Genomic DNA, 72,089 nt, shown 5'->3' on the forward strand with positions numbered 1-72,089 from the left:
ACCCATTTTTCTTCTACTGTATTTCTTTCCCCCATTCCTGTCAATTGTTCCCTTATGCTCTCCCTGAAACTCTGTACAACCTCTGGTTCTTTCAGTTTATCCAGGTCCCATCTCCTTAAATTCCCACCTTTTTGCAGTTTCTTCAGTTGTAATCTACAGTTAATAACCAATAGATTGTGGTCAGAGTCCACATCTATCCCTGTAAATGTCTTACAATTTAAAACCTGGTTCCTAAATCTCTGTCTTACCATTATATAATCTATCTGAATCCTTCTAGTACCTCCAGGGTTCTTCCATGTATACAACCTTCTTTCATGATTCTTGAACCAAGTGTTAGCTATGATTAAGTAATGCTCTGTGCAAAATTCTACCAGGTGGCTTCCTCTTTCATTTCTTAGGCCCAATCCACATTCACCTACTACGTTTCCTTCTCTTCCTTTTCCTACTGTCGAATTCCAGTCACCCATGACTATTAAATTTTCGTCTCCCTTCACTAACTGAATAATTTCTTTTATCTCATCATACATTTCTCAATTTATTCATCATCTGCAGAGCTAGTTGGCATATAAACTTGTACTACTGTAGTAGGCGTAGGCTTCGTGTCTATCTTGGCCACAATAATGTGTTCACTAAGCTTTTTGTAGTAGCTTACCGGCACACCTTTTTCCCTATTCATTATTATAGCTACTACTGCATTACCCCTATTTGATTCTGTATTTATAACCCTGTATTCACCTGACCAAAAGTCTTGTTCCTCCTTCCACCGAACTTCGCTAATTCCCACTATATCTAACTTTAACCTATCCATTTCCCTTTTTAAATTTTCTAACCTACCGGCCCGATTAAGGGATCTGACATTCCACGCTCCGATCCGTAGAACGCCAGTTTTCTTTCTCCGCCGGGCGCAGTGGCCGAGCGGTTTTAGGCTCTACAGTCTGGAACCGCGCGACCGCTACGGTCGCAGGTTCGAATGCTGCCTCTGGCATTGATGTGTGTGATGTCCTTAGATTAGTTAGCTTTAAGTTCTATGGGACTGATGACCGCAGCAGTTAAGTCCCATAGTGCTCAGAGCCATTTTCTTCCTCCTGATAAGGACGTCCTCTTGAGTAGCCCCGCCTGGAGATCCGAATGGGGGTCTATTTTACCTCCGGAATATTTTACCCAAGAGGATGCCATCATCATTTAATCATACAGTAAAGCTGCATAAACTCGGAAAAAATTACGGGTGTAGTTTCCCCTTGCTTTCAGCCGTTCGCAGTACCACAACAGTAAGGCCGTTTTGGTTAGTGTTACAAGGCCAGATCAGTCAATCATCCAGACTGTTGCCCCTGCAACTACTGAATAGGCTGCTGCCCCTCTTCAGGAACCACACGTTTTTCTGGCCTCTCAACAGATACCCCTCCGTTGTGGTTGCACCTACGGTACGACTATCTGTATCGTTGAGGCACGCAAGCCTCCCCACCAACGACACGGTCCATTGTTCATGGGGGGGGGAGCTATTTCCTATATGCAGTCTAATGTGCTTGTTTGGAAGGTTTAATACATTTAGAGATTTTATTTCATGGTGGTATTACATAAGCGTTAAATACTCGGAAACACTGTAGCTACACAGAGAAAATAGCATTCAAGAGCATATCAAATTACAACTGCAATCACATGTGACAAGTCCTCCCACGTTGGAAAAGTAACTTATGAAATGCTTCATATAACAGCTTCAGTTACTCTTATTTCGTCATTTACGGGCTGTAAAAACCCAATTCTAAGAACATCTACAAAAAAACTTATAATGTACAACTGTTGTTCTTCTGTTGTTCAGTTCAAAGACTATTCTGATGCAATTCTCCACACTGACCCACCCTGTCCTAGACTCTTCATCCCTGCATAACTGTAGCAAACTGCTTACTGCAATCAAGCCTTCGTCTCCCTCCACAATATTAATCTTCCCCCACCCCCTCAGGACGTGTGTGCTATCAACCAAACCCTTTTTTTAGTCAAGTTCTACCAGAACTTAGTTTTCTTTCACTTCGATTCAGTAGCTCTGTATTAGTTACTCGAGCTAAGTATCGAATCTTCAACATTATTCTGTTGCACCACATTTCAACAGCTTCTTTTCTCCTCTTCTCTGCACAATTTAACGTTCACGTAACACATCCATACCAGCTACACCCCAGAGAAAAACTTCCTAACAAATTTATATTCGATGTTAAAAGATTACCCGTTTTCAAAAATATTTTCGTTACTACTGCCAATCTGCTTTGTATATAATCCCTACTTCGGCCGTCACAAACTATTTTGCTACTTAAATAGCGAAACTCGTTTACAACTGTTAATTTCTCGTTTCCTAGTGTAATTTCATCAGCGTCGTCTGACTTACAACTACTTCAAATTATCTTTGTTTTACTGGTCATTATGTTAATTTGATAACTTCGTTGCGAGAGACAAACCATTCCATTCAACCGTTCTCCCAAGTACCTCCCTTGTATAGCTCTTCTGTATATACCTTTCACCTTTCAGCTTTCCCTTCTTTGCCTAGTACTTACCTGCCATCTGAGCTCTTGACATCCGTATAGCTGCTTGGTTTTTCTGCAAAGTATTCCCCAATTTTCACATAGGGAGCATCTATCTTTCCCCTTGCTATGCTTGCTTCTACAGCCTTGTATTTGTCTCTACCCAAGCCTACTCATCCATTTTACATTCTCTGTCAAGCTCATTTTTATACTCCGCAATCGCTTTTCCCTCACGATTTATTGCTTTTTAAAAATATTTTCTCCTTTCGTCAGTTAAATTTAAGAAATCGTGTGTTATCCAAGGATTTTCATTGGACCTTGTCTTTTTACCTATTTTGCCTCTACTGCGCTCACTATTTCATCTCCTAAAGTTATCCATCCACCTCCTATTGTGTACCTTTAAGTTGTTACAGTGAATCGTTGACTAATGCTCACTTTAAATCTCTCAAATCCTTGCGAATCTTTAAATGATCCACGTCTCATTAAGTACCTACCATTGCAGTTTCTTCGGTTCTAAGATGCAGTTCCATATATGTTATTGGAAATGTTTTCAATTCAGAATATATTTTCAGAATCTCTGTCTCACCAGTATTTAATCTGTCTGATACCTACCGGTGGCTCCAAGTCTTTTGCACATAGTACAACTTGCTTACATGGTTCTCGAACCAAGTGTTTCCATGATTCGTGAGGCCAAAAGGAGAGAGGGAGTTCAGACCACTAGAAGAGAAAAGGAAGAAGAAGAATTAAATTCGGTTTTGTAGTTTGCACACGACTATAAAATTCTGTTAATTTTTTGCGATCCAACACCCCAAAATGTTCGCCAGTCAGGTCACGGAGGGAGGTGGCGCATTGGTCAGCTCACTCGCCTCACATGAAGCGGATGGAGGATTTAATCCTAATACAGTCATCCACATTCAGGGTTCCCGTTGTTTACCTAAATCATTCATGTGGTGGAATCCGCTTTCTGAAGACAGTTACGCTTTTTATGTTGAAGTGGCGAGTGAGTGTCTTTAGCTTGGGACATCCTACCAATGCTTACGAGCGAAAGGAAACAAGAACGATATAAAAATTTCACTATATATGTTGATACAGGGTGTTTCAAAAATGACCGGTATATTTGAAACGGCAATAAAAACTAAACGAGCAGCGATAGAAATACACCGTTTGTTGCAATATGCTTGGGACAACAGTACATTTTCAGGCAGACAAACTTTCGAAATTACAGTAGTTACAATTTTCAACTACAGATGGCGCTGCGGTCTGGGAAACTCTATAGTACGATATTTTCCACATATCCACCATGCGTAGCAATAATATGGCGTAGTCTCCGAATGAAATTACCCGAAACCTTTGACAACGTGTCTGGTGGAATGGCTTCACATGCAGATGAGATGTACTGCTTCAGCTGTTCAATTGTTTCTGGATTCTGGCGGTACACCTGGTCTTTCAAGTGTCCCCACAGAAAGAAGTCACAGGGGTTCTTGTCTGGCGAATAGGGATGCCAGTCCACGCCGCCTCCTGTATGTTTCGGATAGCCCAAAGCAATCACACGATCATCGAAATATTCATTCAGGAAATTAAAGACGTCGGCCGTGCGATGTGGCCGGGCACCATCTTGCATAAACCACGAAGTGTTCGCAGTGTCGTCTAAGGCAGTTTGTACCGCCACAAATTCACGAAGAATGTCCAGATAGCGTGATGCAGTAATCGTTTCGGATCTGAAAAATGGGCCAATGATTCCTTTGGAAGAAATGGCGGCCCAGACCAGTACTTTTTGAGGATGCAGGGACGATGGGACTGCAACATGGGGCTTTTCGGTTCCCCATATGCGCCAGTTCTGTTTATTGACGAAGCCGTCCAGGTAAAAATAAGCTTCGTCAGTAAACCAAATGCTGCCCACATGCATATCGCCGTCATCAATCCTGTGCACTATATCGTTAGCGAATGTCTCTCGTGCAGCAATGGTAGCGGCGCTGAGGGGTTGCCGCGTTTGAATTTTGTAGGGATAGAGGTGTAAACTCTGGCGCATGAGACGATACGTGGACGTTGGCGTCATTTGGACCGCAGCTGCAACACGGCGAACGGAAACCCGAGGCCGCTGTTGGATCACCTGCTGCACTAGCTGCGCGTTGCCCTCTGTGGTTGCCGTACGCGGTCGCCCTACCTTTCTAGCACGTTCATCCGTCACGTTCCCAGTCCGTTGAAATTTTTCAAACAGATCCTTTATTGTATCGCTTTTCGGTCCTTTGGTTACATTAAACCTCCGTTGAAAACTTCGTCTTGTTGCAACAACACTGTGTTCTAGGCGGTGGAATTCCAACACCAGAAAAATCCTCTGTTCTAAGGAATAAACCATGTTGTCTACAGCACACGTGCACGTTGTGAACAGCACACGCTTACAGCAGAAAGACGACGTACAGAATGGCGCACCCACAGACTGCGTTGTCTTCTATATCTTTCACATCACTTGCAGCGCCATCTGTTGTTGAAAATTGTAACTACTGTAATTTCGAAAGTTTGTCCGCCTGAAAATGTACTGTTGTCCCAAGCATATTGCAACAAACGGTGTATTTCTATCGCTGCTCGTTTAGGTTTTATTGCCGTTTCAAATATACCGGTCATTTTTGAAACACCCTGTACTATGTCTCGTTTCCCATTTTGCTGTTAGTTATATTCATAACATTTTTATATCATACGGTAGTAGCATTGCTTCATTTATATATATGTTCGATCGTTGGCTTTCGTGCAGCGGCTGAGCTATATGGGACCGAGATAATACAAATGCGGAATCGATTAGTTGTCATGTTTACGCCACATGGCACAAAATTCCAACACGCAATTGAGTCTGGAACGCAGGGGGAAAGTAGGGTATCCTATGCCCACGCGACTGCCTAGTGCGAACTGTCGCCAGCCGAGAAATGAGCAGCTATTTCTTTTTCCATCACAGTCAAGCAGAAGTTAGAAGTGAATGAAAGATTACGGAAAAACTAGTGAGTAGTCATCGAAATCAATGGCAAAGAAATGAAACTAAATTTTGTTTGAACTAATAAAGACCTAAATTGGATGTATACGCAAAGAAAATCAGAAATGTAGAAGGAATCACTGTTACAAGAGCACACAACCAGAACAGGTTAGGACGGTACAAAAATGACAACCAGTATAAGGCTACGTTGTTTTTATTTCTGCTGACTAAGGCACCTTCAGGTAGCATAGTTCTGTTCATAACAGGAAGAGATGTAAGTCTACTGGCCTCTAGAGTGGGAGAGTGAGATCACACAACGGAACTCCACTATAAAGATTATATATAGAGAAACAAATACGTTTTGTGGAGACATAAAGAGCATCTAGCGCGCAAACTGAGATTGATGATGTAAAAGAGCATATATTGATACGACAGGGGTTTTTCGAATATGAATTATATCCTTGAAAATTAGCAACGTCACTAGAATACTTGAAGAAGTATGGAAGATTAGAGTCTAACACGGTTATTACAGACAGAAAACAATCTCGGAAAAACTATCTCGGATTGGATAAAGGTGAGAAAGGGAACTGGCCGTGTTCTTATCAATCTTATTTCGCCATAGCCTCTGTAAGTACATCTTTGTACGACGTGGTGGAGGGACTGTTCAATATGAAGCGTAAAATTAAAAAACCTCCAGCTATCTAGAAAATTCGACATTCCAAATATAGACGGGTGAAGCTTTTTTATATCGCCTTAATTGAAAAATTAAAAGCATAAAAAGTAACTCGGCTGAGTTGGTTTGGAGCCCATTCATTCTAAACACGAGTCCACGGCACCAATGACTGCGCTTCTCCTCAGCCACTGTAATGAGTTGTTAGAATCAACTGTCTGCTGACGCACATGGGGTGTGTGTATTGTCCATCGGCGATCCCACCACGTCACACAGTTTCCAAATTCATAGTGAAAAGTATTCTTTAGTATGATATTGTACCCTTGTAAGCAGAATGGTGAATCGTTGGTCTTGGTACAACCGTAGAACACTATACTCTAACATCTAAGCTTATCGGGCGACCAATGTATTTTCTAGGTGATAAGAAATTGAATAAGCCTTCCAAAGTCTTTGCTCCCATCCGATGATATACGAGGGGCGTTCAGAAAGTAAGCTCCGATCGGTCGCGAAATGGAAACGACTATGAAAATCCGATAAAGCTTTGCACAGATTTGTTGGGTAGTGTCTCTAGTATAACCCCAGTTAGCATCACGTCGCTGTTCTCATTTCTGAGCTCGCTGAGAGTGCGTAAAGATGTCTAGAAAATAGTGTCTGCCGCCAAGTACGAGGGCTTGGTGAGAAATTTCGCCTGAAGCTATGCAGCTAACATTACATAACTGTCGTGCTGTTTCTTCTTCAAGACAATTCTCAGCCGCATTCTGCAGGGGCAATGAAGATGCTCCTGCATCGTTTTCAAATGGAAATGTGAGATTACCCACAATACAGTCCGCAATTGTCTCCCCCTGAGTTTCATCTCTGGTCACATGAACCGCTGTCTTTGCAGACAACATTTTGACACAGACAACGAGGTGTAGGCCAGCGTGGAGAATTGGCGGAAAGCACTGGCGGCTGCCTTCTATGATGAGGCCATTGAAAAGTTGGTACAACGCTATGACAAGAGTCTAAGTCAGAACGGCGACTACGTAGAGAAGTAGCTCAAAGGTGTAGCTAATTGTTACAAGTAAAACATTTCTGATGTTCACTGTGGTTCCAATTTGGCAATCAATCGGAGCTTACTTTCTGAACAGGCCTCGTAATTCAAGTCAATTTTCAGCAAATCAAATGGTTATTTGTTTTTTAAGCTCTAAGTGTTCTGAAGATAATTGACATAGACCTGGTAACTTATTTGTGTTAACATTATCCAATATTCTCTCATACCCTGCTCGCATTATTAGACCACTGATTGCTTCCGTGATATACACTCCTGGAAATTGAAATAAGAACACCGTGAATTCATTGTCCCAGGAAGGGGAAACTTTATTGACACATTCCTGGGGTCAGATACATCACATGATCACACTGACAGAACCACAGGCACATAGACACAGGCAACAGAGCATGCACAATGTCGGCACTAGTACAGTGTATATCCACCTTTCGCAGCAATGCAGGCTGCTATTCTCCCATGGAGACGATCGTAGAGATGCTGGATGTAGTCCTGTGGAACGGCTTGCCATGCCATTTCCACCTGGCGCCTCAGTTGGACCAGCGTTCGTGCTGGACGTGCAGACCGCGTGAGACGACGCTTCATCCAGTCCCAAACATGCTCAATGGGGGACAGATCCGGGGATCTTGCTGGCCAGGGTAGTTGACTTACACCTTCTAGAGCACGTTGGGTGGCACGGGATACATGCGGACGTGCATTGTCCTGTTGGAACAGCAAGTTCCCTTGCCGGTCTAGGAATGGTAGAACGATGGGTTCGATGACGGTTTGGATGTACCGTGCACTATTCAGTGTCCCCTCGACGATCACCAGTGGTGTATGGCCAGTGTAGGAGATCGCTCCCCACACCATGATGCCGGGTGTTGGCCCTGTGTGCCTCGGTCGTATGCAGTCCTGATTGTGGCGCTCACCTGCACGGCGCCAAACACGCATACGACCATCATTGGCACCAAGGCAGAAGCGACTCTCATCGCTGAAGACGACACGTCTCCATTCGTCCCTCCATTCACGCCTGTCGCGACACCACTGGAGGCGGGCTGCATGATGTTGGGGCGTGAGCGGAAGACGGCCTAACGGTGTGCGGGACCGTAGCGCAGCTTCATGGAGACGGTTGCGAATGGTCCTCGCCGATACCCCAGGAGCAACAGTGTCCCTAATTTGCTGGGAAGTGGCGGTGCGGTCCCCTACGGCACTGCGTAGGATCCTACGGTCTTGGCGTGCATCCGTGCGTCGCTGCGGTCCGGTCCCAGGTCGACGGGCACGTGCACCTTCCGCCGACCACTGGCGACAACATCGATGTACTGTGGAGACCTCACGCCCCACGTGTTGAGCAATTCGGCGGTACGTCCACCCGGCCTCCCGCATGCCCACTATACGCCCTCGCTCAAAGTCCGTCAACTGCACATACGGTTCACGTCCACGCTGTCGCGGCATGCTACCAGTGTTAAAGACTGCGATGGAGCTCCGTATGCCACGGCAAACTGGCTGACACTGACGGCGGCGGTGCACAAATGCTGCGCAGCTAGCGCCATTCGACGGCCAACACCGCGGTTCCTGGTGTGTCCGCTGTGCCGTGCGTGTGATCATTGCTTGTACAGCCCTCTCGCAGTGTCCGGAGCAAGTATGGTGGGTCTGACACACCGGTGTCAATGTGTTCTTTTTTCCATTTCCAGGAGTGTAGTATGCTTCTAGTGTCATGCTAATCAGTGGATCATTTCCATTATGTAAACTTTCTATCTGTTCCTGCACTATATCTCTCCTTCTATCTACATTTAACATTGGCTTCCAAAGAGAGCTTAAGGGATTTTTAAGTCAAATGTGTGTATTTGATACTCAGTTTGTAGACCTAGAATCATTTAGTACCTGTTCATTTTTTTCTTTACTACATCTTCACCCATTTCCTTACATGAAAGTATAAAGCTCTCTAATTCTGGATTTTTTAACTGTTTTTTACCTATTCTGGCTGAATTATGTAACATTCATTACACTGTTGTACTGTCTTCTACCGATAAACTGAAATGCTTTACCAGTTTCTCAATCCCTTTTCTCTATTCTTAGGGCAGATGCCTGAAAACAATTGTTTTCATTCTGGTTGTATTCCAGTTCAGCTACTGAAAGGTTTCTGTGATTGCGTTTGTAGTGAGCTGCTCACTGCAGTTGATTTACTCTCATTTAAACAAGAGGAGCTTTAAGTTCTATGGTTTAACATTGATATTTGCGCGCATCTGATACATCTGATTAATACTGAATAAAGAATAACATTTGACCGATAAGGACTACAATACCAAGTCTGCCTACGTCTAATTATTTAAGCACGTGACTAAAGTTGAATATACAAACGCAACGAACCGATAACGAATGTAGTAGCGCAACGGACTGATAATGAATATACGAGGGCAGTTCAATAAGTAATGCAACACATTTTTTTTCTGAAACAGGGGTTGTTTTATTCAGCATTGAAATACACCAGGTTATTCCCCAATCTTTTAGCTACACAACACTATTTTTCAACGTAATATCCATTCAATGCTACGGCCTTACGCCACCTTGAAATGAGGGCCTGTATGCCTGCACGGTACCATTCCACTGGTCGATGTCGGAGCCAACGTCGTACTGCATCATTAACTTCTTCATCATCCGCGCAGTGCGTCCCACGGATTGCGTCCTTCATTGGGCCAAACATATGGAAATCCGACGGTGCGAGATCGGGGCTGTAGGGTGCATGAGGAAGAACAGTCCACTGAAGTTTTGTGAGCTCCTCTCGGGTGCGAAGACTTGTGTGAAGTCTTGCGTTGTCATGAAGAAGGAGAAGTTCGTTCTGATTTTTGTGCCTACGAACACGCTGAAGTCGTTTCTTCAATTTCTGAAGAGTAGCCCAATACACTTCAGAGTTGATCGTTTGACCATGGGGAAGGACATCGAACAGAATAACCCCTTCAGCGTCCCAGAAGACTGTAACCATGACTTTACCGGCTGAGGGTATGGCTTTAAACTTTTTCTTGGTAGGGGAGTGGATGTGGCGCCACTCCATTGATTGCCGTTTTGTTTCAGGTTCGAAGTGATGAACCCATGTTTCATCGCCTGTAACAATCTTTGAAAAGAAATTGTCACCCTCAGCCACATGACGAGCAAGCAATTCCGCACAGATGGTTCTCCTTTGCTCTTTATGGTGTTCGGTTAGACAACGAGGGACCCAGCGGGAACAAACCTTTGAATATCCCAACTGGTGAACAATTGTGACAGCACTACCAACAGAGATGTCAAGTTGAGCACTGAGTTGTTTGATGGTGATCCGTCGATCATCTCGAACGAGTGTGCTCGCACGCTCCGCCATTGCAGGAGTCACAGCTGTGCACGGCCGGCCCGCACGCGGGAGATCAGTCTTGCTTGACCTTGCAGCGATGATGACACACGCTTTGCCCAACGACTCACCGTGCTTTTGTCCACTGCCCAGATCACCGTAGACATTCTGCAAGCGCCTATGAATATCTGAGATGCCCTGGTTTTCCGCCAAAAGAAACTCGATCACTGCCCGTTGTTTGCAACGCACATCCGTTACAGACGCCTTTTTAACAGCTTCGTACAGCGCTGCCACCTGTCGGAAGTCAATGAAACTATACGAGACGAAGCGGGAATGTTTGAAAATATTCCACAAGAAATTTCCGGTTTTTTCAACCATAATTGGCCGAGAAAAAAAATGTGTTGCATTACTTATTGAACTGCCCTCGTATATCTGACTATAATGATAAATACGCGCTCATACAACGATACTGCCTACATTGTAGACAACACTACCATTTCGTCTATTGTTCTGCATCCAAAATAACTTTAAAAATTTTAGCAGCCCTTTGCAGATAACGGACAAATTTCCACCTACCGGTAAGCTTGATCGCATCGCGCTTCATACGAGAACATTAAGCTGAAAGACAGCTGTGCTATACCTTGCAACCACTATCGTGCAATGGAATACCTTTGATCTACGTATTTCGTTTCCCATTCCCCAGCTGAAATCATAGATAAATCTTCACGCAATAGGTCCGTTTTAACAAAAAGGAATCGAACGTGCCAACATAGGCGGCGGGTGATGACTAAATGCAAAACATATCTTCAACACAGCTTAATATAACACAAGAAAAGTACAATCGGAATACGTTATTCCCACCCTCAAAATTTAAATTTAAATTATTTTCAGCTATATGCACATGCGTCCATCACATATGACACATTTTGTGTCCCAGGGAAAAAGTATTCAGGGAAATCGTTAACCAATTTAATGCAACGATAATACTACATTGCCTGACACGAAAAGTGAAGTATCTAGACGCAGAGGACGAAGCTCAATGAAATTTCACAGGCTGAGAGTCTGTGTGATGTTTCCAGAATGGAATTTTCACTCTGCAGCGGAGTGTGCGCTGACACGAAACTTCTTCGCACATCAAAATTGTGTGCCAGACTGAGGCTCGAAATCAGGACCTTTGCCTGCCGCGAACAAATATTCTACCGTTCTTTTTGAGTGCTCCACCGACTTTTTTCTTTTACTTTTTTAATGCTGTACCCCTTTTTTTTAAAAAAAAAGGGAGAGCTGTTTGCTTTGCTTGATTGCAAAAATAATTACTTCATTTCTTCTACCTCTTGTATACGGAAACGGAACAGTAATTTAAAAACTAATGGATCACGCATAAATCGAACCCAGGCCGCCTACCAAGTCTTCTTATGTTTTTTCTATTTTTATTTTATTTACTTATTTACTTTTGTGTGGAGCATAGTTAGCGGCAGGAGGGAGGATGCAAGACGGACAGGGGTCGAATTCCCAGCCCTGGCCACGACGTCTCCCCGTCCTACCACCGAAGCGCACAATCACATTTTTTTTTAATTTTAATATTATAAGAAACAAAAACAAGGGAGCCATGCCCCAAACGTTATGACGATAATGTGAATTAAAAAGGACCATCTTGCCCTCTGGGATCACCTTATCGAAGCAGGCGGCAAGTTAGTGGCGGTCGTCATTACAATGGGCATTACCATTCATCAACCGTCGGAGTGTCCGGGTCCGCTGCACACAGTCAGAGACTGTTTCTGTTACCGTAGGGGACTCGTGGAAATGTCTGCAAGTAAGCTTCTTCTCACTCCCGGCACACCCCAGCTGGACGGTGGTCCATGAATGACGACATCAAATAGTTAGCAAAAAGGTTCCGGTATTGCGTTTTGTTTGTTAAGACCAGGAACTCGTCAATCTTGTAGTGCCACAAATCGAGGACTTCCTTTTCGCCGCCGCGGTACATGTAGTGTATCGCCGTTCCTCGTACCTAATTGACCGCTTTCATCCGGTTCATCGAGAAATATACAGCGTCGTGATGAAAGAGGTCCAGGGGTAGAATCGAAACATCGGGGCGGCGTAGCAGGAAAGCCAGTATCTGGCGGATCAGTTTCCAGCACTCGGGTGCGGGGCCACAGTTCAGTCTGTGTTCGTCTACCGTCGCGCTGCGGGGGCACGTAGGGTTGTCAGTTCTGTGAATGGAATGTAGCCTTCGTCGGGTCGGTAATTTCCCGTTAGTGACCACATACCACGTCGACCGCACTAAAGTGTGCAGGAAAGGCGTGTGGGTGGGTCGCCAAACCAGCCTCCAGTCGACCGTGGGGTGGCGTCGTACAATGTCGTTAGCCGGATTCCAGCGTTGGAGAAACTGTAATAAATCTTTGCTGTCGGATTCCGTGTCTGCGGTATAATCCCCAACGTATAGCTGTGCTCCACGAAAAACGTCCTAATATGTGATAGCGAGGGCGATAAATGTCCAACGGATACCCGGTGGGCACAGCTTGTGTGGGGCCACCTTTGCTATCAGGAGGCCAGGAAGACTGTCTGTTGGTGAAAGCCAGAGTTGCCGCATTGAGCGAAGGTACAGCGCCAAAGCTCTGTGCTTGACGTGAGTGAGTCCAACACCTCCTTTGTGGAAGGGTAAAGTAAGAGTGACAAAACGGATCTTAAAAACTGCACCAGCGTTCACCACGTGTCCGAACACTGCCTGTATCTTGGAAGCCATCGGTAATACGTGGACGTAATGGTTAAGTTGAGAAGCCATGTACACATTGACGTACTGAGCGCGTTTCAAAATGTCCAACGATCTAAATTTGTTGAAGCGATCCTCTATGCGGAGTCGTCGTAAGACCTTACGATATCTAAAGGCCGACGTAGGTTGTATTTCTCGATTGAGCGATATCCCTAAACGTTTGAGCATTCAGACTTTTGTCAGGGGTACATCCAGTTCTACAGACATGTCTCGTCCCACCTCTATATAGTGTGATTTCCGGAGGTTGGCCACACTGCCTGCCACCGCGCCATACTTTTGGAGCCAGGAAAGCGCCTTTCGTATTTCGTCACCAGTCCGTGCTAAGAACATCACATCATCGGCGTATGCGCCACATCGAAAGGTCATAGAGCGGAGGCGAAGACCTTTCAAGCGTCTCCACCGTCCGTAGCCGGCTCGAGGGCAATGGCGAATAACATGGCAGAAAGAGGACAACCCTGTCTGGCGACCTGTTGATACGGACGGGGGCGGACAAATAGCCGTTCACCATAATTCTCGTGACCGCCACATAGATCAAACGAAGCGCAATAGGTGTCGTCATGCGTGGGATACCGATGCGTGCCATAACTGCACGCCAAAAACCATGTTACACGCAATCCAAAGCGTGGTCAAAATCCAGCGCAACAAGAGCGCCGTGGGGACGGAAGGTTTACATCAGCACCACCACGTCTCTATACGTGCTCAAAGTCGTAAACACATTAGTGTTGCTTCCAAGGCAGGTCTTATCAGTGTGAATGGCCGTAGATCTCAGCCTCTCACGGACGATGCGTGTCAACAGCTTTTAGCCGGTGTTTAGCATTGTCAGTGGTCGAAAAGCAAGTGGGCGACAGCCTCCTCCGATAACCGGAATCAAGAGGCCCTCAGTGAATTCAGAGGGTTCTTGAAAATCGGGGTTCAGGAGTTCTGCGTACATCCTGGCCCACATTCGTCCCACAAGATCAAAAAACCTTTTGTAAAATTCAAGAGGGAGTCCGTCAGGGCCTGGCGTTTTGTTGGGAGTATCGCACAATTTAGCCTCTCGTAGTTCTTCCAAAGTCACCTCCGACAAGAGCGTGGCGTCATCTTGCGGGTTCCGAGAGACGGATAGGTCGGATAGGATTTCCCTGAAACCTACATCCGTACCCTCGCTCGTAGAGAAGTATATATGACTGTGTGAACGCTCGAACGATGTCCATCTGCTTTTCAGCTCGTCGTCCATCCTCCGTCTCGATATCCAAAATGAGCTGCCTCTTGCGTCTTCTCCTATCTTGAATGGTGTGGTGGAGGGAAGGTCGTTCTCCTCTAACATCATCAGTTGTCTTCGTCCGCACCTGCACACCCGCAAGACTTACGGCGGTTATGCGTAGCTATTGTGCCTTGACGTGGTGTTCTGCCGATTGTCAGTCGGGGGACGACGGTTGCACAGCCAGTTCGCGGAGTGCAGTGTAGTAGAAATCAGTGGTCGCGTTATACCGGCGGGCTCTATCTCGTCCCTAGCTGGCTAATGTTCGGCACAAGGAGGGCTTGACACACAGTAACCACCGTTGAAATATGGAACCATAGGCGGGTAATGGCCAGTGGCATCTACAATTTACCTCATCAAGAAGGGCCACAGTGAGGCGCAACGGACCTCTACTTCGTAGGGCGCGTTGGCAGGGGAGGGTGAGAGTACACAAATACCCTAGGTGATCCGTCAACGCTACCGGCCACATCTCAGCGTCGACAACTGCCGATCGCAGGCCGCGTTTGACGTAAACTCGATCCAAATGGCTGGCGAAATGACTAGTAAAGTAGTTGTATGCCTTTCGGCCTCCGTGTTGTATCACCCATGTGTCTGACAAAGCCAAGTCCTTGACAAGTGTCTGAAGTGCTGCGCAGGTGGTATAGTGCAGCATCTGGTCGGATGGTCTGACCACACAACTAAAATCTCCGCCTACTACCAAGTGGTCGGCGTTGCCCTGGAAAAGTGCAGCTATGTCTTCGTCAATATAGGTGCTGCGTTCTCTACTTTTGTCGGTGCCGGAAGGAGCATACAGACTCAACTGACGAACTGTACCAACCGTGAGTGCGACCCCCCGGGCCGACGGTAAATAGGATACATCAGTTGCCATAATCCCTTCTCTCAGCAGAATAGTCGTACCTCTTCCGCCCACATCTGAAGGCATAGCGTAGGTGTCATATCGGTAGGTATCGATAAGGAGTCCTGTTCGGACTTCTTGAAGGAAAACAACATCCAGATCCGCAGCTCGTAATGTATCTTGCAACATACGGGTTTTGAGAGCAGAAGTAGCGCCGTTGACATTGATCGTGGTGAGGCGGTATGCCTGTTCCATCAAGTCACGGGGGCTGTCTTTGGTGTTTCAGATGGAGCGTCGTCAGGGCGTAGAGACAGGAAGCGACGGGTGTGGGTCATGCTGGCCTAGGCGTCTGTCTCCGTCAACGTAGATGTTGCCAACGGCATCGGTGTATCGTCAGGACCCTGAAATGCATCCTGCATCTCCTCCCAGGGAGGTCGATACCACTGGATCTCGAAAGGCAGACGTAGTCGTGGGTGCATCCCCGGGGGAGGGTCTGCGGGCTGCGTTGATCTCCGCGGACCCACCGGTAGTTGGAGAAGACAGCGGACAGTGTGATAACGTTAGTACAGGCCGTGCCGGATCGGTTTATCGACTGACGCACCACATCGCTGCTTCCTCGGGCCGTTCTACTACATCGGTCGTTATGTGCCGTATCTTATGGCGCTTCGGCGATTTCTGTTTACGCTATCTCGCCTCTGTGTCCGGCCCAGGGCAGGGTATGGACGCGCTATCACGTTCTTCAACTTTTCGTTGTAGTGATGCGCCTGGGCTCGACGAGAGGACAACAAAGGCATCGGCGCTGGAAGACTCAGGGGGCTCCTCAGGAACTGTTGCAGGGGCCTCCAAGGCTTGTACCAGTATAGAAGGGTCGTCATAAACAGCTGGCGTCACTCGTCTCGCAACCGCAACATACGTAATCGGCAGAGATTTCGCTATCGACGGTCGAATCTGATCGGCTGAGGGCGTCTGCACGAGACGGCGTTGCAGGCATTCGGTAGGCTTGTGTCCTACCTGTCCACATCCGGAGCAGGCCCTCGGCTGACCGTCGTAAATAATTATCGCCCGACAACCAGCGATCGTGTGATACGAATGTATATGGCGGTGCAGTTCTGCACGGGCCTGCCGCATCCCGTTAAGGACAGGTCGTCTTTCGAAGGTCTTCCATTTGCCGATCGTATGCCCGAGGGCTGTGCCATAGGGTTAAAGAGCAAGGGTGACCAAATCCGCTGGAACTGCAAATGCTAGTTCAAACACACGCACATTTTGTATTCCCAGTCCAGCACGTTCGAGCGTTACCACACCCACGTTTCCGTCAGAGTGGCAGAACCTATAACCTTCCGTCGATCGTCTGAGAAGGTTGTCACAGACCTCTTCGTCAGTGAACTTAAGGTAAACAACGCTGGAGATGACAGGTAAGTGGATACCCATCAACTCTTTCTGGTCAATGTGTATCGCGTCGCGTAAAAATCTCTCTACTTCGTGGGCTTTAGATCGAGAGTGCGTAATGTCAAACTGCAGCTTAATCGTGGCATTCCGATACGAAAGAGCCATCGGATGTCAATAACTTAACTATGACACTCAACACTAGCGCGGTGGCGCGGTAAAGAGCAACACACCCGGAAACGCGACACTGAGCGGCCAGGACGTACCACGCCACTCCACAGCCAAAGGCCGACTGCCGACTGAGCGGACCAAGCACGACTCATGTTCAGACCTTTACTTCCGCAAGTACTTCGTCTCCTACCTTCCAAACTTCACTGAAGCTCTCCTGCGAACTTGCTGAATCCATGCCATGACAAGTTACAGTGCTACGCCAGGAAAGAAGGAGGCCCAACACGGTGGCAGGACATATCCCACGATATACGTCACCTCAGTGTATATGCTACCAAGCTTGGTAACAATACTAAACATGGAAAACACTAATGCACTCTCGCGACCGTTCCACCTATCACAGAGAATTGCAATTCTAATAATTTTCAGACCCGACTGTGGTGCATACGTGTACGAACTTACATTTTCACTCTTATTTGTGCTTTAGTTTTTTTTTTGTCAAGCAGATCATAAGGAGACCCTTCAGACTCAGTCACTTTCTAATCACATCTGCCACGAAGTCCTCAGTTTCCCACGGTTAAAATACAAATTCTTCGAAATTATAAATATCCATAAATACCGACGGTATATGAAAGAGCATTCTTTTTTCGCTAAATCGCCACGAATTCTGGGTCAATTAATCACTATCTAATAAGAAAAAGTACTTGGGACTCAGTAGCCACCGAGAGGTTCATAAAATCGCGAATTTAGCCGGAATATACTCTCTAGAAAGTCACGAACACGTAACAGATTTTATCCTAACAATTTCCCAAATTTACGAAATACGTGCCAACGAGCGACCACATGAACTCACACAAAAGAACACATCAAGAAACTGCATTGCGAAACGTTGTAGACACGGAAACACATCATAAAAGAAAATTTCGAAGCAGACAATTTCTGTAACAAATGATCAAGGTAACATTAAAACTGGCTAGTTGCCTGCGAGCCACGTGGACCTTGAAGAAGCCTCACTCAAGAAAAGATTTTAATTATCAATTAACGAATTAATTTACGCAATTGATTCCAATAATTAAATTGAGAGGAGATATATTGTGACAAAAGTGATATAAAGTTAATTTCCGCTCTCTCGCGCAAGCGACATGATTACCCTGGCTCTGCAACGACGGCGGCCAAGTCCGTAATAGCTAGCGTCTCCGACACCAGGGGGTGTATCAGAGTTTCTACGCCAGCATGCGCTAACGTGGCTACTTACCATACAGCGGGCCGGGGTTCGATTCCCATCCGTGTTGGAAATTTGCCCCGCTCGTGGACTGTCCCTTTTGTTGTCTTCATCACTATTTCATCCTCACCGACACGCATCACGCATCACTGCCACAGGATCGTTTCATTTCATTTTTTATTTATCACAGTGGCGCTCTGTACCCCGTTTATACCGTAAGTCCTTTACCCGACAGCCCGATACAATCCATTTGACCAGTGGTGGCTGCGCCCCGCTTGTCAACTGAGTGAACCACAGTTGACGTGGCTGCTTTGAACAGTACGGTAGGTAGAATATGTGCGACTGTTTATGATACACGGGATGGTCTCTATTCACACATTGCACATATAATAGCGTCTTGTATCAAAATACATATGATATCAAAATAGTATCTAAAAACTGAGTCATCCTTACACGGCAGGGAATTTTCAATACCTTCCGTTACTTTACCCGAGACAATAATCTCTGGTTCAGAGAACTTTCGTTTCTTTGCGTTACTAAATTGATACGTTACATGCATTTCAGTGTATAATCAGAAATATTTTTAAGAAGTTCTGTTATATTTGGAGAGGAATTGACCAGTTTTGATTTGCTCTGAATACTTTCGAAATTGAGCCTACTGTTTAACCTTGCTCTGTTACGATCTCTTGCAGGTGCTCTCCTGCGTGATAACTGCACCTTAAAAACTGATCATTTACGATGATTGGCCGCAGTTAATGTCTATTTGCTTCTCCCAGTTTCATCAGTGTACGTAAATTCTTCATTCTATTTTTGAAAAGGTCATTCAGTGTAATGAGTGAAAGTAATAATACATTTTAATAAACTTTTTCTCTCTTTCGATTTGCCATACAGTGGCATGAAAATAGTGAGAGCGTGAAACTGTCTCTGTGAATGTGTACAACCATTGCTCCTCTTCGACTCCGTAGTATCGTATATTTTGTATGTTCTTATTTACTATTTGCCGGCTGTGCATGTTAAGTATGCATATGTCACATACACACTTTTTGCTTCCCATTCTGTTAAGACGTGTATGACGTGTGCATACAATGTACGTGTCGTAAAAAGTACTCGTCAAATGCACATAAAACAATCAACATTGAAAAGCTTAGATAATATAAAACTTTTTTTATTCCTCCATGTTGTTGCCGCTGCAGAGCACGGAATGGCCAAAATATGTACTTTATTTTCCAAAGGGAATGACCCATTATTTTTAGCAATTCAATGATGCTTTGTGTGATTGTTGGTGACTTCAGGATAATTGTTCCTTCTGAGGAGTGTTCCAGAGCTTTAGACGTGAGTTGTCACACGAACACCAATGTTTGTGGTTGAAGAAAGCCACAGAAGATCCTCATTTTGGCTCCGAACGGTAGCGGCTACCGGACTCAATTCGATCGCCTCCTCAGAGAAACAAGGTGAACCGTAATTCTTTGCAACGATTTCCTATTCGGACAATCTATGTTGGACAAGAAGACACCAACGGTCACGTAACATTTGGAGACTGACACTCCGTCACGGTTTTTAGTTTATAGAACTCACGTGACATTCTGGTTCCAGCAACAGATTTGTCGAAAAAGTGAATTATTACTTCATTTCTGTCATTGTATTAATATAGTCCTTTCTAAAAACACTATGCCGAGCAATCCAGACCACTTCAGGGATTCTGATTTTTTCATCCATTACAAGTTGTTTCCTCGAGTCGCAACCCGCCCTCACCCGACAGGCTGGTACTCTCCACGTACCTAACATAGCGGCCTGCCAGTTAGAATCAAAAACGCTCTCTGTGTCTGTATTCACCTCTAACATGATATGTTACGAAGCCTGTAAGTACTAAGGTTCCTATACGTGAGGAACTCATAACCAAGTATATTTACTTTCCTGCTGCCACGAGAACAGCAATGACGGAATCTCCTAAAAAGTGCCTTCAAAACTCATTGTAAAAAACTAATTCAGCACTCAACACCGATGACAAAGTTTCATCGAAGTGCTTCTGAACACAAGCTCTGTTTCAAGTGGTTGTTGCTTTTCGTTTGTGGAAGTGAATGATAAACATGCTAGCACCAAGTGTTCCTCAAATATCATTGTACGTGATGAGATGTGTTGTTGAACACACTGCTGACCAATAAAATTGCAGCAACGACAATGATAATCAGCAAGGAAATTTTAACTATTGTAGGTTTACGGTATTATGTTAAGAATTCCTCAGGAAATTTTTAAGTGTCTTTTTTATGGGAGGGGGGAGGGGATGTATATGGTACGAAATTCAGCACTAAAAGAGCCTCCTCTGGCAGCGACAATGCCTCTAACCCCGCTGAGTGTTAAGATGGACCGAACTTGGATGACGGATACAGGTTATGTCGTCCCATGCTGCTTCTGTGGTATATGATAGTGCGTGGCAAATGATGGCGTGCCAATCTCTCGGCAAACAATCAATGGCCGAATGTTTTGACTGAGTGAGCGATGTGAGAGATGTGTAGAACATGATGGCAACGGAGCAGTCGACCACCTACCCGCCCCCTCCCCCCCCCCCTTTCCCTGTAACGTCGAGTGACTTCGAAGACAGGGTACAACCACCAGCATTAAAACATCAGAAACGTAAGAGCGCTGTCAAATCTATAAGCTATGTCATCCACTGGTGTTGTGTACCCAATGGTAGGGGAAATTGGGGAATTTGGTACACCCAAGTCATTTTGAATATAACCTTTAGTCAATAACACCCACCGGCTCCAATTTTCGTATAGCATTAGCCGCAAATGTTTAATGTAACAAATCTTAGAGCCATAAATATACAGCTACACATATTAGTAAAAGACCGATAATTATGACAACATTGTACTGCGTCATTTTACCCGACATACCGAGTAAAATGACGCAGTAAGTGGAGTAAATTGGTGCAAGGAATGGCATGAGGTATTTAATACCACCCATCTTGTAATAAAAAATATATGTATTGAATATTATGCTTATTAAGAAAAACACTGAACAACATAATTTACAAAAAGAAAATAGCGAAAATATCAGCTTAGTTATCTATGGAATAGATACAAAATAATAATACAAAGAATAATATTTTTCTTATAAAATAGTGTCAAAAATGAATAAGAAGACTAGTGTAAAGCGTATTCAATAACTGACCTCTTGCGGACCTGTAAAACAACTAACTCTTATTCACACAGGAGTTACAGTTATAGTTTTCAGGACTGTCACAGCCACTGTACTCAGAATGACACCAAAAAGCACAAGGAGTACACCGGTACCATTTCGCGCCATCTTTGCTGACTTCACCACATACTATACACAGATCTTTGCCTCTAGTATGTTGCACTGGGTGGCGCTCTGTCTAACAAATGTCCGATTATCAACAACTCTGACGGCATTCCTTAACTCACCCGCCGTCCAAGAAGCTCTCTCTGTTTTATGGGTGTATGGCCTCGGTATGAGCGGAGGAACACATTCTTACAAAAATGATGCATTATGTTGTTTCCAATTTCATTAAGTTTACATTAAAGTACCTCGTTTACCTACCTACTTTCATTAGTATGAAACTGCCGGCCGGAGTGGCCGTGCGGTTCTAGGCGCTACAGTCTGGAGCCGAGCGACCGCTACGGTCGCAGGTTCGAATCCTGCCTCGAGCATGGATGTGTGTGATGTCCTTAGGTTAGTTAGGTTTAATTAGTTCTAAGTTCTAGGCGACTGATGACCTTAGAAGTTCAGTCGCATAGTACTCAGAGCCATTTGAACCATTAGTATGAAACTGAAGTGGGGTAAAATGATGCACTCGGCCTCTGTGCGAACAACAAGCTTGGCTTATATGAAACTCCAGTTTCGCTCTCGCGCTTTGCGTAACACGAATAATACTTATAGAATCGTATGTGTTAATGTGCATAGATATGTATAACAACAGAAATTTGTATTTTAACGTAATAGGAAATGGCTTAACTCTTAGAAACTAGAGATCAAGTATTAGAAGAAACGAAGACAAAACACACTCTTGCTTCTTGCGCCGACTACTGGCAAGCAATGGTTCCCGTGTTCTGTATGTATATTTGTGTAACTGAGCACCAGATGGCAGCACCGATCGGATAAGACTAGCTCTCACAGTTGATGACATATTGACGAGCGTCATTTTACTCGCTGCGCCAAATTCCCTCACCCTCCCCTAACCCGCAGCGGCAGAATTACTATCTATTTCATAATGATTGATACCTGACTTTGAGCGCACATTTTAGTCACATCGCATGACGAACATCGATGTGCTCGAATCGTGGAAATGTCTACCTTCATTTGGTGTATGAATATTACATTTTAGTTGAAAAGAGGACGGCATGCGCGGTAATGCGAGAAAGTGTGCTTTTTGACCTTTTTTCGGCGATTGTGAAGTTTGAGGAGTCATAGAAGTTAGACGGAAATCAGGAGAAACATATCCTTTACACAGTTTAAAGATACAACCATACTCCCAGACGAACTGTCGTTGGTATCCGGTAAGTCGTTATGTTGTAATAATGGTAGGAGTAGACTGCTGAAATTCACCTAATGGTGATACATGTTAACAAGGCTAAAATTGTAAATGCAAGCTCTGTTTTTGCCATTCACAGCTGTTATGTTTTTATGCACGTAAATCTCCATAAAGCGCTAATATCGCATCTTTAATTTATTTGCTTTTACGTTTATGTGCGCCGCTTGCTCGCGTGTGCTATGTTGCGTCCAGCTGGACAGTATTTCCACTAAAATGTTTATTGCGGCTTCCCGTCGGATGGGAAACAATTCTGCTACCATTCGTTGTTGCGTATTCGTGTGAGACAGTGCTCGTAACACAATTAGTTGTCTTTTACTTGTGTGAAAAAGTGCGCCATTTACGGAGTTGTGAAAAGTCTGAGGTGACCAGCGCGCGTTCTTACTTTGAGGCCGAAAAAGAACAGGTTCAAATGGCTCTGAGCACTGTGGGACTTAACATCTATGGTCATCAGTCCCCTAGAACTTAGAACTACTTAAACCTAGCTAACCGAAGGACATCACACAACACCCAGTCATCACGACGCAGGGAAAATCCCTTACCCCGCCGGGAATTGAACCCGGGAGCCCGGGCGTGGGAAGCGAGAACGCTACCGCACGACCACGAGCTGCGGACAAAAAGAATAGGGCGCGAGCAGTTCCGTATCACAACCAGTAAACAGAACTTATGAATTTCTCGGTATTAATGAAAGTACAGTGAAGCGAATTTCGAGAGAATATAGAGAAACTTCATGTCCTGCATCACCAAAAAAAGAGTTCTGGCAAGCGACAGAAGATTGTATTGCGCGAGTTTAGACAGGGCACGACTTCTATGTGGAAAAGCAGTTTCCAACAGTGGCAGCCGTGATGGAAAAATTGAAGACTGTAGTGGAAGATTTTTGTGGTATGAGTAAAACAAGCCTTTGGCGTACTATTCAAAAATTGGGCTTCAGATACAAGAAGTTCAACAAAAAACCCTTGCTGATGGAAAATAACCAAGTAGCAGAAGAAAGAGACGATTTCTTGTGGAAAATAAGACACATGAGCAACACTGGATGGATTATTTATTACACTGACGAGAGTTGGTGTAGTGCAAATCATTCCGGAAAGTTTGGTTGGCAGGAACAAAAGATGCCTTATGCATCAGAAAATGTGCATGATAATCACAGAGGAAGTGTTCAAGAGTGAAATGGCTGGAAAGGAGGAATTCAAACACTGTACGTTTCTAGTAAAAGGATTATAAAATGCCACATTGGGAAAGAAGATGGGATCGTGCAAAATGCTGGCTTATGTTTTATTGGTAAAAAATTGTCATTCTCCAATGAATGCCAGGCACTCCGAAGACTGATTTAGGAGCGTTCTCGAAAAATTACCAGACAAATATGCGGTTGTTCTAGATCAGGTCCATATCATACGATATAACTCCAGTATCACGAAATGCATCTATGAGGTGGAGAAAGGATCTTATTATTGAATGAATGGAAAGCAGTGATGTAGAGCTTCCATCTAATGCCACATCATACGACGAATTTACTAAAGTTGGCCTGCGGGAGCGCACGCGACCGCTCTTCAGGGCGCAGGAATACTTTTTGGAAAGTATATTGCCATCAGTCGACAAGGAAATTGAAGTTCTGTTGTTGCCTGTAGCACACTGTGAATTTAACTCCCTTCAACTTGTCCGAGCATTTGTCTAGAACAAGGTAACAAATGGGGACAAGAATTTTTAGATAAACGGTACCTTACAGTTGTTTCTTTCTACTGTGTTAAGTGTTCCCCACAGTGACTGGAGGAAATTGGTGCATCACGTACACAAACTTGCAAACAGTAATGCTCTTGAAATAGTGATAGAACCGTTACTGATCCAAGTAGACGCCTGCAATAGCAGCAGCGAGACCTCAGCCAGCAGCGAATGCGATTAAGGTACGTTTTACTTCAGACATCTTTCTTTACTCCAAATTAATTCGAACTACTCGGCTTTTCCTTTTACTGTTGAAAAGTGCTGCACAAATGTCTATTTATTATGAGCTACTTGCATGTCGGGCATTTATTTGCAATTTCCCTTTTTATTTCCCTCTACTCGAAACAAAAACTGAACGCGGCAACGCTGTTGTTAAATGCTACAATGAAACTGCCGTCCTTGGCTAGTGGACAGGCGCTTATGGCGGATTACAACAGTGGCAGCGCGTTGGTGTGACAACTGCGATCCATCACATCCTCGCATATATCGCAGCTAATAACAAAATTGCCTTAGATTCTCCTAACCAACAAACACGAGGCGAATTCATTAGTAAAGATATATGATGTAACCATCGAAAGTTCAAGCTAAAACCATTGCCTTCTCCGTCGTAATAGCTACAATGGTAAACTCAATCACAGAGTCTTGCGTTTGACATTATAGAGATGAAATGAGCACTCAAAAAATAACGAAACTCCACATGTAAATAGGACAAGGTTGTACCTTTGAACAGTGCACAACAGAAATTGATTTTTATGCGTGCTTAAAGTTGAGACTCACCGAAAAAACCTAGGAAAAGCATGGTTCCTCTTAAATATTACCGCGTATGACGTCGATATTACAATTAAGATGTAACATTTATACACTAAATAAAAGTAGACGGATGCACGATTCCAGCAATGTATAACATATCGATATTCGTTATGCAATGTTGCCAGAATATGAGCTCAAAGTCAGGGGTCAATCATTATGAAACGGATAACAGGCCCTGTATGACGATGACGAAAGCAATATGGCAACGTTCACTCTCCCCTGGGGCTCCACCTGCGATATGTCCATCAAGATGCTGTACCCAGAACCGGAAATCGCCTTAAAGAAAGCTTCATTCCACTCTTGTGTCCAGCGTTGTCGCTGGGCATATAATTGTCGACGTGCCTCTTTCTGCGTGGCGTCAAGGGAGGAAGGTCTCGCTCCTGGTTGTGGTGCTCTAGGAATTGTTGCACTGTCCGTACGGATAATTGTCTTGCTGCCAATAAGTCACTTTGCTGACTGCTTGTATGTGACGTGGGTGTACTGTCCTGCATGGCTGAGTAATATACTCTCTACTCGGGTGCAACGAGCAGGTGGTCGTTTATATGGCCTTCCTCAACACATCGATCCCAAATTCACGAGACAGCAATATCGTGGAACTGAAGTCTCGATCATGAACCTCCAGTTGTCTGTTTCCGACAGGTATTTCTTCCCACATATAGACATAACTCATCTTGTGATGAGCAACCAACATCATCAAATTTGCTCTCAGAGTGATATCTTTCTGCATCATCTTTCCTCGTACAAAGAATGTATATGGTGTTAGTCCTGGCTATTTTGTGTGGTTGTGCTGAATACTAATCATTAGCAAGGCTAAGCACGTTGAATACTTCCCGACAATTTGACTTTTCTTACATACCACCTATATGGTTTTCAAATTTAGTGCCCACCAGTGTACATGTCCCAGAAATCACACTACAGTCCAACCTAGGGGAGACTTCTTTATTATCTAGGTCGAGGAAAACAAAAGTAATCAAAAGAACCTGAAAACCTTATGAAGGGCTTGTCTACCTACTAAGCATGAGTCAAGTTACCATACAAATTGAGTATTGTTTCCTTCAAGTCTGGATACGATGATATCGGAGCAAGTAAGAACATGGTCTGCATTCTTGCGATCATCCATCACGAGAATGCTCCCGGTCAGACAAAGATGAGCGGCCGGGAAAAAATAACAACACCGATGCAGCTCTCCATCGTGAGTCACCGTACTCTTTTGTGTTCCCTCGAACTTAAACGGACGGAAAAGGTATGCGACTTCTGGTTGTAGAATACACGAAAGAAATATCAACAGATTTATAAAACAGCATCTAGGAAAATAAATACTCCTAATGGTTTTAAGAAATATTTTAATTTCCACTACTGGTTACATTCATTGAATCTGCTTAGGTGACAGTTGCTTAAGGCCTTTCGCAGTGCGTTCTTGGACACGAAAAGATATTCAGTAGCATGTAGTTTCATACCGCAACTAATGATGGAATAATAAAAAGTGTCTCTGCAGCATAATGCGGAGCGAAGCCACTTCGAGGGCAGTGTGTATGACTCCCCCTCCCTCACTTAACTGAGAATAATACCTCTCCTTTTTGACATGATAAATCATTTATTACTTAAAAACATTTAGATACAACAAGGTGAAGTTCAAAAAGAGTAACAGACTAAATTGCGACATCTGATTTATTAATGCCTTTGTATTCGATGGTTATGAAAGCAGAATAATGAAATCATGCCAGGTAATTCTAGTTATAACTTCCAATCAGAAATCTTTCATTTTTGGACGACATTCCCTACACTCACGCTAACGTTAAATATTATTCGCGCACGTGGCCGAACACATATTACGGGACCACTTTAACGATGTTTCGTAACGACTCCAGCAAGCTCTGAACGATCACCATGACTGCTGCCCTGCGCACCCAAAGCGAGCAAAATCAGTCTCACTGTTCTAATCACGCGTTTCTGCATCCCAGAGAGACCACATTTGTTCTCCAAAAATAGAGGTGCAGTAATGGTAATCTCACAGGTGGTAGTGGCAGTGTACTTGTTAGTATTCTCTCATGAGGTGCCGCATAAAGCCGCATGCTACTGAAACTATTTCATGTGTACTGAATCACACCGCCAGGCCCTAGCCACCTGTCATTTAAGAGGACGCGCATTGATACTCTTCAGATAAATTGCGCATTCGTCAGTGAAGGGAACCTGATACCACAGATACAGATTCCATTCGAGGTATTTCCCTGCCTACCTTCTTTGCGCAACAGAGTGCTGGGTGAATTGTAATGAACGCCTAAATTCCTAATTAATTGTGAGAAGACGGTCATGTACCGTCTGATTAGAGAAATTTGTTCCATTCACCACCAAAAGCGCAGTGTGCGGTTTTCTTGTATAGTTCTCCTATTACTTGTGAAGCATAATTTGTTACTGACCGCTGGCAACAACACGAGAAAGATATTCAACGTTTTGTTGCTCATGCTAGGAGCTGAATGTTCGATTGAAGACTCTGTGGTGTACTGCAAATGAAAAGGTAACTTCCCGTGCTGTCATCTCTTCTCGCCGTAAACTGACAATGCGCCTGCCGTTTAAGCTTGAAGTGCCACTTTGGAGGAATATTGAGAGAATGAACATTGTACACAGGCAGCAGTGTTCTGTCAAGTTTGACGACATAGCGTGCTCTATTGTACAGCACTGGAAATGCAAATTTACTATAATCTGTATTATACAGATGGCTGTACATAGCGATATGCTTTGTTCGAAAACGTATTGAGGAGGTTTCCGGTAAAAAAAGTAACCAAACTATGCATGACAAGTGGAAAAAAGATTTTTCAGATCAGTGTATTCACCTTATCGTTGCAGAAGGTCTTAATATATTTCCTCCCTTCAACAACCGCACGAATGCCTGAGTGATAGGTATTGAGGTAAGTTTTTTTCTAAGAACTGACATATTATCAAATGGAAGTATGCGACAGTACGAATCTTTATATTTTGTTGTTGTTGTGGTCTTCATTACTACTATATCTAACTTTAACCTATCCATTTCCCTTTTTAAATTTTCTAACCTACCTGCTCGATTAAGGGCTCTGACATTCCACGCTCCGATCAGTAGAAGACCAGTTTTTTTTCTCCTGATAACGACGTCCTCCTGAATAGTCCCCGCCCGGAGATCCGAATGGGGGACTATTTTACCTCCGGAATATTTTACCCAAGAGGACACCATCATCATTTAACCATACAGTAAAGCTGCATGCCCTCGGGAGAAATTACCGCTGTAGTTTCCCCTTACTTTCAGCCGTTGTGGTTGCACCTACGGTACGGCTATCTGTATCGCTGAGGCACGCAAGCCTCCCCACCAACAGCAAGGTCCATGGTTCTTGGGGGGAAATCTTTATATAATAATTTATTATTACAAGGTCCCCTATTAACTACAGTTTCACATAACCAGTTGCGGTAACTTACAGCCATCATCAGATATGATTGAGTGACAGCTTTACCATATGCATGTCTAACTAGAATTTTTCCAAATCGTGACGAAGCTCTTAGTAAATTAATCACATACGAAGACGAGAATAAATTGTCGAAAGCGGTTATGTGAAACTAATTATTAGGTGACCATGTCATATTAAATTATTATATAAAGGAAAAAAGTGATCGGGGAATAAAATCGGCCAGTAATGGAAAGTCATGTGGACTGAATGTGGTACCTGTGAGAACTTAAAGAGGTTATGTGAAAGAACTTGCTCCCCTTCTAGCAACACTGCGTCGTAGGTCGCAGGAAAAACTAACGGTTGCGAAAACAAAGGGGAGTCCCCTTTTCAAGAAGGGTCGTCGATATGATCTATATCTACATCATACGCTTCAAGTCACCTAACGATATGTGGCGGAGGGTATTTCTGGTACTGCTAACTGATCCCAGCTGCCCTGTTCCACTTGCGAACCGCGTGTGGGAAAAATGATTATCGGTAAGCCTTTGCATTAGCTGTAATATCTCGAATTTTCTCTTCCTGATCCTTTCGCGAGATATGTGTGGGAGGAATTAATATATAGTCCGATTCTGCCAGCAAAGTTCTCCCTCGAAATTTCAGTAGTAAACCACTACGCGATACATAATGCCTGTCTAACAGCGTCTGCCACTGTAGGTTGTTTAGCTTATCTGTAACGCTCTCCCGCCAATCAATGGACCCCGTGACGAAACATAGCGCTCTGCGAGTCATCTTCTCTGTGTCTCCTATCAATCCTGCCTGGTTTGGATCCCAATTTTATAAACAATACTCAGGAATCGTTCCAACAAACGCCTTGGAAGCCATTTGCTTAGCGGATGAGTTAAGCTTCTTCCTAAGAATCACAATCTCGCATTTTCTTTTCCTACAATTTCCTTTAAATAGTCATTCCACGTAAGGTCGCGCTGGATAGCACATGTTTAACTGCTGATGAAGTTTCAAGAAATTTGTCACCAATAGTTTATTTAGTTGTAAAGCAGTGGATTTCTTTCCATATGTATGCGAAATATGTTACATTTATTCACGTTCACTGTCAATTGCCAGAGCCTGCACCATTCGTAAATATTCTGCAGGTCATTCTGTAAACTGATACTGCCACTGCCGTTGCTACATTCATAGCTGTATCATCTGTGAACAGTCTTATTGAGCATCCCTCGCTTTCCGCTAGATCTTTTACATATATTGTTAACAGAAACGGTCCCATCATGCTTCCTCTTTGTACTGCGGAAATTCCCTTTAAAACTGTCGATTTTGTACAATTAAAGCGACGTGCTGATTTTTCTGTAAGGAAGTCTTGTATCCAGTAGCATATCTTGTCCGATAATCGATAAGCTCGTGTTTTTTTCACTAAACGGCAATGCGGGACAGTATCAACTGACTTCCTAAAGTCAAGGAACATGGCATCAACCTGAGCGTCGTTGTCTGTAGCACTGCGAATCTCATGGAGCAACAGAGCGAGCTGAGTTTCGCAAGATCTCTCTTTGCGGAATCCATGTTGACTTTCAGAAAGGAGATTTTCGTTCTCCAGAAATGTCGTAATACGTAAGCATAAAACATGTTGACGACAATGATATAGGCTTATAATTACGTGCATCTGTCCTGCGACCCTTTCTTGAGAAAGGCAATGATCCGTGCCTTTTTTTCCAGTCGTTAAGAACCCTGAGCTGCCCTAGCGATCTACGAGAAACTGCTGCTAGAAGAGGAGCAAGTTCTTCCACATAATCTTTGTACAACCTTACAGGAGTCTCATATGGTCCTCGATGCCTTTCGACTAGTAAGTGATCGTAGTTGCATTTCTATGCCCGATCGCCTATCTCAGTATCTGTTATTTCGACGTTCTTACAAAGATTGAAATGAGGGACCGTGTAACGATTTTCTGCGGTGAAATAATTTCGGAAGATCGAATTCAGTGTGTTGGCCTTCTCTCTGTCATCTTCCGTTACTGTCCCAGTGTGGTCACTGAGTAATGAATAGAGGATTTCTAACCTCTCACTAATTTTACGTAAGACCAGAACCTCTTAGGGCTTTCACTCAGATGGTTTGACGACATTTTGCCTTCAGAGTCACTGAACGCGTTTCTCTTTACTCTCCTTACGCGCATTTTCGCTTCTTTCAGCTTTTGTTTGTCAGCCAGATTTTTACTTCCATTGAATCTGTGGCGCAACTCTCGTTGTTTACGTAGCAGTTTTCCAACCGCGGTGGCTCTTCCCCATCCCTTAAGACTTTGGTCGGAACATATCTCTGTAAAGCATATTTAATGATGTTTCTGAATTTTTACCTTTTGAGCTTCACATTTTCGTCTTCATGACTGAATATTTGATGCTGACTACTCTCCAAATTGTATCCTGCCTGTCTTGCTAAGCAAAAAATATTTTCCTACCGTTCTTAACATTCTTTGTAAATCCCGTAGTCACAGTTTCTGTCCCAGTTTTACGATCACCAGTACCTTCCTCTGCCTTGCCTGATTCGATGCGGTCAGATCTGTTTGTTATTAGGAAGTCTAAGACGCTAACTCCACGTATTGGTTCTTCAATTATCTCCTCGATGAAATTTTCGCCCAAGACCGTCAGAATAATGTACACGAATCCCTGTCTCAGGCACCAGTTTTGACAGCATGATTTTCCCAGTCTATATGTGGCAAGAGGCTACCCCCAATTACAACGGCATGATCAGGAAAATGCTAATGATATACTGTGGGTTCTCTCTGAAGCGCTCTACCACTACAGCTCCAAACGCAGGAGGTCTATAAAAAGAGTCTGATTTCAGTTTTTGACCATCCTTATGATGCTTAACTTCAACCAGATTAATTCACGTTCGAAATCCGTGAAAATATCACTGAATATTATCGAATTCCTTATTGCAATGAAAATTGCACTACCACTGGCGGCTAGCCTGTACTTACGATAAATATTTCAATATGAACTTAGGATTTCATTGCTAATCGTTTCTGGTTTCCACCACCATTCCACTCCTAACACTACCTGAGGCTTATAACCTTCAATTAACGAGACTAATTCGGCTCCCTCCCTTGGAAGCTCCTGCATTTTATTAATATCATATGGGTCTATGTTTATGTTTCCGGCTTCGAGATCAGACGCGTCTGCTGTTCTTGATCGAATTATATTTCCATTTCGCCCCCTTTACACTGCATGTTGTCTGCGCCAGAACGCGGTTGGCTCTTTTAAATATTTTCCTTGGTTTTCGATAGTTCCTCTTTCCAGAAAATACTATAATTTTACTTTGGAATTTTATTCCCGGTTTGATATCACTTATGCTTTTATTTGCCTAATGACGATAGGATGATGTTTTCTTTTAATTTTTATGTTAATGTCATATGCTGGCATAAAAGGACTGATGCTGGCTCAGCACATTACTCCTCACGTAGGTCCACACTCACAGGTAGTTGACGGCCACACAGCATGGAACTTTGCCTCGTACTACCCCTATCCGTAGCCAGCCCGTCTAGGCGCTCGGTCTAACGCGCTGCTTCCCGAGCGGGAAGGCGTGCCGGTTCCCGGCACGAATCCGCCCTACGGATTAGTGTCGAAGTCTGGTGTGCCTGCCTGTGGGTGGTTTTTAAGGCGGTATTCCCTCTACCTCGGCGAATGTGGGCTGGTTCCACTTATTGCGCCTCAGTTACACTATGTCGGCGATTGCTGTGCAAACACCGTTCCCATTTAGGAGTACATCATAATTACTCTAACGTACAAACATTTGGGGTTACAGTCGTCTGGAATGAGCCATTCCCGGGGAGGGGTCCACTGGGGGCCGAACTGCACAGCAACTCTGGGTTCGGTTGGGAGGGAGGGGGGGGCTGCTGTGGCCTGTTGTGGGATTTTGAACCACTGAGGGCTACGGCGGGACGAAGCCTCTGCGTCGTTTGTTGGTCCCCAGTACAATACACAATACACACACACCCCTATCCACCCCTTTTTAATGCCCCTATGCCTCACAATGGTATTTTACACACCTAGGTTAATCTGAAGGTTCCCCACAAGGCAGAGACGTGTCATTCCTAATAAAAGGATAAAACGTCGACGTCATTTTTATTATGCTTGGTGGTACTGTGGGGGATGTCCCAATGCTAATTCCAGGTTTTAATTCGCTACACCCTGACACTGCCTTCACCCACAAGCTAATAGATGGCAACAAGATTCTCAATCATTTACATCTCCAATTACGACTAGAGGGAGGTAGTGTCAGCTTTGACATCATTCGCAAACCTACAACAAGCGATTCCATCATTCACTCCTCTTCTTGTCACCCATATCGTCACACGATGAGCTTTTTCAAATCAATGATCCACCGTATCACAGAACTTCCCCTCAGCCAGTCTTACCAATCCCGATGAATCTAAATTTCCACTAGATATCTCACCCTTTTGTACAAGACTTTTCAAAATCCCTTTTGTAGCAACTATAATGCATGACCTCGAGAAAGCTATTTAGAAAATAAGGTGTGTAAGTCGTCTTTTCATCCACCAATGAGGTCCAGCATCAGTACATCCACAATTAACTACTTACCAAAGACAGATCCTCTGACTCCGGAGTTTATAGAATTGAGTGAAGCTTCACACGTGGACTACACTGGTAGGAAATTTCGAACAAGATTTACTAAAACTTACTTAACAAGTATTGGAAATTCTTAAGCACTCCGGTACAGAGATAGGTAGATTATTGAACTATCAACTGGTTAGTAGAAACCAATTTCATTATGATACTATGATACCAACTATGTAAACAGTAAATCACTGAACACAACTGCAGAGCACACCGGCAGACAACGGACTGAGGCTATCGACTGGTTGCTGTAAATGTGCAAACTACTCGACTGTGGCGCTGCAGGCAGACTAAATCTACACTACGTACGGACAGAAACACATGCAAGGAAACAAAAACTAGCTTCTGTGTCTTTTATACGGCTGTGAAAGCGATAATTAAAATCAAAGCCACAAAATTAAAAACGCATACAGCCACATAAACACTAACTCACTGAGTGCAACTGCACAGCACACAGGCAGACAACGAATGATAGGTACAATTATAATAGGCCTATTTCGCCGACTTCAGTCTGTTAAAGAAATATGGAACCTGATGTTTGCTCTCACAGTATGACGTTTCTGAAGAACAAAATTCTGCTCTATAAGAATCAAGATGTATTCTGTAAGTAAATATCTTCGTCTACGAAACCAGAGCGCCGTAGACAAAGGCGTTCTGTAGTTGCTATGATCCTTGACTTAAGGAAGGTATTCGATACAATTCTGAACTCTCCTTTAGTAAACAAAACACGAGATTACAAAGCATTGGATAAGTAGACCAAGCAGTCGTAATACATTGCTGTTAAAAGGATGAAATCAATAGATGTAAAGATATTGCCTAGAGTACCCCAAGACAGTATCATAGGGCCTTTACTCTTTGTACTGTGTGTGTGTGTGTGTGTGTGTGTGTGTGTGTGTGTGTGTGTGTGTGGGTGGGTGGGTGGGTGGGTGGGTGGGTGGGTGTTGAACCAAGGACCTAGAAATGACGGAGAGGCTTCGTCCCGCCGTAGCCCTCAGTGGTTCACAACTCCACAACAGGCCACAGCACTCCACTCACCCCACCGCCGCTCCACACCTAAGTGGACCCCTCCCCGAGAACGTCTCACACCACACGAGTGTAACCCCAAATCTTTGCGTGGTAGAGTAATTACGGTGTACATGTACATGGGACAGTGTTTGCGCAGCAATCCCCGACATAGTGTAGCTGAGGCGGGATAAGGGGAACAGCCCGCATTCGCTGAGGTAGATGGAAAACCGCCTTAAAAACCATCCACCGACTGGCCGGCACACTGGACCTCGACACTTATCCGCTCGGGAAGCCTTTACTGTTTACTATATATGAAAATCTAGTGAATAACGTTGAAAGTTCAATGAGGTTGGTCACAGACGACTCTGTAGTCTATAACAAGGCTCCAATTCCAAAAGACTTTATCGAACAGCAGGAATACCTTCAAAAGTTGCAAGAATGGTACAAGAAATGGCAGTTAACCCTGAAAGTAATAAGATAAATGTAACGTTACCTCATTGCTAGGCGAGGAGATCAGCTAGTTTTCGATTACGCCATGGTAAATCAGTAGAAACAGTAACGACCGTAAAATACACAGGAGCTACCATCCGGAACGGTCTGAAGCTAATAGTAGGAAAAGAAAATGCTAGGCTGAGATAAACTGAAGGAATCTTAAGAAAGTGTTATCCATTACGAAAGAAGTACCTTCAAAACATTCCTAACACCGTAGCCTGCGGTGAATATTTAAAATGGTTCTATCATTGATCAATAGCGTAGAGTCTGTGGACCCGCACAGGAAGCAACCGATTCTAGAGTACTGCCAATTAGTGTGAGCCCTTACCATGTTGGATTAGTAGAAGAGATAGAGAAGATCCAAAGATGAGCACCACATTTCGTCACGGGTCGTTTACTTGACACGATAGGTTTACAGAGATGCTCAACAAACTCCTAGGGCTAAAGCTAAAAGAGAGGCGTTGTGTATGACCGAGAGTTTTACTAATGCAATTACATTGCATATATTGCAAGAAGAGTCGAACAACATATTACTTACACTCCCATTCGTCTCGAGAAGTGACCACTACTAGTACTCTCTACTACACAGTGTAAGGTTGCTGGCGGAGTATATATGGTGCTTTAAAATTTCTAACACCACAACTGTGTGGGTGAACATACATTTTCTATGTGTTTTACGAAGTCTGTTTTATTAATTGTACTGAATATTATTCTTATAAATATGTTGTCAAGTTACAAATGCTGTTTGTTATTTGAGAAAGAGAATACGTGTGGAATGTTAACATTTTGTAAGTAGCTGGCCTAGTCAGGGAAAAGCTATTATCAAAGAGTATAATAAATTTTAAATGCATTATCCTTGGGTGTGCGAGCGCGCCAAAAAAGTAGCAGTTCGGAGTCGCGAGCAGACGGTTGTTGTCGTTGGTTGTGTGTATTCGCCGGTGTGGCTATCCAAAGTGCGGAGATAAAAGTCTGTTTCCGAAGTGTGGAGCAGTGAAACCTAAAATGGTTGTTTTGGAGGATGTTTAATATGGGCAAGCTATGCGTATGGCATTTATTGGGCACAGAACAAATGCAGCAAGAGTAATTCACAAAATATCAAGAGTACTGTGGGCCCTTGTTATGGGCTATGGTACGGCAACAAGATCAACCTGCGCCCTGTTTTATCGCTAAGTGAAGTAGGTCGACAAACCAACGGCATCACAATGTGAAGTAAAATCTAGACCTTTTATAACTAGAAGTGCAATAGATAGAGCAGTGTATTTGGAAATTTATTGCTTAAATAACATTGTTTTAATGCATATTGTCACGTAAATACACTCCTGGAAATTGAAATAAGAACACCGTGAATTCATTGTCCCAGGAAGGGGAAACTTTATTGACACATTCCTGGGGTCAGATACATCACATGATCACACTGACAGAACCACAGGCACATAGACACAGGCAACAGAGCATGCACAATGTCGGCACTAGTACAGTGTATATCCACCTTTCGCAGCAATGCAGGCTGCTATTCTCCCATGGAGACGATCGTAGAGATGCTGGATGTAGTCCTGTGGAACGGCTTGCCATACCATTTCCACCTGGCGCCTCAGTTGGACCAGCGTTCGTGCTGGACGTGCAGACCGCGTGAGACGACGCTTCATCCAGTCCCAAACATGCTCAATGGGGGACAGATCCGGAGATCTTGCTGGCCAGGGTAGTTGACTTACACCTTCTAGAGCATGTTGGGTGGCACGGGATACATGCGGACGTGCATTGTCCTGTTGGAACAGCAAGTTCCCTTGCCGGTCTAGGAATGGTAGAACGATGGGTTCGATGACGGTTTGGATGTACCGTGCACTATTCAGTGTCCCCTCGACGATCACCAGTGGTGTACGGCCAGTGTAGGAGATCGCTCCCCACACCATGATGCCGGGTGTTGGCCCTGTGTGCCTCGGTCGTATGCAGTCCTGATTGTGGCGCTCACCTGCACGGCGCCAAACACGCATACGACCATCATTGGCACCAAGGCAGAAGCGACTCTCATCGCTGAAGACGACACGTCTCCATTCGTCCCTCCATCCACGCCTGTCGCGACACCACTGGAGGCGGGCTGCACGATGTTGGGACGTGAGCGGAAGACGGCCTAACGGTGTGCGGGACCGTAGCCCAGCTTCATGGAGACGGTTGCGAATGGTCCTCGCCGATACCCCAGGAGCAACAGTGTCCCTAATTTGCTGGGAAGTGGCGGTGCGGTCCCCTACGGCACTGCGTAGGATCCTACGGTCTTGGCGTGCATCCGTGCGTCGCTGCGGTCCGGTCCCAGGTCGACGGGCACGTGCACCTTCCGCCGACCACTGGCGACAACATCCATGTACTGTGGAGACCTCACGCCCCACGTGTTGAGCAATTCGGCGGTACGTCCACCCGGTCTCCCGCATGCCCACTATACGCCCTCGCTCAAAGTCCGTCAACTGCACATACGGTTCACGTCCACGCTGTCGCGGCATGCTACCAGTGTTAAAGACTGCGATGGAGCTCCGTATGCCACGGCAAACTGGCTGACACTGACGGCGGCGGTGCACAAATGCTGCGCAGCTAGCGCCATTCGACGGCCAACACCGCGGTTCCTGGTGTGTCCGCTGTGCCGTGCGTGTGATCATTGCTTGTACAGCCCTCTCGCAGTGTCCGGAGCAAGTATGGTGGGTCTGACACACCGGTGTCAATGTGTTCTTTTTTCCATTTCCAGGAGTGTAATTTTCCTAAGTCGTTATCCAAGTAGTATCTATCCCATCGCTTTGTACGAACCGAGATAATCAGAAAATAAACTGAAAATGAAGTGAACATTAATTTATTAGATTATCAAAACATAATTTTCCCAACTTTGGACAATTACGTAATAATGAAATCTTTGGCTGTAGTATGGATAATGTCACAAATAGCATGATGCAAAAGGCAGTATTAAATCATTTGCTAAAAATAGAGTAACTCTGATAATAAAAAATTGGTAGTAAAACCTTATGTAACTTGGACACAATTTCACTGTCAGAGCACAGTTAGTTTCTACTTTACAGCTTGTGGCACAATTTATAGGTTTTATTACAAAGAAATATCAGAGTAAATGCTAGGTAAATTAGAGTCCTTACCAATGAGTAAATTCAAACAATCATTACGCTTGCTACAATTACGACAGTCAGTATTACGGTAAGTAACGAAACAAAAAATTTCTGTCCACAGACAGTAAACAATCTTACATTAATTGATCTTTGAAAGTTAATATAATTGTTGTATGTGTTTGCTATTTGATTATTATCTAACTACTGTGACGTGTGGTGTGAAGTAATTGAACATGTGCGTTAGGTACTGTTCCTACCTAATGATGCCAGTAACTATTCTTACGTAAGATTGCTTTTGAGTATAAAGTCCAGTTTCAATTTAATTGTTCTTACTCCGGTGAGGAACTGGAGACCGTTGGTCATTTTCATTAATTCATACTTTGAAAACCTTTTTTCCAAATTTTCCACTAACTATTGCTAAGTAAAAATTAGTTTACATAATAACAATATATAATGTTAACCGAACTTTATTTCTAAACGTCATTGCTAAAGTACTAAGCAGTGGAGATTCAGTTATAACTTCATCCATTTCTCTCAGTTTTCCATTATTCATCGGAGTAGATGCCTTTTCCCCCTCAGATTAGGGACTTCAGGTACACGGCCATATAGTACAGCCTAATTAGCCGGAGAAGTAGGAGGGTTATAAATTCATTTCAAAGGCTCCTTTGATAAGGAATCCAGGTCCAGAAAAGTACCATTTGGATATAAAATAATACTGGAGACCGAATCACTTTAAAATTTTCCGCTTTACGATACACGCGCAACGGAGGCAATGAATTCTGGCCTTTGTGCTCTGCAGGAGTTGCTGCTGTTTGTTCCACATGATGTAGCGACGCACGTTTTCATACATATAGATCACAAACCCCGGTGAGCGTCCGCACTCCCATTTATGGAGGTATAATGCAGCCTGTAGTGTATATGGGAAGACACCAACTAAAGATGGAACACACTCTATTGCAGAATGAAAATTCATTTTGCAAACCATCTGAAGATGGTCACCGCAGACCGAAGCCGATACTGAACTGATGTACAGTCGTACTCAAAAGTATCCGAACAACATGAATTGCATTTCGCCTGATTCGAATGCAACCCATATAGCGCAGCTGTCTAGCAGGTCCTCTATTCGCCCCTCGGTACAGTCGTTTAACTATTGAAAATGGTTCCAACAAGTCACCACTAGAAAACACTGCTCTGTATCGCAATAACTCAAGATGTAAAGTAATACCAAGGTACTACAAATATCAAGGAACATCTTATCACAGATAAGACGGTTCCTAAGGCTTGTAAGCTCACATTTATTGCAATAAATGAAATACATGAAATGTTACCACTCTCATTATTACGGCAGATAGGTAATTCACGTAGTAAGTTCGTCGTATTCATGATTTCCTCTTCAAAATAACATACCGTACTTATTATTTAACACAAAATGACATTAAAAATTTAAGTTATTCACGAGCATCTAGTTCAGAATATGAATGAACTTCAAATCACACGAACCATCTCGTTCTGCATATTGATTCAAACCCAGGTCATGCAGACTAAGCAAAGACTTCGTGGCTGACGGAAACAAACAGTCATTCCTGACTAGGCATACAGAGAGTGATATACTTCGATTTTAGACAGTATCAGTTAGCAAATATCAACTTTAAATTACATAACGTAAACATTGTTAACGGATGCGAATTCCTACCCAGCATCTACTGTCCTTGTTAACGAACTACGAGAGATGTTAAATATTGCTTCTTCGCAAGTAACTTACTTGAAATGCCGTGAGGTAAAGCTTTGTGTTGGAGAAGGATTCGAACCCAGAACCTAACTGGATTGTCATCGAAGCACAATTAACTGTGTCATATCGGATTTTCTCGGCAGTAGCTAGATGTTTTAGCTGAAATGACGAGACGAAACATTAATTTTTTCTTTCCCAGGACTACAACCTGGCAGCTATTGCTGTTATATTCTAGAGAAAACGAACGTTAAAAATGGGTTTGTTACACCAGCAGCGACATGTGAGTATGTTTGAATTAGAAATTATAGGACGAAGAGTTCAGTGCTGACTGGGAATCGAGCCCCACACACATCGTTGTTGACTTCACACAAAGAAACGGCAGCTACCCAGTTTTTCTACACCAGCAGCTCGGAATAACAACCTTGAATTTACAATGATTTCGCAAACAGTTCTGTGTCTCACTGGGACTCAAAAACGTCAGATACCGTTAGTGTTCACAACGAATGTAAATACATTAAAAATCAAAATTATTACCCACCAGCAGTTAGGTGTTCTCATGCTAGAGCTTGATAATACATAATGAAAGCTTGAGTGCCGGTCCAAGATTCGAACACTTTCACGCGCAAAATGTGGAGATGTTGAGGAATCTGCAATTTTGAACAAACAACAAATTGCAGTCGATCTGTATTGTCACGAAGGGATCAAATTCAGCGTTAAGGGCGGTCTGAGTTGCATTCCGAGATTAGAACCAATTTATCGACATACAGAAGGTCAAATAAAACATGGAATAAGTGTCCTGTGACCCTAAGTAGCGTTTGTTTCGTCACTAGAAATAAATAACTAGTATAAGAAAGGTTACTGTTGATAGAGTTTCTCCGTGTCGCGACTCCTGACTTTATTGTGATTCTACCTAATGTCTACTTGATACAGAAGGAATGTCATGTTTAACATGAATGTCAGACCACAATGCCATTATACCTTCTTCACTTGTCGTAGCCAGAAGAGAGCAGAATCTGTCTCTCCATATCAAAAATCATCAGCAAAATTTTGGAATCGAAACCAGACCATAAGTATATGAACTTAGCATCAATCCAATAGACCACCAAATTCTTTTTTCCATCACTCATTTTTCTACCGTAACAATATTGCTCCACACTGGATGAGAATTCTGACACACAGACTCCCTGTAGTGGTTTGCAGCATGTTCAGTACATTCATTTACTTGGTTGACCGATTCGCCATGAACTAGCTGCCTCGGCTACCCACTGCATACATTCGACTCTATTTTGTAATCACCGAAATAAAATCACGTAACTGACACCTACACAGCACTGCCAACAGTGTAGGATGCAGAAATTTAAACAGGAAGTGTTCTTTTCGACTTGAGCTACTCTATTGCGCAATCTGTTTCTTAATAACGTCGTGCGGTACAAAAGAAGAGCTGTAACTGTCTGTCTCTCAGAAGTCTAGATCCGGCCATATGCATTATCTCACAGCACTGTGCAATGCGCAAGTTCTGGAAGAATTGTTGTTGAGTTCTGGAGGTGTTACAGCTTTGTGTCAGCTAGTAGCGTAACGGTAAGCGTCGCGCACTGCTACACTTTTTAAAACGCCATACTGCTGTCTGCTGAAGTTATCGATCTAATGGAACTTTGAACATAATTCCCTTCACTTCTCAACCCAAAATAGCCGCGTGTGGAAAAAGGGCTAACTTCTGCGACATTTTGTTCTTCTCAAGTTTAATAGATGGCTAGCCTGCAGATGCATCTCGAAACTTTTGTATTATGTATGGGGAGAGCGCATCCTGCCAAAATACGTCAGAAATGTATTTTCTACATTAGCTGTCGTGTGGCAGTGGCATTTTACTCTTCATAAAACCTTGTTTGACAGCTTTAACTCAGAACAGGTTTTCTACATGCATGTAATCAATAAACTGCATGTGCGTAACATTAGAGAATTCGCATATATCGTTGATGATTAATTTCTCTCTCATGTTAACTAATGTTTTAACAACACTAAAAGAAACCGTACGGAAACTGTGCACTGTATTATAAGAAATGAAATAGAACTACCCACGATAACGTTACGACGAAAGTCTGTTTCAATAAAACTGAGTATCTGTACACAAGCGGGCCTCTATCGGCACGAATTGGTAAAATACTGATCACTTAGATTTCGATTGGGTCTGTGTTTGATTGGTTTGCTGTGTCATTCTCAAGTGGTATGCAAATCTGTCATTTCATAAATAAAGATATGTATTCCTAGAAACCCAAAATTTGTTTGTCAGCAGCGGAAAGAGGCGTTACCTGTTGTGCAGCATTGTAAGTTTTTCACCATTCCACTATGAGCCGAAAGTATTTTCTTGCGATTTCGGCATCGATGTGTGATCTGACTGCTTGTAGCTCTTTCACAGAAGGGATAGAAACGTTACAGTCAGCAAGACTGGAACCGCAAACCATAACAGACGCTTTCTCTCAGGTTAGCACGTTTCCACAGAGCTAGTTTAGAGGCAGGCGTCTAGGTCTCCTCTTAAGAGACCAATAGTGGCTAGAACTCGTAAACCGCTATTTAAAGGACGAGATTAGATGCGATTTTCTCGAGCAACGACTTTCCTGGGCTGAAAACCGTAAATTTACAATCTTTTGTTACAGCTCAAGCGTTAATAATAACGTTTTCGTGCCTCGCCGATAGTCGAGAACAACAAACAAACAATAATAAAACAAGACTGAGTGCCTGTGTGTGTGTGTGTGTGTGAGAGAGAGAGAGAGAGAGAGAGAGAGAGAGAGAGAGAGAGAGCGAGATAGAGACAGCGAGAGAGAGAGACAGAAGAGAGAGAGAGAGAGAGAGAGAGAGAGAGAGTGAGGCAGAGAGATAAAAATTAAAAAGATTGAGAGAGAGAGAGTAAATAATTGTTGCAAACAAACTGAATCATGGTATGTAAGCCGGCCGAGTTGGTCTCGTGGTTCTAGGCGCTCAGTCCGGAACCGCGCGACTGCTACGGTCGCAGGTTCGAATCCTGCCTCGTGCATGGATGTGTGTGATGTCCTTAGGTTAGTTAGGTTTAAGTAGTTCTAAGTTCTAGGGGGCTGATGACCGCAGCTGTTAAGTCCCATAGTGCTCAGAGCCATGGTATGTAAAGAAATCTTCCGTTAAAATGAAACGTTCTACATCATTATGAAATGTCGCATTCGTGATCTATGGAACAAGTACAAAGTGTTCATGCATTTAAAGATGAAGCGAATGATATGAAGTTCTGTGACGGAGATACGAACCCAGCACGCAATTGGATTATTAACTAATCAAATGTTACGTATCGGTTTTTCTTACCAGCTGTTAGATATTTGAATCTATAATAACGATACAAATTTTTGTGCCTGAGCGACAACCGAACCGCACACCTACCGTCCTTCTTTATCATCCACGAACATAGCTTAAGTAACACTTGCTTCCTCGCCAACAGTAAGATGTGTGCGCATTTGACCAGAAATAACGACACCTATTGCGATTGTTGGCAACACATGAACAGACATTAAAAATGCACGTTAATTTTCACTAGCAGACTGGTATGCGCGTGATAGGGCTTGAAATGAAATTATGAATATTTTTGTACTGGATCAGGACTCGGACTCACATACTTACCTTTGGAGGAGACCTAGAGAAGATTGCAGTCTTGGGAAAAGGAACGAAATGATTGAACTATACGGTTCCGAGAGATTCAGATCCTCGAAAGATGAGATACGAATTCGAATCACAGTCCAGCACCAAATTTTTCAACGTATCTAGTTCAATCACGCATAAGAAAAATAAGAGCCCTGTTCCTTTAAATGGCTATCGTTTCACCAAATAAAATAAAATTTTCTAATGTAAGTCAGTTTACTGGAGACAGTATTTCTGTTTACCATGACTTCCACCTATATCATTTCCCAACGTAAACCGGCTCTGCCCAATCGGTAATGAAGGAACGTGATGTTTAATGCGGATTCTGGATTATAACGTCTTTCTCTTGAGTTTACCAGAGCTAAAGTAAATCTGTTTGTGCCTCTCAAAAGTAAATGCCTGAACCCACGCATTGCACCTGTGATAGTTCGTTCCACCAGACCATTGTGGCCACATTTCCCAGCCCCAGGAGCGTGCTGTAACGGATGTTGTGCTTAGCTTACAAAATTAGTCACGGTGTAAAAAATGCGAGTCTATTAAATGGTTAGGTAGAAGCAATCTTCTGACGTGGAGATTATGCTATTCTCATGTCAGCAGGATGTAAAGACTCTTCTAGGCATCATAGCCTCGATGTAAAGCCATTTTGAAATAGTCACTAATTCAGCAAATTTCTTAGTTCGAGAAAATCCACTGTGAAGTGTGAAGTTACCGGATAATTCGATTGTTACCGTCATTGTTACTATCATTTTCTTCATACCGTTGCTGGAACACATGTGCTTGAAGATCATTTAATACCTTTTGGTCATTATAGAAGTAGTTGCCCAAGTAGAGGTTCTTTCCCTGTCTACGGAATCCTTTTCATGTTAATATCAAACATCAGCAATTACTCGCAGATTACATTACAACTAAAGTAATTGATGAAGACGTTACTTGATAACAAAAACGGGCTGCCTTTCTTAATTTAATTGCACCTAGAAATGGCTGTCGAATACTGTCAAACCAAAAGCCAAGGGATCTTACTGCCTTCCGTTATACGTAGCTGTCAGTTCTTCCACAAGATTTGGTCGACGTGACCTGTTTCAAGTTGTGTATGGCAGAGAAGTCAGGAAGTCGTTTCTGAAAGTATTTGTATGGAGTGTAGCCATGTATGGAAGTGAAACATGGACAACAAATAGTTTGGACAGGAAGAGAATAGAAGCTTTCGAAATGTGGTGCTACAGAAGAATGCTGAAGATTAGATGGGTAGATCACATAACTAATGAGGAGGTATTGAATAGAATTGGGGAGAAGAGAAGTTTGTGGCACAACTTGAAGAGGAGAAGGGACCGGTTGGTAGGACATGTTCTGAGGCATCAAGGGATCACTAATTTAGCATTGGAGGGCAGCGTGGAGGGTAAAAATCGTAGAGGGAGACCAAGAGATGAATACACTAAGCAGATTCAGAAGGATGTAGGTTGCAGTAGGTACTGGGAGATGAAGAAACTTGCACAAGATAGGGTATCATGGAGAGCTGCATTAAACCAGTCACAGGACTGAAGACCACAACAACATGGCAGATAATGTTTTAGAACATCAATTGTTTTCCTTTACAATAAACAGAAAGATATTCATTCTATGCTATCCAAGCTCAAAATTTTTGCATTAGTATTTCGGATTTAATATTCACTTCTATAATGCAGGAAAGTATTTCACAGTTGCAAAACCCGCATCCGACACATTGACCTTACTAAGTCGCTGACCATAAATTCTAGCTCAGCGTGACATCAGTTTAAGTAACCTAATGTAGCGAAGACTGTTTGCCAGTGCTCTTTTTCACTGGAAAATATGCAATTCACTCATTGGGCTCCAATAGTCACTGTAACAGTAATTTATGTGTGTATACAATGCAGGCGGATTGTGGAATTTAGTGGTGCTCTCTCTTCCACTTCTGTATACAATATGCCCGACCTAAACGGGCCTTTTATCATTACAGGCCCTGGGCAGTGCAACATCATTCTGATAACAGTAACGTGTTTATACTGACAACCTCACCGTTCGGTTTAGCTGATTTTGTAATTATTTAAATAAAACAACATGACCTTCCAGTGGGAGACATTTCGTCCCCCTTTTCCTTGTGTGAAATTTGTCAGTAAGCTTTTTGCCTTCCAACCAGCGAAATGCGGCAGAGTACAGCCAGTAAACAATTCACAAACCCCGATTTAGTGCCGTTAAGACGATTTCTTTAAACATTGTCGTAGCTGAAGGGATTTAGTTTTTTCTTAAATCGTCTTATGCAGCAACGTTCACAGATATCTCAAATGGGAAAAGCTCTTTATCCAGGTACGAAGGTTGTGAGACAAACTTCCCACAGTTTGTGTCAGGTTGATCTTTTCGTCTTATAGCACTGCATACGTATTTTGTCTAAGAGGTATCTCAAGCAGTGTTCCTGTAGCTGTGGGAATCATTGGTTGAAACCGAGTTTACCGCCAATCGGTACAGTACTGCTAAATATTCAAAATGATTATCAACCAGTCTGAGTTCATCCACAAACTGAGGCGTATTTATAATACGGTAGCTAGACTGTGTATCCTTGTCTTCCTTGAGTGGGCATTACACACACGTATACAACACTGGCCGGCCGAAGTGGCCGAGTGGTTCTAGGCGCTTCAGCCTGGAACTGCGCGACCACTACGGTTGCAGGTTCGAATCCTGCCTCGGGCATGGATGTGTGTGATGTCCTTAGGTTAGTTAGGTTTATGTAGTTCTAAGTTCTAGGGGACTGATGACCTTCGGAGTTATGTCCCATAGTGCTCAGAGCCATTTGAACCAGCCATATACAATACTATGAATACTTCGAACGCTGTAGCTAACGTTGCTCTCACAAGATAATTTTGTTTTTTTTTTTCAATTTTTCTGGGTGTTCACCGTGCAATATGTGTTGTAAATACAGTCTTAAACAAAAAAATTGTCCATAAGGTGGACAATACAATCGTGCTGCCATCAGAATTCTATGTCCGGCAAAATGCTCGATCTGGCTACATTGTAGCCTGCTTCACTTCCTGGAGGAAGTCTTGCGTGCAGTCTGAATGCATCATTTTCCACTGCGACTGTAGTCTTGAGGTAATACGCAGGACTAGCTACTACGACATCTGGCAACCGAGAGCACACGTCGACATAATTTTTATCACCCCTTCCTCTCGGTGCTGAAGCTATGAGTGTATTTCAAGCGAATCTACGAAATATTTCGCTTTCTGTCGCATTGGTAATAACAGTTTGGTTCAACAACATTTTAGCGAGAGATTTCTTGGCCGACCATCCGCCTCTGAACACGGCATGCATCTGAGTTCTCTGTGAGCCGTTTGCTGCCTACCGGCGGGGGCTGAGGCACTGCGCTGCCTTCTGCCGGCAACGTCTGCTCCACTCCTCATTCTCGACGATGTGAAATGCTTTAATGTTGTTGAGTGGTGACCCATAAAATCTGTCTACAGTTTGTGTTTCACACTCTAATGCAACGGAGGCACAAAACTGTTTTTATTTGGTGAGTATTTTAATACACTAGTATGCAATACATCAATGTGGCACAGATTTAATTTCATTGTGATCCAGTGCGCTATAATTAAAGTGTCAAATTCTGTTCTTTTTCCTTTCACAAGAGATTCTTCAAATAATTTATTTTTTTCATGGATTCATATGTGTTAGTCTAGGCACAGAGAGTAAATGCAGTGTAATGGGTTTGGTTCCTTTCTTTGATTCCCTCTGGTAAATGGATGCAAAACATAGTGTCAATACCTTTCAGAAACTGCTACATAGCTACTCAGGCATATTGCTTGTTTTGAGGTCTATACATTAATTAATGGAGAAATGAACGCTATTCAGAAGTGATATTTAAAATATTCAATTGGATTTAAGGCGACAAAATTGCCCATATTTGAAGCTAGCCAGAGAAAAAGTAAGTCGCTAGAGCCGGTGTTAGTAAATGTCTGCAGAGAGTTCCTAACTGCTACTGCGGAAATTTAGCATAGGGGCCCTGCCCTACAGTAATCAAGGGGTTCATTCCCTTCATACTTATCACCCTGGCATGTGAGTCTTATTTGAAGAACAAGACTGAAATTCGTATCGTTGACGGTCGATTCGAATTTCTTCAGAGACGCTTGTATTGTGAAGCAGCTTGCCAGTCAGAAAGCCAAGATCTATGACCATTAACACAACTTACTGGGTCGAGCTACCAAGAGGACTTGAAGTGTAAAGGTTTTTCTTCCGTTTTCGTTAGAGAATTTTTTCCGGAAATTCGTAGTTCCATAAAATAAATCAGAAAAAAAGCTCGCACGCGCTGGCTCCTACCACGGTTAGCACTGACGATTCATTGAGCCATTGCGACACGAGACACGGGCTGTACCACGGGGCTACGGACACACTGCTGCGAATACTCCATTCTCATCATGGTATTGGTCGCTCAGCCTCATAACACATCGTGAAAGATAATAAAAGTTGTCACTTATGTGTAGAATAGCATTTCTTTAGCCAAAAATTTGAATTTTCAGTCTCAGTGTCTCAGTTTACATGAGGATTATACAGCACGAGTCATTCAAATGGAAAGGGAATATCAAGTGAATTTAGCGGGTCAATTCAGTACCATACGTGGAAGTGATTGCACTGTCACAGTGTTGCCAAATGTTTGTGACGGTGTTGCCAATTCTCAGCTGTGCTAGGAACAACTCTGTAGCGGTATCTGAGGAGAATCCCATGCTCATTTTATAGCAGGATACGGAGAGGAGGCTTGTGGTTTGGTTAATATGCAGCGTTTTCTCCTACCAGTTGTGTCAAACATTCAGGTGTATAATCTTCCATAACGATTACAGTTTCCCACAAAATATATACAAATAAAACACTTACCCTCTTACTTTGTGACAAAAGATTATTTCAGTACAAAAAAGTTTTTGGAAATATACTTTGCCCACCTGTCACAAAAAGTAAGATAACACCTCGAATTCGATTGCATCTATGTGCAGTCTTGTGATCATACAGGTAGAATATCATGAATTGAAAGAGAATGTAGAAAAATGTTGGTGCGAAAGAAAGCTGTAAGAAACACAGTTAAATAATTATTCCGTGCCATGTAATAGATAATTCATTTGAAAATTCAGAAGAGAAGAAACTAAAAATTATGCCCATTAAGACAGAAAGTAAAATGCAGATCAGCGCTTTTTCATCTTCCGATCTATGCAAATAATCTATACTAATCAGCGTATGCATTGCTTTCGTAATGTTTCCCTCTTGTTTAGTCTTCTAATGATGAACTGGATCCACACCCATGAGTCTGATTGTTTCTTTGTATCCTTCCATCTACTATCTTTGTGTGTTACTGCTCGGTGTTCAAAAAGCAAAATATTATACCTGCTCCCACGAGGTATTAGAGCGAGATGGCAAGTAGGCTAACGAATTATAATCAAAATACACCGAGACGCCAATTTGTCTGTCGTTATGGTGTTAAGTCGACAGAAATAGTTGGATATTATTGCCTGTATCACCGCATCCAGTTGTCGTTTGCTCTTACTGAGATTTTCATATTACCCTGAACATAAGACGCCGAGAAAAACGTGTATATTCTCCGTGATGAAACATCCCACATTCCATTCATCCTGATCCATTCGTAACGTGCATCGGCAGCAGTGAATGATAGGAAATCTGTTGTGAGGTGACGAATAACAATGAAAATGGTAGCAATAAAAAAATCAGTAATCAAAGATGTTTACTGCATTACATACGATTGTTACGGATTAACAAAATAACCAAGAAAGACTGAGTGTTTAATTGCCGCACTGCATAGGTCTTCTTACCTCTTTGATACTGAATTCTGTTCTGGTTGTTTGCAGAGAGAAAAGAAAGACCCCTGTAGCCATACATATCGCTAGTACAACGAGATACTACCTATCAACTATCCTTGCTTTACATCACGAGACGAACATGGCGTCACCGAGCTGATATTTTAAATACATTTCTGTTTTCTCTCTCTATCTCTCCCCTCTATTTTTATTTTTATTTTCTGAGGAAAGCATCGAGAAGCGCGAGTAATAAGCAAGTAGGCATATAATCTATTTACAGTTATTTTCATCGGGATACATCATGCAAAAATACACATTTTAAGTGTATTGAGCTTGCTCGCATTCAGTGGGCTGAAACCCGTCACAGAAGCAAGCAAAACACAAATATTTCTTCCACCATGCACAAAACACAAACGAAAGAGAAGACGGCAATGGGATGCCGGTGATGCAGGCAATAATACCCAACTGTTTCTACCGACTTCACACCATGACGACGGACACATTGGCATCTCAGTGTATTTTGATTATAATTCGTTAGCCTTCTTGCGATCTCGTTCAAATACCTCGTGGGGGCAGGCATAATTTATTGCTTTTTGAACACCGAGCAGTAACTCACAAAGATAGTAGATGGAAGGATACAAAGAAACAACCAGACTCATGGGTGTGCAGCCACTTCAACATTAGAAGACTAAACAAGACGGATACATTATGAAAGCAATGCATACGCTGATTTGTATACATTATTTGTATGGATCGGAAGAAGAAAAAGCGCAGATCTGCACAGTGCCCGCATCTGCCCTTTAGTTTCTGTCCACACCCATGAGTCTGAATGTTTCTTTGTATCCTCCCATCTACTAAAATTAGATTTGAGAACAACGATAGCTACAGCGCCCGAAGTATTCATAGTATTGTCTACGTGTGTGTAAATGTCTTCCAATGCTCACTCAAAAAAGACAAGGATACACAGTCTAGCTACAGTATTACAAATACGCCTCAGTTTGTGGATGAACTCAGACTTAGGTTGATAATAATTTTGAATATTTGGCAGTACTGCACACATTGGTGTTAAACTCGTTTTCAACCAATGATTCCCACAGCTACAGGAACACTACTTGTGATACCTCTTGGACAACATACTCATGCAATGCTACCAGACGAAAAGATCAACCTGACACAAACTGTGGGAAGTTTGTCTCACAACCTTCGAACCTGGATAAAGAGCTTTCCCTATTTGAGATATCTGTGAACGTTGCTGCATAAGACGATTTAAGAAGAAACTAAATTCCTTCAGCTACGACAATGTTTAAAGAAATCGTCTTAACGGCACTAAATCGGGGTTTGTAAATCGTTTCCTGGCTGTACTCTGCCGCATTTCGCTGGTTGGAAAGCAAAAAGCTTACTGACAAATTTCACACAAGGAAAAGGGGGACAAAATTTCTCCCACTGGAAGGTCATGTTGTTTTATTTAAATGATTACAAAAATGGTTCAAATGGCTCTGAGCACTATGGGACTCAACATCTTAGGTCATAAGTCCCCTAGAACTTAGAACTACTTAAACCTAACTAACCTAAGGACATCACACACACCCATGCCCGAGGCAGGATTCGAACCTGCGACCGTAGCAGTCCCGCGGTTCCGGACTGCAGCGCCAGAACCGCTAGACCACCGCGGCCGGCAAAATGATTACAAAATCAGCTAAACCGAACAGTGAGGCTGTCAGTATAAGCACATTACAGTTATCAGAATGATGTTGCACTGCCCAGGGCCTGTAATGATAAAGGGCCCGTTTAGGTCGGGCATAAAAATACAGAAGCGGAAGAGAGAGCACCACTAAATTCCACAATCCGCCTGCATTGTATACACACATAAATTACTGTTACAGTGACTATTTGAGCCCAATGAGTGAATTGCATATTTTCCAGTGAAAAAGAGCACTGGCAAACAGTCTTCGCTACATTAGGTTTCTTAATCTGGTGTCACTTGGCTCAAATGGCTCTGCGCACTATGGGACTCAACATCTGTGGTCATAAGTCCCCTAGAACTTAGAACTACTTAAACCTAACTAACCTAGGGACATCACACACATCCATCCCCGAGGCAGGATTCGAACCTGCGACCGTAGCAGTCGCGGTGTCACTCTGAGCTAGAATTTATGGTCAGCGACTAAGTAAGCTCAATGTGTCGGATGCGGGTTTTGCAACTGTTAAATACTTTCCTGCATTATAGAAGTGAATATTAAATCTGAACTACTAATGCGAAAATTTTGAGCTTGGATAGCTTAGAATGAAAATCTTTCTGTTTATTGCAAAGGAAAACAATTGATGTTCTAAAACATTATCTGCCATGTTGTTGTGGTCTTCAGTCCTGAGACTGGTTTAATGCAGCTCTCCATGATACCCTATCCTGTGCAAGTTTCTTCATCTCCCAGTACCTACTGCAACCTACATCCTTCTGAATCTGCTTAGTGTATTGATCTCTTGGTCTCCCTCTACGATTTTTACCCTCCACGCTGCCCTCCAATGCTAAATTAGTGATCCCTTGATGCCTCAGAACATGTCCTACCAACCGGTCCCTTCTCCTCTTCAAGTTGTGCTACAAACTCCTCTTCTCCCCAATTCTATTCAATACCTCCTCATTAGTTATGTGATCTACCCATCTAATCTTCAGCATTCTTCTGTAGCACCACATTTCGAAAGCTTCTATTCTCTTCCTGTCCAAACTATTTGTTGTCCATGTTTCACTTCCATACGTGGCTACACTCCATACAAATACTTTCAGAAACGACTTCCTGACTTCTCTGTCATACACAACTTGAAACAGGTCACGTCGACCAAATCTTGTGGAAGAACTGACAGCTACGTATAACGGAAGGCAGTAAGATCCCTTGGCTTCTGGTTTGACAGTATTCGACATCCATTTCTAGGTGCAATTAAATTAAGAAAGGCAGCCCGTTTTTGTTATCAAGTAACGTCTTCATCAATTACTTTAGTTTTAATGTAATCTGCGAGTAATTGCTGATGTTTGATATTAACATGAAAAGGATTCCGTAGACAGGGAAAGAACCTCTTCTTGGGCAACTACTTCTATAATGACCAAAAGGTATTAAATGATCTTCAAGCACATGTGTTCCAGCAACGGTATGAAGAAAATGATAGTAACAATGACGGTAATAATCGAATTATCCGGTAACTTCACACTTCACAGTGGATTTTCTCGAACTAAGAAATTTGCTGAATTAGTGACTATTTCAAAATGGCTTTACATCGAGGCTATGATGCCTAGAAGAGTCTTTACATCCTGCTGACATGAGAATAGCATAATCTCCACGTCAGAAGATTGCTTCTACCTAACCATTTAATAGACTCGCATTTTTTACACCGTGACTAATTTTGTAAGCTAAGCACAACATCCGTTACAGCACGCTCCTGGGGCTGGGAAATGTGGCCACAATGGTCTGGTGGAACGAACTATCACAGGTGCAATGCGTGGGTTCAGGCATTTACTTTTGAGAGGCACAAACAGATTTACTTTAGCTCTGGTAAACTCAAGAGAAAGACGTTATAATCCAGAATCCGCATTAAACATCTTGTTCCTTCATTACCGATTGGGCAGAGCCGGTTTACGTTGGGAAATGATATAGGTGGAAGTCATGGTAAACAGAAATACTGTCTCCAGTAAACTGACTTACATTAGAAAATTTTAACGATAGCCATTTAAAGGAACAGGGCTCTTATTTTTCTTGTGCGTGATTGAACTAGATACGTTGAAAAATTTGGTGCTGGACTGTGATTCGAATTCGTATCTCATCTTTCGAGGATCTGAATCTCTCGGAACAGTATAGTTCAATCATTTCGTTCCTTTTCCCAAGACTGCAATCTTCTCTAGGTCTCCTCCAAAGGTAAGTATGTGAGTCCGAGTCCTGATCCAGTACAAAAATATTCATAATTTCATTTCAAGCCCTATCACGCGCATACCAGTCTGCTAGTGAAAATTAACGTGCATTTTTAATGTCTGTTCATGTGTTGCCAACAATCGCAATAGGTGTCGCTATTTCTGGTCAAACACGCTCATATATTACTGTTGACGAGTAAGCAAGTGTTACTTAAGCTATGTTCGTGGATGATAAAGAAGGACGGTAGGTGTGCGGTTCGATTGTCGCTCAGGCACAAAAATTTGTATCCTTATTATAGATTCAAACATCTAGCAGCTGGTAAGAAAAACCGATACGTAACATTTGATTAGTTAATAATCCAATTGCGTGCTGGGTTCGTATCTCCGTCACAGAACTTCACATCATTCGCTTCATCTTTAAATGCATGAACACTTTGTACTTGTTCCATAGATCATGAATGCGACATTTCGTTATGATGTAGAAAGTTTCATTTTAATGAAAGATTTCTTTACATACCATCATTCAGTTTCATTGCAACAATTTTTTACTCTCTCTCTCTCATTCTTCTTAATTTTTATCTCTCTCTCTCTCTCTCTCTCTCTCTCACACACACACACACACACACACACACACACAGGGACTAAGTCTTTTTTTATTATTGTTTGTTTGTTGGTCTCGACTATCGGCGAGGCACGAAAACGTTCGTCAATGGTTTTCTTAGTTTTGAGTTACTGATTTATGAAGCTTAGTTTGCAGTCAGATCTGAGTATTATTAGTAACTATGCTCCAGTCCCTAAACCCAGTTACAGAAATGTGAACCAGACGGATTACGTATTCCAGGCCGTAGCAGCCGCGTCTTTGAGACGTCAGCTATGGTCACTTCCCAGCTCACTGTAGGATCACATCGGTTCGTCTTCTTCCTGCTGGTAATGTAACTGAGATTTGGCAACAAGGCAAGGTATATTTGGCAACTCTGTGATCGACGAGTTACTTCCTGGTATGCACGGAATTGAGCCTCAAAGTTCACTTGATTTTTCCTGTCATTTCCATTGAATAATCTGTGTTATTATTAACGCTTGAGCTGTAACAAAAGATTGTAAATTTACGATTTTCAGCCCAGGAAAGTCGTCGCACGTGAAAATCGCATCTAATCTCGTCCTTTAAATAGCGGTTTACGAGTTCTAGCCACTACTGGTCACCTAAGAGGAAACCTAGGCGCTTCCCTTTACCATAGCTGTGTGGAAACGTGCTAACCTGAGAGAAAGCGTCTGTTATGGTTTGCGGTTTCAGTCTTGCTGACTGTAACGTTTTTATCCCTTCTGTGAAAGAGCTACAAGCAGTCAGATCACACATCGATACGGAAATCGCAAGAAAATACTTTCGGCTCATAGAGCAATGGTGAAAAACGTACAATGCTGCACAACAGGTAACGCCTCTTTCCGCTGCTGACAAACAAATTTTGGGTTTCTAGGAATACATAACTTTATCTATGAAATGACACATTTGCATACCACTTGAGTATGACACAGCATACCAATCAAACACAGACCCAGTCGAAATCTAAGTGATTAATATTTTACCAATTCGTGCCGATAGAGGCCCGCTTGTGTAAGATACTCAGTTTTATTGAAACAGACTTACGTCGTAACGTTATCGTGGGTAGTTTTATTTCATTTCTTATAATACAGTGCACAATTTTCGTACGGTTTCTTTTAGTGTTGTTAAAACATTAGTTAACATGAGAGAGAAATTAATCATCAACGATATATGCGATTTCTCTAATGCTATGCACATGCAGTTTATTGATTACATGCATGTAGAAAAAGCTGTTCTGAGTTAAAAGTGTCAAACAAGGTTTGATAAAGAATAAAATGCCACTGCCACATGACAGATAATGTAGAAAATACATTTCTGACGTATTTTGACACGATGCGCTCTCCCCATACATGATACAAAAGTTTCGAGATGAATCTGCAGCCTGGCCATCTACTAAACATGAAAACAACAAAATGTCGCAAAAGTTCGCCCTTTTACCACATGCGACTATTTTGGGTTGAGAAGTGAAGGGAATTATGTTCAAAGTTCCATTAGATGGATAACTTCTGCAGACAGCAGTATGGCGTTTCAAAAAATGTAGCAGTGAATACCCAAACCCGCAACGCTTACCGTTACGCTACTAGCTGACACGTAGCTGCAACACCTTAGAACTCAACAACAATTCTTAGAGAATTTCCGCATTGCGCAGTGTTGTGAGATAATGCATATGGCCGGATCTAGACTTCTGAGAGACAGACAGTTACAGCTTCTTTTTTGCACTGCACGACGTCTTTAACAAACAGATATCGTATTAGAGTAGCTCAGGTCGAAAGGAACAGTTCCTTTTAAATTTCTGCATCCTACACTGTTGGCAGTTCTGTGTAGGTGTCAGTTACGTGTTTTTATTTCGTTGATTACAAAATAGAGTCGAATGTATGCACTGGGTAGCCGAGGCAGCTAGTTCATGACGATTCGGTCAACCAAGTAAATGAATTTACTGAACATGCTGCAAACCACTACAGGGAGTCTGTGTGTCCGAATTCTCATCCAGTGTGGCGCAACATTGTTATGATAGAAAAATGAGTGAGAGAGAAGAGAATTTGGTCGTCTATTGGATTGATCCTAGGTTCATATGCTTATGGTCTGTGTTCGTTTTCAACTGCTGCTGGTGATTTTTGATATGGAGAGACAGATTCTGTTCTCTTCTGGCTACGCCAAGTGAAGAAGGTATAATGGCATTGTGGTCTGACAGTCATGTTAAACATGGTATTCCTTCTCTAGCAAGTAGACATTTGGTTGAATCACAATAAAGTCAGGAGCCGCGACATGTAGAGACATTCTTATACTAGTTAATTATTTTTAGTGACGAAACAAACGCAATGTAGGGTCACAGGACATTTATTCCATTTTTTATTTGAGCTTCTGTATGTCAATAAAATTGGTTCTGAACTGGGAATGTAACTCAGAACGCCCTTAACGCTGAATTTGATCCCTTCTTGACAATATAGCTCGACTGGTATTTGTTGCTTGTTCAAAACTGCAGATTCCTCAACATCTCCACATATTGCGCATGAAAGGGTTCAAATCCTGGCCCGGCACTACAGCTTTCATTATGTATTATCAAGCTCTAGCATGAGAACACCTCTTTACTGGTGGATAATAAATTTGATTTTTAATGTATTTTCATTCATTGTCAACACTCACGATATCTGACGTTTTTGAGTCCCAGTGAGACACAGAACTGTTTGCGAAATCATTGTAAATTCAAGGATGTTATTCCGAGCTGCTGATGGAGAAAAATTCGGTAGCTGACGTCTTTTTGTGTGCAGTCAACAACGATATGTGTGTGGTTCGATTCCCAGTCAGCACTGAACTCTTCGTCATATAATTTCTAGTTCAAACATGCTCACATGTCGCTGCTGGTGTAACAAACCCATTTTTAACGTTCGTTTTCTCTAGAATATAACAGCAATAGCTGCCAGGTTGGAGTCCTGGGAAAGAAAAAATTGATGTTTCGTCTCTTCATTTCAGTTAAAACATGTAGCTACTGCCGAGAAAATCCGATATGTCACAGTTAATTGTGCTTCGATGACAATCCAGTTAGGTTCTGGGTTCGAATCCCTGTCCAACACAAAGCTTTACCTCACGGCATTTCAAGTAAGTTACTTGTGAAGAAGCAATATTTAACATCTCTCGTAGTTCGTTAACAAGGACAGTAGATGCTGGGTAGGAATTCGCATCCGTTAACAATGTTTACGTTATGTAATTTAAAGTTGATATTTGCTAGCTGATACTGTCTAAAATCGAAGTATATCACTCTCTGTATGCCTAGTCAGGAATGACTGTTTCCGTCAGTCACGAAGTCTTTGCTTAGTCTGCATGACCTGGGTTTGAATCCATATGCAGAACGAGACGGTTCGTCTTGTCATTTGAAGTTCATACATATTCTCAACTAGCTGCTCGTGAATAACTTAAATTTTTAATGTTATTTTGTGTCAAATAATAAGTACGGTATGTTATTTTGAAGAGGAAATCATAAATACGACGAACTTACTACGTGAATTACCTATCTGACGTAATAATGAGAGTGGTAACATTTCATGTATTGTAATAAATGTGAGCTTACAAGCCTTAGGAACCGTCTTATCAGTGATAAGATGTTCCATGATATTTGTAGTACCTTGGTATTACTTTACATCTTGAGTTATTGCGATACAGAGCAGTGTTTTCTAGTGGTGACTTGTTGGATCCATTTTCAATAGTCAAACTACTGTACCTAGGGGTGATCAGAGGACCTGCTAGACAGCTGCGCTATATGGCTTGCATTCTAATCAGGCGAAATGCAATTCATGTCGTTCGGACACTTTTGAGCACGACTGTACGTATGCGATGTAGCCTGGGATCAAAGAGGATTAAGTGAAATAAACACCCGTTTTCTGATCATTCTATATCATATTTTGATTATTCCTCCCCAATAACTTATGAAAGTGCAAATCATTATTGTTATTTTTCCTTTCCAGAGAAACAAGATTCGGTGTACCGAAAGGACGTTTGCTGAAAGATACGAAAAAAAATCTGATCGATCATGGGCCTTCTACTCTTTAGTTGAATTTTTGGATATAGTAAGTGGGTAATTTCCCTAACCCCCACAAAAAAATTAAAAATATTAAGTGTCATGTAATATTTGGGTAATGTAATATCATGTATAGATACTTTTTATTACCCTGACACGTTCCACATCATTACGAAGTGTCGTATTCATGATCTGTGGAACAAGTACTAATCTAATCTAATCTAATCTAACCTACGCTGGCACGATGACGTCACGGCGTGACAAACACATAGAGACGTGATCTACCGGTAGCGGATTCAACCAATGTTTACGCATTATTAGTCTCGTTGTTAACCATTCGAACGTGACGGTACTTTGTCATATAAGAAAGCTCGAGCGACGAGGGAGTAGAATTGTTCACGTCAAAAATGATGTAAGTGGAACGTACTACAAGCAGACTTACAGTCTTTCTCTTTAGACAGTTGAGGGAATAGACTTTTTCACGTCAAATATTATGTGAATCCAACGCGATGCGAGCAGATGTCTAGTCTGCAGCTGCAACCAGTTGCAGTAACTTCGCTACTCGACGCCTGGCGCTGTCACACGGTATTCAACAGGTCGAAGAAGCATCGCAAGCGAAATAGAGCACCATTTATGTAGAATTGCGCTCTACCAAACCTGTGGTTCGTTAGTTTAGGAACAGTACTTAAATGACACAGTAAATGGTAGGATTATCGGTAGTACTAGTAGTATTGGTAGTGAACGAAACATAAATGAATGTTTCAGAGAGAAACTGGGAGCCGACGGCTGCTCTTTGATTTTTGTTATTTTGTTTCTTTGTTTTGCACGTAATTAGAACCGCACATAGTTCAGTGTTAGTCCATTGTGTATTTTATATCCTTACAAAAAAAATTGCTTTTTGTAACCAATAAAAATTAGTTGACAACGTTACTTCTGCGTTTTTTATGTAACCAAAGCAGTTACTTTTGATGAAAGTACAGTTTACACTCACAAACATAAAAATATCTTTATAATTATTGTTATTGTGTTGTATTCACCAGAGCGTTACCATGATGAAAAAATTCAAGGGTTTCCTGTTATTATTGATAAATGCGGAATTTACTTAGAATAACCGAATCACTTATCATATAATCTCGACGAAGCTTTCAAGTGATATTTGATATGTTTTTGTTTTGTGGACTTTTTATCTTACCTTTTTTTTTTTTTTTGAAAACTGGGTTGTCAAGCGCTATATGACAAATCTGCTTTTTTTTTATTTTTCCTACGCCATAACTATATTTCACGTTACGAATATACAGTTTTGGAATAAAACCTGAATAAATGATTGACGTTCCAAGTTTGCTATTTTTAAGTAATAGACAGGAAGATACCTATGTAGAACAAAAATGTTCTGCGGGTTACTTTGGTTCTACAAGGCTAACCACTTCCGGTTCCTAGGGTAAACTTCGAGGGTAGTTCAATATGTAAAGCAACACTTCTTTTTCTTTCTCCGCCAGTTTCGATTGAAGAAATGCGGAATTTGCTGTGGGACGTTGTGGAATAGTTCCCGCTTCAGCCCCTGGAATTCAGATAGTTAGCCGCATTGTATGTAACCTTCAAAATGGAGTCTGTAACGGAAGTACTTTGCAAGAAGAGAGCTGTCATTCAGTTTATTTTACCCGGAAACGAGTGCATCGCAAGTATTCATAGGCGCTTGCAGAATATCTACGGAGACCTGGTTGCGAACAATAGCGCAGTGACTCGTTCATCATCGCAAGAAGGTCGTGCAAACCTGTCCGATGTCCCACGTGCCGGCTAGGCGCATCGGCTATGACTCCTGCAGTGCTGGAGTATGTGGACACTCTCATTCGAGGTGACAGATGGATCACCATCAAATACCTCGCTGTACAACTGGAAGTTGGTAGTGCTGATACACTCCTCCACCAGTTGCTGTACTCTACATCTACATCTACATCTACGTGGTTACTCTGCAATTCACACTTAAGTGCCTGGCAGAGGGTTCATAGAACCATCTTCACACTACTTCTCTACCATTCCACTCTCGAATGGCGCGTGGGAAAAAGGAACACCAAACTGTTTCCGTTCGAGCTCTGATTAGTCTTATTTCATTATGATGATCATTTCTCCCTACGTAGGAGGGTGTCAACAAAATATTTTCGCATTCGGAAGAGAAAGTTGGTGATTGAAATTTCGTAGATTGATCTAGCCACAAAGAAAACCGCCTTTGTTTCAGTGACTGCCACTCCAACTCGGGTATCATATCAGTGACACTCTCACCCCTACTGCGCGATAACACGAAACGAGCTGCCTTTCTTTGCACTTTTTCGATGTCCTCCGTCAATCCTACCTGGTAAGGATCCCATACCGCTCAGCAATATTCCAGCAGAGGACGGACAAGTGTAATATAGGGTGTCTCTTTAGCGGGTTTGTCGCATCCTAAGTGTTCTGCCAACAAAGCACAGTCCTGGTTTCGCCTTCCCCACAATATTATCTATGTGGTCTTTCCAATTTAAGTTGCTCGTAATTGTATTTCCTAGGTATTTAGTCGAATTGACAGCCCTTAGATTTGTGCGATTTATAGTATACCCAAAATTTATCGGATTTCTTTTAGTACCCATGTGGATAACCTCATACTTTTCTTGGTTTAGTGCCAATTGCCACTTTTCTCACCATACAGAAATTCTCTCTAGATCATTTTGTAATTGGAATTGATCGTCTGATGATTTTACTAGACGGTAAATTACAGCGTCATCTGCAAACAATCTAAGGGGCTGCTCAGATTATCACCCAGGTACTTATATAAATCAGGAACAGCAGAGGGCCTATGACACTACCTTGCGAAACGTCAGGTGTCACTTCTGTTCTACTCGATGATTCACCGTCTATCGCTAAGAACTGTGACCTCTCTGAGAGGAAATCACGAATCCAGTCACACAACTGTGTAACCTCCCCAAAAAAAAAATAAAAGTATAATTATGTCGTTCACATTCAGTATAACCTACCAACAGGAAAATTCCGTAACCTGGCCGATAGATTTGTCTTATATAAAAGGAAACAACTGATTTTTCTTTACAATAATCGGGATGATCATGGATTGGAGAAATTAGTAAATTCTTTAAATTGAAATGAATGGTTGTTAAAAGTTACTTTTTATGAGAAAGATTATTGTTAAGAGATTTTTAAAACATTTACATGGGACTTGATATAACAATACTACATATGCGCGAGGCTGCTTTTACCTTACACTATAACGCTCAGGCTCCGCCATCGCTCCCCATGACCGGCCCAGCCAACACGATACACCAGACTACTAGCTACTACTTACTGCTACTAACACACAGTTCCTACTGCGTACAACACTGCTCTTTGGTCTGAGATTCTCTTATACCTTACATATCGCAGGCAGCGCGTGAGCAATACATCAAAATTACATGTGCTCGAGTGCCCTAGCAACAAATTTCTTAATCATGGACCTCTTACATAACCCTCCACTGGGGGGGGGGGGGGGGGGGCAAAAATTTGGCAGCGATTGTGAGTCAATTGGACTTGCCATGAGCAACAAATTTTTCTATAATCTATTTAGTTACTAAGTCTACAGTCACAGAGTATATACATTATTGATAAGTGCAGAACATATTAAGAAAAACAAAATGTATGTGCAATGAATACAAAATATATAAACAAATGACATAAAGTGCACACGCACTGTAGATGTCTTTAGCATTTTTACATAACATATCATGGAGTGAAATAAAGTGCACACGCACTGTAGAAGTCTTTAGCATTTTTAGGACAACTAATCTTATTACAAATGAAATGAAGTGCACACGCACTGTAAAAGTCTTTAGCATATTTAGAACAACTGATCATATTAACAAATTAAATAAAGTGCACACACACTGTAAAAATCTTTAGTATTCTACAAGAACTGATTACCCTAAAAAATGAAATAAAGTGCACACACACTGTTGAAGTCTTTAGCATTTTTACAACAAATAAACATATCAAGGAGTGAAATAAAGTGCACACGCACTGTAAAAGTCTTTAGCATATTTAGGACAACTGATCATATTAACAAATGAAATGAAGTGCACACACACTGTAAAAATCTTTAGTATTTTACAAGAACTGATTACCCTATAAAAATGAAATAAAGTGCACATGCACTGTAGAAGTCTTTAGCATTTTTACAACAAATAAACATATCAAGGAGTGAAATAAAGTGCACACACACTGTAAAAGTCTTTAGCATATTTAGGACAACTAATCTTGTTAACAAATGAAATGAAGTGCACACGCACTGTAAAAGTCTTTAGCATATTTACAAGAATTTAAACGCACTGTATAAGTCTTTACCATTTTACAAGAACTAGGAAAGGAATGGGAAGGATTGCATCGTGGTTGTAGCACAGTAGGTTGCACGTAGCTGCACTGAAAGTCCATATCTTTCTACAGTAGCACAACACCAAGTGAGACAATCTGAAGTTCTCTTCCCTGAAGTATTTATCAGTGTAGCGAAGACACTGAAATGTTGTTTTAATATTTATGTTATCGTTTTGGTACTACATTAGGTACACCAAACAGTAGGACCATAATGACATCTCCATCGTTCAAGGTGGTGCACAGCTTGATATGTCAACACCACATTCTTGTAGAATCCGTACTCTCACATCAACAGAGAATTAGTGCAAAAACCAAATATAGTGCTCCATGATCATGAGGATGGACAGGACAAACGGATATTGCAGTAATTTCTGGTAATTAGGTCAGAAGGTGAAGGACATTAAGTCTTATGCTAGTCATCATTGAGAATTCCACTAGTCTATCAACCGATCTGAACGATTACTGGCATTCATTGGCTATTTACTAAACATTTGTGTACTATGTATGGAGTATTACAGAACAGTATTCATAAGTCATCTTATTACAGTAATATTGGCACTCATTGGCCAGTTACAAACCATTTTTATGCATTATTCAGAAGTCATCATTTAAAGCAAGAGTTAATTAATGGCATAGCATTTATGCATAAGTCATCATATTACAGTAAACAGTGGCATTCATTGGCCAGTTACTAAACATGTAGCAAGTATTGACTATTACAAAACACTATTCATAACTCATCTGATTGCAATAATTATTGGCAATCATTGGCCAGTTACAAAGTATTCATATAGTTTTACAAAACATTATTCAGTATTATTCAGAAGTCATCATTCAAAACAAGAGTTAATTATTGGAATTGCATTAATGCATAAGTCATCATTCAGTATTACTCAGAACTCATCATTCAAGTGACATAGGACATATTTAAAATATAACACACTGTAAGTATTACTCAAGGTCTGTAGTCCAATAATACATAGATATAATGGATTCAATACAATAGAGAAATTTGTATTATATTTAGAACTTGAAATATATCTTCAACTGGTAGCATTATTTGGTTGTATACTGGTAATAGTTGGGACTGGTAATATTTTTTTTTTCTAGCAGTGCATTGCGTTGGGATCGATAATTAATTGCTGGGGCATGAAAATATTTGCTTTTGACTTATTGCTGGAAATAAGGATTAATAACGTCATTCATCATGATTCAGCTGTAGCAAGGTTATGAAACCAGTAGAGTACATGTGATCACATTCATGAATGATACACACAAATGGGTAAAAAAAATGCAAGTACTAGAACAGGTTTAATAACTAAGTGTTTATAGCATATTAATTTCATGAAAAGCTTCTCCTGGAAAAAATACAAAATGGATTATTCAGCTGAAAGAATAAATGCATATTATGCTGAAAAGTAGTGAACTTCGAATTAACAGGTAATGAAACGTGTACTCAATATGTATGTACTCTAGCTGTCTTTTCCAAAACATTCAGTCATTATACCATGCGACATACTGTCAAAACGAACTGCAACAAATACTTAAATAAATACATGGCATTTCTTAACTAACAGTAAATATATAAACGTCATCATTATCTTCATCTGCAAAGAAAAACTTCATTATTCATATTAGCATATTCTTCATATAACTATTCATCATCACTTATTATCGTCTGCAAAAAAATAGACACTTCATTGTTCGTTATTCATATTACCATTTACTTCATACAACTATTCATAGTATAGAGTTTCTAATTTCTAGCATATTTCATAACTAAAATTAACAAGTGTAGTTCTGTCTGACAGCTTGCTCAATCACCTCGTATTCTGAAAGAAAATAATTAGTCAAGACTGCTATCATACGATGTGTATAGTATATTCTGGTTAACGCTTGTTAATTCTGATCCATTTACTCTTCATGACAAGATATTGCATTTTCTTTCGTTCATTCCGATGGTGAAATTTCCATTTTCTAGTAAACCATTGTGGTTTGTTTAATTCATTTATTTTACACCTTATTGCTTTCTGAAAATGATGAATATGTATTAATATTTTGCATTTAATTCATAAACTCATTAAATAAAAACTTGTTTCTAGTGATATAACTAAGCTTACAGCATAGCATGACAGAAAACGTATTAAGTCAAAAACAAAGTCAGTTTCCAAGTGCAAAAATGTACACACAGTCTCATAATGCAGTAGCAAAAAATGTAAAATAGTCACGATGTTGAGATATCATAAGGCAAAATGTCAAAGTCAACTGTTGTTTCTTACATCTTAAAGATTTCATAGTGCATACAGACAAAACAGGAAAACAATCATACATACACGGAAAATGGAAAATCTTCAAATGGCTCTGAGCACTATGAGACTTAACTTCTGAGGTCATCAGTCCCCTAGAACTTAGAACTACTTAAACCTAACTAACCTAAGGACATCACACATATCCATGCCCGAGGCAGGATTCGAACCTGCGACCGTAGCGGTCGCACGGTTCCAGACTGTAGCGCCTAGAACCGCTCAAACACCCCGGCCGTCATGGAAAATGTGCACGGTCTGATATATAACGACAAGAAAAGACCTGCTAACCTTACCTTGCCGGGCACTTGCCAAGAAAAAATATGATCATCATCAGTAAGTAGTCACATAGATAGAATTGCATAAGTGGTCATAAAATATGTAAGTTTATCTGGAAAAATGTGCACGGTCTGATGGGTAACGACAAGAAAAGCGGCCTGCTAATCTTACCTTGCCGGGCAATTGCCAGGAAAAAAAAATGATAATCATCAGTAAGTGTTCATATAAATATCTGAAAATGGCATTACAGTGCGACAAATCATAAAGTATGTTCATTCAATAAAGGGTTTAATATTGAAAATATGGTGATTGCCCTTGCTTTTTCTGGTTCTCAAAGTTTCGACGTGTACTACATTGGGGTAAGGAATGCTGCGAATCCAATATGGACCTGCGTATAGAAGCTCAAAATTTACTGCATCTACTCTTTCCTCTGTTGGATAAATAGTGTGTACGTACTAATATCTTCTGTCCTATGTGAAAGTCACGGCGTGTACAAACCTGTTTTTGCTGTCTCCTCCGGCGCTCTGCGGCACGTTTGATGTTGCTCAGCGCAATGTCAATTATTTCATGGTGGCGTAGTCGACGAGATGTAGGAAAGGATACTAATTCTTTAATTTTGTTAGGTGGTTCAACATTTTTCAATATAACAGTCGGAGATAGCACAGTAGATTCATTTGGTATGGAGTTAATTATATCCAGGAATGAGAGTATGTGTGTATCCCAATCAATATGTTTTTCATGGCAGTATATTCTACATAGTTTATCAATTTCTTTCATTTAGTCGTTCACAAGGATTCGAAGAAGCGTGGTACCTGGATATATAGATCGGAGAAATGTTTCTTGCTCGTAACATACGTGTCCATATAGCAGATCGAAACTGTGATCCATTGTCGGAAATTACTTTCAATACATGCCCTACATGAAATAAAAAATGTTTTACAAATGCATTCGAAATAGATTTAGCAGTAGCTTTGCGTTACGGAGTGAAGGTTACAAATTTCGAAGTGAGTTCAACAGCGACAAAGATGTAGCAAAAACCTCTATTAGTTCTGGGAATCGGTCCAAAAATGTCTACAGCGGCCATGTGTCTTAATTTAACAGGTACAATAGGATGTAACGGAGGAATATGTGGAGTCGTATCTGATTTAGCTTTCTGGCAGATTTTACATGACGCTAAAACTCGTCGAATACGTTTCTCCATGTTGGCAAAATAACAGTTCTCTCTCAGTATAAGAAAACATTTTCTGGCTCCATAATGTGCGTAACTTAAATGAGTATACCAAATTAATTTGTTAACAAGCTCGTCAGGAATACATAATAATCAACTGTTGCTGTCAGGGTGAGAGCGGCGAAACAGAATATTATTGCGTACAGTATAATGGTTTCTAATGGTAACGTTATTCTTATCTTGCCAAAGGTGTTTAATTTATTTCCACACGTTGTCTTTGCTCTGCTCTTGTGTTATGTCTCGTAATGACGATGAAATGAAATTTTCAAATGCGACTAGTTGAATATACATGACGCTAGAATTTGCTTGGCAGAAGTTGGTTGCGATGTCTTGCTGATTGTTGCTGAGAGAGCGGGATAATGCGTCTGCTACAACATTTTGTCTACCGGGAATGTGAACAATTGAAAAATTAAATTCCTGTAAATAAAGTTTCCATCTGCTTAATCTGTCGTGTGTAAATTTTGCTGAAAGTAAAAACTGGATAGCTCTATGATCTGTGTAAACGGTCGTATGTCTTCCATAAAGAAAATGCCTAAATCTCGTAAATGCCCATACAACACATAATGTTTCAAGTTCTGTAACAGAATAATTGCGTTCAGCAGGTGACAGAATGCGACTCGCAAAGGCGATGTTTTTAATTACTGTAGTACCGTCTTCTTCAATTTCCTGAAAAATATGTACGCCTGAAGTGGTGTTAGAACTGTCGGTGGCAATGGAAAAATTTCTAGTCAGATCTAGGTGTGATACAAGAGGTGCGTTCAACAAAGCTAGTTTTAGATTGACAAATTCAGACTGTGCTTGGCTGTCCCTGGACCAAATAGCGTTTTTACCCGTCAATTGGCATAATCTAGGGGTTTCTAAAGCAGAGTAATGAATAAATTTACGGAAAAAGTTAATTATTACCAAAAAGCTGCGTAGTTGTTTCTTCGTCGTTGGCACAGTAATCTCATGTAAAGCTTGAAGTTTTTCCGGGTCAGGCGCAATGCCTTCTGCTGAAATTACATGTCCATGAAATTTTATCGAAGTTTTGCCAAAGTGCGATTTGCTAAGATTAACTGTGAGTCCTTGTGCACGAAAAGTTTGCAACAGTTGTTCAAGAATCAAATTGTGTCCAGACCAGTTAGCTTCTGCGATAACAATGCCGTCTACATACATTGTGATTCTGTCTTTTAATTATGTCGGAAGTATAGTATTCAAACCGTGAATAAATGCTGCTGAAGAAATTGTTAAACCGAACGGTAATTTGCAAAATTGATGTTGTTGTTGTGGTCTTCAGTCCTGAGACTGGTTTGATGCAGCTCTCCATGCTACTCTATCCTGTGCAAGCTTCTTCATCTCCCAGTACCTACTGCAACCTACATCATTCTGAATCTGCTTAGTGTATTGATCTCTTGGTCTCCCTCTACGATTTTTACCCTCCACGCTGCCCTCCAATACTAAATTTGTGATCCCTTGATGCCTCAGAACATGTCCTACCAACCGATCCCTTCTTCTAGTCAAGTTGTGCCACAAACTTCTCCTCTCCCCAATCCTATTCAATACCTCCTCATTAGTTACATGATCTACCCACCTTATCTTCAGCATTCTTCTGTAGCACCACATTTCGAAAGCTTCTATTCTCTTCTTGTCCAAACTGGTTATCGTCCATGTTTCACTTCCATACATGGCTACACTCCATACAAATACTTTCAGAAACGACTTCCTGACACTTAAATCTATACTCGATGTTAACAAATTTCTCTTCTTCAGAAACGATTTCCTTGCCATTGCCAGTCTACATTTTATATCCTCTCTACTTCGACCATCATCAGTTATTTTACTCCCTAAATAGCAAAACTCCTTTACTACTTTAAGTGTCTAATTTCCTAATCTAATCCCCTCAGCATCACCCGATTTAATTTGACTACATTCCATTATCCTCGTTTTGCTTTTGTTGATGTTCATCTTACATCCTCCTTTCAAGACACTGTCCATTCCATTCAACTGCTCTTCCAAGTCCTTTGCTGTCTCTGACAGAATTACAATGTCATCGGCGAACCTCTAAGTTTTTACTTCTTCTCCATGAATTTTAATACCTACTCCGAATTTTTCTTTTGTTTCCTTTACTGCTTGCTCAATATACAGATTGAATAACATCGGGGAGAGGCTACAACCCTGTCTCGCTCCCTTCCCAACCACTGCTTCCCTTTCATGCCCCTCGACTCTTATAACTGCCATTTGGTTTCTGTACAAATTGTAAATAGCCTTTCGCTCCTTGTATTTTACCCCAGCCACCTTCAGAATTCGAAAGAGAGTATTCCAGTTAACGTTGTCAAAAGCTTTCTCTAAGTCTACAAATGCTAGAAACGTAGGTTTGCCTTTTCTTAATCTTTCTTCTAAGATAAGTCGTAAGGTTAGTATTGCCTCACGTGTTCCAACATTTCTACGGAATCCAAACTGATCTTCCCCGAGGTCCGCTTCTACCAGTTTTTCCATTCGTCTGTAAAGAATTCGCGTTAGTATTTTGCAGCTGTGACTTATTAAACTGATAGTTCGGTGATTTTCACTTCTGTCAACACCTGCTTTCTTTGGGATTGGAATTATTATATTCCTCTTGAAGTCTGTGGGTATTTCGCCTGTCTCATACATCTTGCTCACCAGATGGTAGAGTTTTGTCATGACTGGTTCTCCCAAGGCCATCAGTAGTTCTAATGGAATGTTGTCTACTCCCGGGGCCTTGTTTCGACTCAGGTCTTTCAGTGCTCTATCAAACTCTTCACGCAGTATCTTAATCTCCCATTTCATCTTCATCTACATCCTCTTCCATTTCCATAATATTGTCCTCAAGTACATCGCCCTTTTATAAACCCTCTATATACTCCTTCCACCTTTCTGCCTTCGCTTCTTTGCTTAGAACTGGGTTGCCATCTGAGCTCTTGATATTCATACAAGTGGTTCTCCTCTCTCCAAAGGTCTCTTTAATTTTCCTGTAGGCAGTATCTATCTTGTACACTATTGGTCACTAAATCGGAACCAAATAAATTTGACGTATTTTGTGAATATTGTTCACCTTCGTTAGAATCATTTATCTGTTCACTGTGTAAATTTTGCAAATCAGGTGTGTTAAACTGGGCAGCGTTCATTGTAACGGAACGTGCCGCGTCATCAATTGTCGTTAAATTAACAGAGGACACAATTGAATTTGTTTACTCATCATTAGCGTTAACATCATTACTAGTGGTCGGTACGCACTGATTGTCTGTAAATGGAGGATTATCATTATTACACTGACTGTCGCTAGTATGATCGGTCAAATTATTCGAGTCAGCTTTTTCACTCATTGCACATCGCGGTGTACTGTTAGCTGTTTTTCGCGGCATTTTCACAAGCCAAAGTTAAGCACAAAATCAAACAAAGACAAAGCAAAATTGGAACAAATACAATTACAACAAAGAGCAATAAATTGCCGATGATCTGTGAAAGAAAGAGTAACAAGTTAGTAAATGCGTTGCGCCAGATGCAAACTATATTTAAAATTAAGTAAATAAGAGCCGATATATAACTGACTACTTTTCAGAAATTCACAAAAATACGATCCTGGCCGGTTGTCGCCACGTGTAACCTCCCCACAAAAAATAAAAAATATAATTATGTAGTTCATATTCAGTATAACCTACCAACAGGAAAATTGCGTAACCTATCAATAATAAAATGTCACTAATCTCTCAATAAAAAATTGTCGCTCACTTATCACCTTTCAATTTGGACTATGAATTTAAACTGGTAAATTTAGAACGTCAGCAGTGCTGCGTTATGGCCCTGAAAATTCATTCTGAATAAATTGAAAAATCTTACCTCAATTAGGTCGCTTGATAACGCGTATATATCTGCTCCTATAAGAAAATTTTCTGCCGCAGCTCAGTGCAATGCTGGCCGATAGATTTGTCTTATATAAAAGGAAACAACTGATTTTTCTTTACAATAATCGGGATGATCATGGATTGGAGAAATTAGTAAATTCTTTAAATTGAAATGTATGGTTGTTAAAAGTTACTTTTTTTGAGAAAGATTATTATTAAGAGATTTTTAAAACATTTACATGGGACTTGATATAACAATACTACATATGCGCGAGGCTGCTTTTACCTTACACTATAACGCTCAGGCTCCGTCATCGCTCCCCACGACCGGCCCAGCCAACACGATACACCAGACTACTAGCTACTACTTACTGCTACTAACACACAGTTCCTACTGCATACAACACTGCTCTTTGGTCTGAGATTCTCTTATACCTTACATATCGCAGGCAGCGCGTGAGCAATACATCAAAATTACATCTGCTCGAGTGCCCTAGCAACAAATTTCTTAATCATGGACCTCTTACAACTGGGACGATACTACATGTGCACGCAATTTGATTAATAGTCGCTTGTGAGGAACGGTATCAAAAGCCTTCTGGAAATCTAGGAATATGGAATAGATCTGAGGTCCCTTGTCGACGGCACTCATTACTTCATGGGTATAAAGAGCTAGCTGTGTTGCACAAGAACGACATTTTCTGAATGCGTGCTGGTTATGTATCAATAAGTCATTTTCTTCAAGGTGATTCATAATGTTCGAGTACAGTATATGCTCCAAAATCCTGCTGCAAATTGAGGTCAGTGATAAGGGTCTGTAATTCAATGGTTTACTGCTATTTCCTTTCTTGAATATTGGTGTGACCTGTGCTACTTTCCAGCCTTTAGGAAGAGACCTCTCGTCAAGTGAGCGGTTGTAACTATCTATTTCAACTTCACTACAAGATAAACTACTACCAACGGAATCTAAGGTATCAGCCTGCTGGGCTCCTCACTCCCTAACAAAAGATCACAGAGAACAACTAAGGATGACCTATACGCAGTTGTTTGCGCATTGCGAAGCTGATCGTGACATTTTTTTGTGGATAGTTTGGAGGTCATTGATGCAACAAAATGTTGGCTCCAGCGTCGACCAATAGAGTGGTATCATGTGGGCATACATGCCCTCACAGTAAGGTGGCGAAAGGATGTCGCATTGAACAGACGTTGTACTGAAAAATAGCTCTTTGTAGAAAAAGAGTGGGGAGTAATATGGTGTATTGTAATCTTGAATAAAACCAACTTCCTTTCATTAAAAAAATATTTTGTATTACGAGGGTGAATCAAATGAAAACTTTAAAATTTTTTAAAATATTATTTATTGTGCAGAAGTGGTACAAAGCTGTACCAATTTTTCAACATAATCTCCGCCACGCTCAATGCAAGTCCTCCAGCGCTTACAAAGTACATAAATTACTTTAGAAAAAAAATTCTTTTGGCACTCCTCGCAACCACTCATGCACCGCGTAGCGTACCTCTTCATCAGAAAGTAACTTCTTTCGTCCCATTGCGTCTTTGAGTGGTCTAAACATATGGAAATCACTTGGGGCGAGGTCTGGTGAGTATGGTGGATGAGGAAGACACTCAGAATGCAGGTCTGCGATTGTTGCAACTGTTGTACAGGCAGTGTGGGGCCTTGCATTGTCATGTTGCAAAAGGACACCTGCTGACAGCAATCCACGTCGCTTTGATTTGATTTCGGACCGCAGATGATTATTTAGGAGATATGTGTATGATGCACTGATGACAATGGTCCCTCTAGGCATGTAATACTCTAAAATGACGCCTTTTTCGTCCCAAAAGAGTGTCAGCATAACCTTCCCTGTTGATGGTTCTGTTCGAACCTTCTTTGGTTTTGGTGATGAGGAATGGCGCCATTCCTTGCTCGCTCTCTTCGTTCCGGTTTGTGGAAGTGAACCCAGGTTTCGTCCCCAGTAACGATTCTTGCAAGGAACCTATCATCTTCGCGTTGAAAGCGCCGAAGAAGTTCTTCACAAGCATCAACACATCGTTCTCTCATTTCAGGAGTCAGCTGCCATGGCACCCATCTTGTAGACTCTTTGTGAAACTGGAGCACATCATGCACAATGTAGTGTGCTGACCCATGACTAATATGTAAACATGCTGCCATGTCATTGAGTGTCACTTGGCGGTTTTCCTTCACTATGGCTTCAACTGCTGCATGTTCTGTGGAGTCGCAACTCGTTTCGCCTGACCTGGAGGAGGATCATCTTCCACTGAAGGTACACCATTTGCGAACTTCCTACTCCATTCGTAGACTTGCTACTGTGAGAAACATGCATCACCGTACTGAACCTTCATTCGTCGATGAATGTCAGTAGGTTTCACACCTTCAATACGCAAAAACCGAGTAACGCTCTTCTTCCCTGGTGCAAGTAGCAAGTGGGGTGGCCATATTTATACTGATACTGCGACGGTGTGTGTGCATCTGCACTATGCTGCGACTTACAGGCCATTCTGCACGCTGTTTGTAGCGCGCTTACCAACTTACGGGATA

This window comes from Schistocerca nitens, chromosome 6 (genome assembly GCF_023898315.1).
Source record: "Schistocerca nitens isolate TAMUIC-IGC-003100 chromosome 6, iqSchNite1.1, whole genome shotgun sequence".
Lineage (NCBI taxonomy): Eukaryota > Metazoa > Arthropoda > Insecta > Orthoptera > Acrididae > Schistocerca > Schistocerca nitens.